At 33.4% G+C, this 72089-nt stretch overlaps 2 protein-coding genes and 1 long non-coding RNA gene across 7 annotated transcripts; 1 reads left to right on the forward strand and 2 right to left on the reverse strand.

Moving 5' to 3' along the window:
* The first annotated feature begins 9060 nt into the window (after nt 1-9060).
* Nucleotides 9061-13882, forward strand: LOC111013331 ((-)-germacrene D synthase). Of its 3 annotated transcripts, none has more exons than XM_022287764.2 (7): nt 9061-9291; nt 9531-9792; nt 10242-10614; nt 11184-11402; nt 11991-12132; nt 12755-13003; nt 13365-13882. In XM_022287764.2, exons 1-7 carry the CDS (start codon nt 9154-9156, stop codon nt 13656-13658), a joined length of 1677 nt encoding a protein of 558 aa, XP_022143456.2. In that variant the 5' UTR covers nt 9061-9153; the 3' UTR covers nt 13659-13882. The 3 variants fall into 3 exon arrangements, with proteins under 3 accessions (XP_022143456.2, XP_087975372.1, XP_022143458.2); XM_088119246.1 differs by having other exon boundaries at nt 13102-13414; XM_022287766.2 differs by having other exon boundaries at nt 9153-9291; nt 9646-9792.
* An 8712-nt stretch (nt 13883-22594) lies between these two features.
* On the reverse strand, nt 22595-26978 carry LOC111013343 (uncharacterized). Of its 2 annotated transcripts, XR_002601668.2 has the most exons (4): nt 26746-26976; nt 26152-26410; nt 24918-25005; nt 22595-24804 (listed from the first exon to the last, which is right to left on the reverse strand). It is a non-coding gene; the product is annotated as an uncharacterized LOC111013343 (long non-coding RNA). The 2 variants fall into 2 exon arrangements; XR_015787424.1 differs by having other exon boundaries at nt 26152-26978.
* A 25740-nt stretch (nt 26979-52718) lies between these two features.
* On the reverse strand, nt 52719-57888 carry LOC111013402 ((-)-germacrene D synthase). Of its 2 annotated transcripts, XM_022287839.2 has the most exons (7): nt 57619-57888; nt 56987-57248; nt 56102-56474; nt 54224-54442; nt 53673-53817; nt 53243-53491; nt 52719-53102 (listed from the first exon to the last, which is right to left on the reverse strand). In XM_022287839.2, exons 1-7 carry the CDS (start codon nt 57754-57756, stop codon nt 52809-52811), a joined length of 1680 nt encoding a protein of 559 aa, XP_022143531.1. In that variant the 5' UTR covers nt 57757-57888; the 3' UTR covers nt 52719-52808. The 2 variants fall into 2 exon arrangements, with proteins under 2 accessions (XP_022143531.1, XP_022143532.1); XM_022287840.2 differs by lacking the exon at nt 54224-54442.
* Between the last annotated feature and the right edge of the window lie 14201 nt (nt 57889-72089).

Consider the following 72089-nt stretch of genomic DNA (forward strand, 5'->3'; position numbering starts at 1 on the left):
TAACCAATGGGATTTTAGACTATGTCCATTTAGACATGTGGGGACCAGCAATGGTTTCAACCCTCAAAAGGGCAAAATACTTTATGAGTATTGTTGATGATTTTTCAAGGAAGTTGTGGGTGTTTACTTTGAAGAACAAGAGCGATGTTTGTGAAACCTTTAGACATTGGAAAATTATGGTAGAAAACCAAACTGAAAAAAGAATTAAGGTTTTGAGAATAGATAATGGTCTGGAGTATGTTAAATGACAGATTTGTAACTTTGTGTAAAGAAGTTGGAATTAAGTGACATCACATAGTTCCTTACACACCACAACAGAATAGTCTTGCATAACGATTCAATCTAACTTTGCTTGAGAGGGTGAGTTGTATGCTTGCAAATGCAAAGCTTCCCAAAATATTTTCGAGTGAAGCAATTTCGACAGCAGCGTATCTCATAAATAGGAGTCCTTTAGTTGCCTTGAATATGAAAACTACTCAAGAACTTTGGTCAGGTAAGCCTCCAAATCTTAGTCATTTGAGGGCATTCAGATTTCCTGCATGTGCACATGTTAAACAAGACAAGCTAGAGTCATGCGCAAAGAATTGTATCTTCCTTGGTTAGCCATATGACGTGAAGGGTTATAAGCTATGGCTTGTTGAACTCAGTCAGGGGCGATGTATTATCAGTAGAGATGTGAAATTTGATGAATTTGACATGCCTTGGAAGTTGTCGGGTAGCGTGAGTTACTAGAAATCACTAGATAGTGTGTCTTCAAACTTCTTTGAGATTGAATTAGAAAACTCACATATTGTTGTACCATCAGGTGAGCAATCTATTTCTAGTATTGAAGCTACTAGGGTTGATGACCAATTGACTGGTGAGTTACCTAAGGAACACCCTGAAATTGTTAATGCTGGAACTATCTAGTTAGAATCTCGAGTGTCAGACTACCAGTTGGCTAGAGATAGATAGAGAAGGGTTGCTAGATCACTAGCAAGATATGATGAAGCAAGTTATGCAGTAGAATAGGAAAATGATACAGCTTATGCCTTAAACTGTGATGTAATTTTATTACATCATGCAGCTTCTAACTTTAATGAAGCAATGCAGTCTAAAGAAACTGATAAGTGGTTAATTGCTATGCATGAAGAAGTGACCTCATTGATTAAAAATGAGACTTGGGTGCTTGCAAAAAAATCACCAGATCACAAGCTTGTTGATTGCAAATGGTTGTTTAAAGTAAAACCTAGTATTAGTGGTGAAAACAAACCTAGATACAAACCTGGGTTAGTTACAAGGGGTTTACTCAATAATATGGAATTGAATATAATAAGGTTTACTCTCCTGTTGTAAAACATTCCTCAATTCGTATTTTGTTATCTTTAGTTGGTCATTTTAATTTTGAATTGGAGCAAATGGATGTGACAACGACATTTTTGCATGGAGAGTTAAGGAAGAAATTTATATGCCTCAACCCCTTCATTCCGTTGATAATGGAAAAAAACGTTTGGTTTGTAGATTGAAAAAGTCTCTTTATGAGCTTAAGCAATCTCTAAGGCAATGACATAAGAGGTTTGACACATTTTATAGTTAAATGTGGGTTTTGTAGAAGTGATTATGACAGCTGTGTTTATATTAAACATGTGTCCAAGAATGTGTCTGTGTTTTTATTATTGTATGTGGATGATATGCTAATATATTCTCATGTATATTCTGAAATCGTTGAGTTAAAGGCTGAATTATGCAAAGAATTTTGATATGAAGGATTATGACAGCTGTGTTTATGTTAGACATGTGTCCAAGAATGTGTCTGTGTTTTTATTATTGTATGTGGATGATATGCTAATATTCTCATGTATATTCTAAAATCGTTGAGTTAAAGGCTGAATTATGCAGAGAATTTGATATGAAGGATTTAGGTCCTGTAAGATTCTAGGCATGGAAATTTGCAGAGAAAGAACTTCTAGCAAACTCGTAATTACACAACAGGGTTACCTAGATAGTGTAGTTAAAAGGTTTCAACTTTATGTTGCAAAATCAGTGAGTTTTAACTTAATGTTTCAAAATCAATGACTATCCCTTTAACCTCTCATTTAAAATTGTCAAAACTTTAGTCTCCAAAAAACAGACACGGAACTTATAGGTAAGGTCAAGGTACCTTACTTTAATGCAATAGGTTGTTTAATGTATGGAATGACATGTACTCATCCAGATTTAGCCTATGCAATGTGTGTTGTTGGCCGTTTTATGAGTTGTCCAGGTAAACCACATTACAAAGCTGTAAAATGGGTTATTAGATAGGTAAAAGGTACCAAGGATTATGGTTTAATTTACACAGCTGGTGATTCTAATGTTTAGTGTTTAGAAGGTTTTGTTGATGCTGATTTTGCATCCGACTTATGTAAAAGAAGATCTACAGCTGGTTTTGTGTTTACGGTATTTGGCAATACAATTAATTGGAGATCTTCACTTCAATCAGTAGTGGCTTTATCTACCACCGAGTCAGAGCATATTACTTTATCTAAGTAAGTTAAAGGAAGCAATTTGGTTGAAGTAAATTAAAAAAGCTTTAGCTATTTTTTATCAAAGTGTTACATTTAAGCTTGAGTGGGCTTATTATTTGTAAAGCCCATATGTGGTTGTGGCTAGGTTTATTGTTGGGATTAGTACATTGATGGACTATTTAAAGATTCTAATTACATAAAAGGATGGAATGTATAGAATTTACACATTTGTCATGTATCAACCCTATTTAAGAGGGTACACATCATATAAATTACTTAAATAGCCTCTTGTATTTATAAATTAATTTTAAATTCATTTTAATATACAAAATTGATTAATTGGAAGGTTATAATTTAGATCCCATAATTTTAGGTTAATGATACTTTCCAAAACAAATTAAAACACCAAAACATTAAAAACAAAAACCCTAAATTCCCCAAAATTGAAATCATAACCTCCCAAAATATCCCCAAATCCCGTCCAGACCATGAGACGTTTAAAACTTCAATTTTGGAGAACCCTTTCTATATTACTATAGGATATATGCGTTTATATCTTATATACAACTATAAGATATATATATATATATATATAAGATATATAAACATATATAATATATACCTATATATACAAATATAATCAGGAATACTAAGAATATGAGACATTTAGAACTTTAATTTTCTATACACATACACAAAATATATCCCCATATATATCAATCTTAACGGAAGACTAATAATTACAAATGGTATGGAAGACCCTTTCTACAGAACTATAAGATATATGTATACACATATAAGATATATTCAGATATACAATATATACCAATATATACGAATATAATCAGGAATACTAAGACTGTGAGACGTTTAGAACTTCAATTTTCTGTACACATACATAAAATATATCCTCATATATACCAATCTTAACGGAAGAATAATAATTACCAATGGTAAAAACAGAAGGGGACAGGAGACGAGGAACGCGCTGAACGACGTCGGAAACGTGCAAAGACGTCAACGGAAAGTTTATTCGGCGACGGAAATTGAAGAAATAAATACCTCGTTGACGGAAGCACGCTGCACGATGTCGGAAACGTGCAACGAGGTCGAAGGAAAGTCTATTCGGCGACGGAAAGAAGATCTTGACGGAAAGAAGAAGGAAAAAATCGCTCGTTGATGGAAACCCTGAAGAAGTACACAGACGGTCTGCACGTCTCCTATCCTCGTTGATGAAGGTCTGCACGAAAGAAAGGAAGACGGCGGGGAAAAAAAAGAAGGTTGGAGACGGAAGCAGACGGCAGCAAACGATCTGATTAATTCAAAACACGGTTTCACAAATTTGGAAGTTCTTAATTGGTGAAAGGATAAAATCTTTTTTGAAAGAGAGATTTGAGGAATTTAGGTTGAAAAATTGAACGGGGCCCACAATAGTTAAATGAATATAATAACAAATTAAGGATTCGAATCTTTTAAATTTTAAAATTATAATAAAATAAAAAGCAAAAAATAAGGGTAGGAATGGTATTAGCATAAAATCCTACCTGAAAAAATGTAAATTTAGAAAATTAAAGACATTTATGAAATTAAGAATTAAAAATAGTTCTCCCAAGATATTCTCTCTTTATTGTTGTGTGAAACCCATATCTTTTTTCTCCACCTAACCCCTCGTTTCTGCGTGAAATTAAGGGGTCTTTGGCAGAATTTTTTTCCAACATACTTTTGAAATACCGCAGCTTCTCCTTCTCTCTTTAACAGAAACATAAATCGTGATTTTAGAGGGCTTCAGTTTTGTCTTCCGTGTAAAGCAAGACGGTTTTTTCTTCTTGTATATTTGCTCTCTAATATTCTTTTGTGGGTATTTTTCTGCTTGAGAGCTTGAGTTTGTTATTCTCTCATCTTCCGTTTGTATTGTTTTTGGATATTGAAGCTAATAGAAGTTTTGATCTCACCTTGCAGAGTGGATGTGGATGTAGGCCACATTGGTCCAACCACTATAAATTTTGGTATTACTTAATTTAGTTTTAATATTGCTTGGTGAATTTATTTGGATGTTGATTAATATTGTTTGATAAAGAAACAATGGTTATTAGTGTATTTTTCACAAAAATGAAACCAAGAAAGGGATACCAAAATCTTTTGGTTGAACTTTTTTTTAGATGTAATTTCAAGAAATTATTGGTGATTTTTCACAAAATTCTTGAAATTACATTAAAAAAAAGAAAACTCAACCAAAAAATTTTGGTACCCATTTCTTGGTTCAGTTTTGGCAAATAACAAATATCAAATTTATGATAAATTTTGCCACATGACTCAATATTAGACAAGAATTTCTTTTAACAAAATTATTTTGCACAATATTTTTCTTAATGAAATTCTTCCTGAGAGCATTTTTCAATTTAAAGAAATTACGTCTAATATGATCTCTAACTCCACAAAAATGACAAGTAGGTACAAATTTGGTATTATGCATACAATTTGATTTTCCATAAATTTAGCACTATGCAAATAATTAGTATGTTTAGGCACAAAGTTCAATTTGACAGGCATATTTCTTTAATTTCCATGATCATTCATAAATTTCACACTACGAACCAATTTTGATCTAACATGAAAATTTCTAGGCATAATTTTTTTAATTTCCAATGATATTTTTGGCCTTTTCATGATTTGACACAAATTTAGATTTAACAAGATTAGGTACATTGGGTAAAACTTTTTTAGGCATAGAAGGGGTAAGTTTAACAAAAGTAGTCTTATGGGTAGAAGAGTAGAATTGTTATCCACATGGCCTAGTCCCTTTTATCATTAAAATGTAATTTACCCATGCCTATAATCTTGTCTAATTTTGTGCACCCATAGTCAATTTCTTAATAGATTCTTTTGAAATTGCTAGTCAATTTCTTAATAGATTATATTCTTTTGAAATTTCAAGTCCTTTACTAGCAAGTAATTCTTTTTCTTTAAACACATACAACAGGTCATTTATCAATAAAATCATTTTTCTCTTTTTCTAAAGAAATATTACTAGTTTCCAAAACAACAATTTCACTTTTCAAACTAGCAATTTTATCTTTTAATTCCAGTGAAAAATATTCAAATTTCTCGTTCTTGTTTCTCAAGTCATTCAATTCAAAATTTTATTCACATGATATAAAGATTTGAGATCCCCATTTTTTTTTTCAAGAAATTTAATCCTATCATTCAAAGAATGTTTTTCATCACAAGAATTATCAATATACAAGACATCATTAGTAACTCGTCTATTTTTCAAGCAAGCATTCTCATCTATCAAAGATTTGTTCTCTATGGATGATGCATTATACTTATTTCGTAGTTCAACATATTTATAGCTAACTTTTTCTAAATTATGTTGCATATTTTCAAAAGCATAAAAAAATTCATCATATGAAGGGGTTTATGGTTTACCTCATCTCATCTCATCACTTTCAATTTTTCTTTTTCAACTCCATGAGATTTTTTTTTTTATTTTGAAAATTATAATTCTCCTTCACATCAAATAAATTATTAAGAGTACAAGGAATATTTTTAACGCTAGGTAGATACTATCAAGAAAATTTAAAATATCATATATATATATGTAAAATATGTAATTAAATTATCCATCATTGGTAAAAGTCATTTCACCGTAGATGAGGTCCTTGGTAATTCTGGAGTCTTTTTCCATTAGAGCCTGAGGCATAAACGCTCGAGTAGTTTTGTGACACCATGTGCCATCTAATACAAATTCATTAAATTTGTTTAATATTATTTTATTCCTTGAAATCTTAATTGGTGTAACATATATAGTGAGCATTAATTACTCCTTTAATAAAATAGAAAAGACAGTTGCATTTTCCGACTTCCCTAGAAAATTGTCAAAATAGAGATATACATGGATCGTCGGATCGGTTTTCAGGCTCAAATCGATACCTACCGACATCTTTTTTAGTAGTATTTTTACCAACTGATCAATTTATCGGTTGGATTGGTCGGTTTGAATTTAAACCAGCACAAAATAACGAAAGATAAGGTGACTGGTATCGGAATCTGAGAAGGGCGAGAGAGACAGAATCTAATAGGGGCGATTGGGATGGAGACTGAAAGACGAGAGCATCAATGAGAGAACAGAAAAGTTGGGGGCGGTGGGAGGAAGAAAGAAAAAAAGAGGAAGTGAGTAAAAAAGAAGATGAAGAACTAAAATAGATTTTTTTTTTTTTAATTTAATAAAGTAATAAAAATTATTAATTTTAAATCTTGTGAAAACCAACCAACCCATTTAATGCATTTATTTTCCGAGACGACGCATAGCTGCACTGCTACATGTCATGGATTAGGCGCCAGCTGTACAAAAACTGAATAAACCATTAATTTTTCTTTTTCTTAAATGTATAATTTATAAATCCATTAACCGATCGGTTTCTTATAATTTCTTTAAGTTGTAAAACTGACCACCGACTGTCATACATTTAAAATCGATTGACCGCTTCTGGTTAGGTAAGTTTTAATTTTTTGTAAATTGGTGTACACGCTATCTCAAATATCTCGAATATCTCTATAATGGTATAATATTACCCGTTTTGGACATAATCCTCACGACTTTTTTGGACATAACTTTCACGGCTTTGTTTTTAGTTCCATCCAAAATAGGTCTACCGATGGAGATAATTGTCCTCTTTGGATAAGGCACATGCCTTGCTCATCACTCGAGTACAGACCATGTTATTGCTTCCTACTACGAGCATTTTTTGTCCGATCTAGAGACTCATTCATAAGTTCCGTAATGACTATTATGCTCACCAATCACTATTGTTCGACTCCCGAGGATTCCTCCCACATAGCTAGGTTTTCATGGCTCTGATACCATTTGTTAAGGACAATGATACCCAAGTATCCCGAGTATCTCCAAATAGTATGATATTGTCCGTTTTGGGCATAACCCTCACGACTTTGTTTTTGACTCCACTCAAAAGACCTCGTACCAATGGAGATAATTGTCCTCCCTTATATACCATGGATCCCTCGTTTCCCAAACAAATCTATGACTTTGTTTGCATTCCTTATAAGCCCAATGCACCATAATTAAAAAGGTACCAATATTGTCTCTTTATATGATAGTTAGCCTACCATTTCTACAATGAAGTACTAAATGCCTTTTCCCTACCTAATATAGTTATCATACCATTTCTACCTAATAATTTTTTTTTAGAAAAGTTGGTCAAAACATTATTCAATAACTAAATATATGATCAGAGCCCGTCACTTAAATTCCTCTAATCTTTAAACAATAAGAGAACTATTGAGATTCTAACAGATGCGTAAGATATGTATTATTCTATGTATAATCGATCATCATGTTAAACACTCCACGACATTGATTTTCGTTATATTTCAAAGCCCCCATATCTGAAGCATTTGAGCATGTATAGAAGTTCAAACCTACTAGAATTATCAATATCTTTATATTTTTATCGATTAAACAATGCTATAGATGACCAATATCCTTTTGCCGACAGTGTTGTGCAGAAAGGATAATGTTGCACTAATTGCCCATTCAAGGGAGCATTCATTGGAGGCAGGTGAAGAAACCAAAGTTCAAATCTCTTAAAAAGTTACAAGCTTGACCCATATTTCCATCCTCTGCCTCTCTCTTCTTCCTTTTTAGGCCCAATTATTACAAGAGGACAAACAATCTCTGTCGTATATTGTGCACGTTTTACTTGTGAACGGATGACTATCTAATAGCTGGCCACTACTTGTAATATCCAATATGACCTCACATCGACAAACAAAATCTTACAATAATTTATAATAGACATAGACTATTCGTCTCATTATCAATTAGTTTTGAGATGAAGTTCTATGAATATTAATATAGCATCAAAGTTCAAAATACTCAAACGAGCAACCGGTTCAAAAATGAGATCCGACCAAAATCGATGAGCCAAAAGAACCACGATCTTGAGGGTCAATTAATTTTGATATGGAACGATAAATATTAATACAATACATTCCAGTTAAATTACAAATTTAATTTATCACTTTTTTTAATAATTTTTTTTAATTTTAAGAGGTAGATAGTAAATTTAGTCTTGTATTTAAGTGTCTAATATCAATAGTCTTGACGTTCCAAGTAATATCAATGGTATATCATAAACCTTGTTAGGTCTTTTATAGGTTTCATCTCAAAATTAATGGGAAACGAAAAAATAGCTCATATATATTATAAATTATTGCTAAGTCTCTTATCTTTTCCATGTGAGATTTTTAACATCTAATAAGTCCGTAAATTTAAAAAATACCAAATAAGTCTGGAATTCATTAGATTCAAAATTGAAAATTTCAACACTCATTAAATACTTTTAAAATTCAAATATCTATTATTAGATACCGTCAATGATCACACATTAAAAAGAGAAGGGACCCAACGATGGTTTATAATAGACATGGACTACTCCTTTCATTTTTAATTGATTTTGAGATGGAACCCCATGAATATTGATATGGTATTAGAGCCCAAAAGCTCACACGATCCTTATAAATTCCATTGCCATTAAACTCTATATATCAGCCAAACATATCCAAAGTTTTCTTTTAACATAATAAGGTCACAGTGGAAGTAAAACTCTGTGTTGATCCATTCTTCAATATCTCCACAAAAAAAAGAATGTCATTTGAAGTTGTCTCAAATCTCACAGCACCAGATAATGACCCTTCCAATGATGGTGTTCTTCGTCGATCTGCAAACTTTCAACCAAGTGTTTGGGGAGATTATTTCCTTTTCTCTCATATCAACACAGATATGGTATGTATATATATATATATATATACAATTATGTTTTGAAAGGTTTTCTTTTCCATATCAACACAGCCTTATAAACTTCAATTAAACAAATAGAAATATGTTTTTATAATAAATACTTATATATATTTTGCAATCAACTTGAAAATTTTGCTTTTGTATTCATATACAACTTCTGAGCCTAATACCACATATGATATGTCGTTTTGTTGTGGGACACAATGTATTGTGGAAAAAATTAGGACGACATGGTCGGAAAAAAACTTCAAAAACTGAAAGAAGAAGTGAGAAGCATGCTTGCAGCTGCTGAAAAGTGTTCAAAAAAATTAAGTTTGATTGATTCAATTCAACGCCTAGGTTTGTCTCACCACTTTGAAGAAGAAATTAATGAAATTCTAGAGCAGATGCAAAATCCTCGCAGTCTTAATGATGATGATGAGGATGTTGACATCGTTGCTCTTAGGTTTCGATTGCTTAGACAACGAGGTTACTCTGTTTCATGCGGTAAGTCGTTTCCCTTACAATTTTCTTCTTAGAATTGCTCTATTTTAATTTAGAGTTGTGTCTAATAAGTTCTTGAGATTTAAAAGCGTTTAAAAACTCTAAACTTCTAATATTATGTCTAACGGGTCATGGAAGTACTCTATAAGAATGTCTAATAAGACATCATATTTTCAATATTATTTTTGTAGATATTTGATTTATGGACAATTTATAAAATTCAGGGATATATTGGACACAAAATTGAAAGTCTAGAACTTGTTAAATACTTTTTAAAGTTCAACGACCCAGTAAACACAACCCTTCTTTATTTTCCTATTTTTTAAATTTTAATGATCTATTAAATACAACTTTGAAAGCTTAATTAGGAACTTATTGTAGACATAATATAGATACAATCTTCAAAGTTTAGGGACGGAACTTATAATTTAACTTCGGGTAAATTTGAACAGAGATATTTAACCGGTTTATAAATGGAAATGGAGATTTCAAAGAATCGATGGTGAAAGATGAATGTGGTATATTAAGTTTGTACGAGGCGTCCCATTTGAGAATTAATGGAGAAGATATATTGGATAAAGCATTAGCTTTCACAACTACTCACCTTCAAGCAATGGCCATGGATTCTAGCTCTCCTTTTGCAGAAGAAGCTAAATATGCTTTGAAATGGCCAATCTATAAAGCTTTGCCAAGGTTCATGACTCGGCACTATATCTCTCTCTATGACAATGATCCATTGAAGAGTAACGTGCTGCTCACTTTTTCAAAGTTGGACTTCAATGCTCTGCAGAAACTTTACCAGAAAGAGTTGGTTGAATTTTCAAGGTGAAGCTTTTTCATTAATATTATTCCTATACATCTTATAGTTTTTTTTCCCTTTATGGACAAATTGTTCTAAATAATTTTATCAAGTCAATCCTAAATTTGAATAAGTAACACAAATATGTTTTATTATTTTGAATTATGATTATCTTAAAGATCTGTGGTTGGCTAGGTCCAATTGTTCTTTCTAGTTGAGTGACATTTTCTTTCTATATGGAAATAGATTAGTACTAATCACCATGGTGTGGTTGTTTTATTTAAAATTGGATTTCAGCATTTTTGTGGCAAATTAGAAAAGTTTTTATAACTTTATTACTTGAAGAGTACAGGTATTGTAAACCTAAACATAAATAAACTGGTTAAAATACATATTTACGACTAAAAGATTGTGAGTTCGAATCCTCACCCCACATTTTGTACTAAAAAAAAGTAAATACATTGATCTTGTTCTAGGAGTTCAAAGGATGAAAGTTAAACTTAACTTTTACTCATCTAAATAAACAATTAACAAGGGTCATATTTGTTTTTGTTTTTTGAAGTTCTAATTATGGTTTTAAATATTATACATACAGGTGGTGGAAGGATCTGAAGTTGATGGAACAATTTTCTTTTGCACGAGATAGAGTTGTGGAGTGCTATTTTTGGACATTGGGAATATACTATGAACCAAAATACTCTAATGCTAGAAGAATATTGGTCAAAGTTATTGCTTTCATATCCCTTCTTGATGATATGCATGATGCATATGCTACACTGGATGAACTTCAACTATTCACCGATGCAATTGAAAGGTTTGACTCTACGACCCTTTGATTAATATATTTGTTTTGAACTAAAGCTTGTCTTCTCCTTGCATAGCTAGTGTTTGAAAACATATCAAATAACAAAATTCACCTTTTAGAGATGATTAAGTAATGATTGTGAAAGTTATAAACTTTAAAGTCTATAGTCCATATTTTTGTGTTGTTCCATATCAAACAAATGACCAAGTCAAATCTACCATATGATAGGAGAATGTTAGAGAATACATGAAATAATTAAATATACTTTAATCTCATCCAGTTTAGTAGTGACTTTAATCTAATATACTTTCGAGCATAATATTGTAAAGTTCATACTTAACAAACACATAATGAGTAATAAAAAATGAAAAGAAAAAGATAATTTTCGCACCGATTAGAGAGTTCTTATTAGGAAGTTCTTACTGACTTTATGATAAAGTGTACATTGGTTAAAAATTCTCAGTAGACTCTACTTATCTATTAAATAAAATGAAAATAAACAAAAAAAATACTCACATCACAAATCTATAAAAGTTTCTAGTGACACGGATGAGTGGGCAAGTATTACTCTAAAAAATATTTTTTACTTAATTTTAGGTGGGATATTAATGGCATTGATAAGCTTCCAAATTACATGAAAGTTATTCATGAAGCTATACTTCAAGTATATCGAGAGGTTGAACAAGATATTGGCAAGGACAACAATATTCTATTTGGACTTGATTGTGCAAAAGAATCAGTTGAGTTATCTGTTTTTTAAATTTGGACTTTGTTTGGTAAAATTTATATTCTATTTGGACTTTTCTTTCTTGTTCCAGGTTGTGTTTGGTAACTGTTCATTGTTTCTTTCTCCCACCTCCACTTATTGTACTTAAAAAACTAACTACCCACTGTTTCTTGTTCTTTCTTTTTTAATTGAAAGACAAACATAAAAATTTTTATGACCATTTCTTAGGTACAGTTCTATAAAATTTTAAATAAAAAAAAGTACTTTTATACAGAATTATTTTTTAAGTTAAACATTCAAACTTTTTATCTTATATTTAATATTTGATATTTATATTACATTTTATAAGTAAAAAATTGTAAAATAATACTTCAATCTATATTTTGGAAACAAAAATCGGAAACAAAAGAAGAAAAAAAAAACAAGAAACTTGATTTTGTCATTTCCAAAATTTATAAATTATTTTAAAAATATTTTATATAAATGAGAAATGAGAAACATGAACCATTACAAACAATAAGAAACAAGAAATAAAAAATGGAAATATCACCGAATGGGGCCTCTCGTTTTTTTCTATTTTCTTTGAAAAGAAAGACTTCCCTCGGCTAATTTGTTTTCTGAGTTTTGGGGACAGATGAAAAGGCAATGTAGAGCTTATTTAGTGGAAGCGAAGTGGTTCCACAAAGGACATGTGCCAAGCATGGAAGAATATATGGAAGTTGCTATTGTATCAGCTGCCTACTATCTTTTTGCTTCGGTTTCCTTCCTTGGCATGGGAGATGTTGCTTCCAAAGAGGCTTTTCAATGGGTTATGAGCGATCCTATGCTTCTTAATGCAACAGGAGTCATTGGTAGGCTCGTGAATGACATAGCTTCCCATAAGGTACAAAAGAAAAAAAAATTAACGACCAAATTTGTAATTTAACCCAAAATGTTATCTTTATTTGACGTACTTGTGATTGTGGTGGAGTGGGATTCGAGGTTGGGTGTTGATATCCAATTCCTAGATTCAAGTTCTAAGGGATGCGGTCTGGGTGGCGACACCCGACTGCCAGGTCGAGCCCCATGCCATTGATTATACTTTTAGACGGTATTCATAGCTATTGCCCCAAGTCATAGGGATTCTATGGGGAAGCACACTACATCCATTCCCGGTTATGAAAGAAAAAACCTTATCTTTATTTGAAAGTATTTTTTTTTCAAAATTACATTCTAATGTTTTGTTATTTTTACATTTTTTTTAGTTTGAACAAGAGAGAGGTCATGTTGCTTCTGCGGTTGAATGCTACATGAAGCAATATGAAGTATCAGAAGAAGAGGCGGTAGGTGAACTAGAAAAGCAAGTCATAAAAGCATGGAAAGATATAACAGAAGACTACATGAAATCTACCAGGTTTCCAAATGCAATCGTTGCATGCGTGACTAATGTTGCTCGACTCTCAGATCTCTTTTATAAAGAGGGAGATGGTTACACATTCCCTGATGGAGAAACAAGACGTTTTATTACCTCAATCCTTAAGGATCCGGTGCCTCTTTAGTCCATCTACAATAATTGCTCATCTTTTTTTATTACAAAAGCTCTTTGCATGCACTTTTTACTCCAAGTGTATTTGAGAGTGCTAAATGTTGTAAGTAGTTGTGTTATGTATTTTAAATTCACTCAAGTATCGCAAATACGATATGCTTAATTTTAATTAGAGTTTAAACAATGAAAACAAGAGAATAAAGTAACACAAGATCAAACACAATGGGAAACACTAAATGGTTTTTTTTTTTGCCACAAATTTATTTTCTTTGCAATAGCATATTTTTGGGGACGAAATAAAAAACTTTGTTGTTAAAGTTTCGTCTAATTTGAGATTTTCTTTTGGAAGCTTTGGAAATTAGAAAAGGTTGCATGAAGTCAAAATAAGATAGGTCTTTCTAGATTAGGTTTAGATTTACGTTATAGTCAAAATTTACATTATGTTGTATTGAACTTTCTGAGACAAATCGTAAAATCATTTTTTTCATTAATATAAATCTAAGTTTATATGATAATTGTGAATGCGTGTTTATGAAGTTTGATTTAAATTTGAAGAAATATTTAGGTAACAAGGAGTGTAACTAGAAAAAATAGGATGCATGTGCAAGCTTAAATTCATATTATTTTTCTTACAAAATTGAATATTTTTGCGACGAAATCTAAAATTGGTTGTCAAAAACCTAGCACGACAGAGATTTGCCTATGATGGTCATGACAAAAAAAAATATCGATAATACGTTTTGCTGACGAAATATTTAGTATCGTGACGATTTTGTGCACTGCGAAAATTTGTTGTAGTGAAATTGAGCAACGAAGTCAATGCACTATTTAGACAAAGAGAAAATATCAAAAGAAAAATAAATGAAAGAGGATTTGTGAGAGTTCAATTATTTTCCCTTCTTCCCTCCATACACTTTATGCTTGTAAATTAGTGTTCGTGGACTTGGAGACCCAGACAAGACTATATGGGCTTTGTATAGGTGTCATAAGATTGGTGAAGAAGGGTGTACTCCTTCGTGACTCAGACAACAAGATGGCCTTGGGAAATTGGATTGCAATTAAACAAATATATTTTATAATACTCTCCCATTAATTATATGCCTCATTAAAATCTTATTACGAAAAGTAAAAGAATCCTAATGAAAGAGAAAAAAAAATAAATATTTCATGTAATTTAATAGACCCAGAAGAATACAATGTATTTTGCTCTCTTTCATAGAAACTGTTTATGCAAGGATATGCACAATAGTGTATTTCAGATTGCAGCTCGAACTCGCCCTCCGGACCGATCTGAATACTTGGGCGGACCTGCACAAAAAGGTGAGCACTCCGACGATAAGTCAGTATAGGTCGGACTCCCAGTTTAGTTCGAGGTCAGAAATCATCGTCCCTGATCGTGGAGTGAAGTCCTCTACTTATGGGTGGTAGTCCCGCTAATCTCGCGACGGTTACACCCAGTAATCTCGGGACCGACGGTTATACCCGATAATCACGCCGATGCTAACTTGGTACTCTTCCTTGATCTGGCTCACAACCAGCTGGGAGTCGCTGAAGACCTTAACACAAGAGGCCCCCAAAGCTCTAGCGATTCGCAAGCCGGCAATAAATGCTTCATACTCAGCCTCGTTGTTAGAAGGCCGGAAGCTGAACTGCAAGGCATACTCAAATCGCTCGCCTCCTGGTCCGAGCAAAAGGACCCCGGCCCCGCACCACTTCTCATTGGAGGATCCGTCGACATAGATTGTCCACGGTAGGTCGGACTCGCTCAGCTCGGAAGGTGGTGTGAGCTCGGCTATGAAATCTGCCGCTGCTTGTCCTTTCAACGCAGTTCGGGGTTCGAACTGGATGTCGTACTCACTTAGCTCCATTGCCCACTTCATCAGGCGTCCAGAAGCTTCTAGCTTATGGAAGATGTTTTTTAGGGGCAAGTTAGTGAGCACCACCACAGTTGGGCTTGGAAGTATGGTCTAAGCCGTCGGGCCGAGATGACTAAAGCGAGAGCCAACTTCTCCATCTGAGGGTATCTAGCCTCGGCTTCGGTCATAGCCTTGCTTGTGTAGTAGACCGGGTTTTGCCGCGCTTCCTCTTGCCTGATTAGGGCCGAGCTGACGGCACTGTCAGACACTGCTAAGTACAATTGGAGCTTGTCCCCCGGCTTGGGCTTGGCGAGCAAAGGTGCCGAACAGAGGTAGCTCTTCAATTGCTGAAATGCTTGTTCGCACTCCGCTGTCCATTCAAACGGCCCTTTCTTTCGTAGGACTTTGAAGAAAGGAAGGCACTTATCTGTCGATCTTGAAACAAATCGGTTCAGGGCCGCAATCCTGCCATTGAGGCACTGAAGCTGCTTCAGCATCTTAGGTGCCTCCATCTCGATCACGCTTTTAATCTTTTCGGGGTTGGCCTCGATTCCCCGGTTGTTCACCATGAAGCCAAGGAATTTTCCCGAAGAGACTCCAAAGGCACATTTAGCTGGGTTGAGCTTCATTTGATATGCCCTCAGAACCTCGAAGGCTTCGGTCAGATCGGAGAGATGCGACTTAGACTGCTTGCTCTTGACAAGCATCTCGTCCACATACACTTCCATATTCCGGCCGATCTGCTTGGCGAACATTTTGTTCACCATTCTCTGGTAGGTCGCTCCTGCGTTCTTTAACCCGAAGGGCATGACCTTGTAACAGTACAGACCTTGGTCTGTTATGAAAGCGGTATGACCTTGATCTGGGACATGCATCTTGATTTGGTTGTACCCAGAGTAGGCGTCCATGAAGGTGAGCAGTTCGTGCCCGGCCGTGGCGTCCACGAGCTGATCAATCCTCGACAGTGGAAAGCAATCTCTCGGGCATGCCTTATTTAAGTTCGTAAAATCTACGCACATTCTCCACTTTCCGTTAGATTTTTTAACTAATACAACATTGGAGAGCCACTCAGGATACGAAATTTCTCTTATGTATTCAGCTTTCAAAAGTTTGCTAACTTCCTCAACAATTACATCACTCCTCTCCTTGTTCATAGGTCTTCTTTTTTGTTTCACAGGTCGGAATGATGGATCTATGCTGAGGCGATGCGTCATAATTCGCGGGTCAATGCCAGACATTTCCTCATGGGACCACGCAAAAACGTCCGAGTTGGATCTGAGGAAGTGGATTAGCTCATCTCTGTCGGTGGCCCCCAGCTTGGTTCCTATGCTTACCTGCTTCTCGGGACTAAGCAGAGGAACAAGCTCGAGCTCCTCAGTGGGTGCGGCAAACTCCCTCCTCGGCAGGTCGGCCTCGAACTCGAGCGTCCCATCCCTACCGGCGAGAGTTTCGAGGGCGCAGACCGAGGAGCCTTTGAGTGCGGAGGCATAACACTCCCTCGAAGCGGTCTGTTCTCCTCGGACCGTGCCCACGCCATTGGGGGTGAGATACTTCAAAACTTGATGAAGTGTCGAGGGAATGGCCCGAAATGAGTGGATGATGGGTCTCCCAAAGATGGCGTTATAGGCCGATCTACCGTCAATTACCACGAACTCGGCCATTTGGGTGACCTGAGTTTGATCCTGCCCCAGCGCGACCGGCAAGTCGATGCAACCCTCTGGGATGACCGATTCTCCAGAGAACCCAACCAGCGGCGTCAGACTTTTCTTCAATTGCGACCTCGTCCATCCCAGGGCGAGGTAGGTCGGTAAGGACAGGATGTTAGCAGATGCGCCTCCGTTTACCAGCACCCTCCTGACCACCACATGATCAATCAAGGGAGCGATCACAAGTGCATCATTGTGGGGCAGGTGGACCTCCTCCAAGTCTGCACCGTCGAAGGTGATTGGGCAGGTCGGCCCCTGCTCCCTGATGATGCACACTTCGCACCTGGCTGCACGAGCTAACTCCTTTCGTTTATGTCCGGACTGACCTCCGCTTGGCCCTCCGAAAATGGTATTGATGACCGCAGGTCGGTCAGTGCGTCGGGGCGGCGTCCTTGAACGCTTTCGCTCTTCCTTTTTCTCTTCCGAGCTGGTCCTGGGCTTTCCCACAAATTTCTTGAAGTAGCCATCTTGAATTAGATCCTCAATTTGGCGCTTCAACTCCCAGCAGTCCGACGTGTTGTGGCCGTGCTCCCGATGTAAGCGGCAATACTTGTCCTTGCTGCGCCTCTCCGGGGCTCCCCGAAGCTTCTCAGGACGCTTGAGCAGTTTTTCCATTCCAGACTCTTCGATGTTCGTTAGGATCTCGGAAATTGGAATCGTGGTCGGGGTGAAGCGTTCGTAAGGTCGGCCTCTAGTAGGTCTGTTCTCTGCCCTTCGATACCCAGCTCGGTCGCTAGAAAAGGATCCCTTGTCCTTGGACTTGGGATCTGCCCTTTCTATATCTTTTCCACTTCTGCCCCGGCCGATCTTTCGTTCCGGTTGGCCGGTTTTGGTTCGGAGGAGTTCCTGTCCATTGATGACTTTCTTCGCCTTCTGAAGCACCTCGGCGAAGGTGGCCGGGGCCTCCTCTCCAAGTTTCACCGTGAGGGCTTCGTCGGCTAGACCGGTGAGAAAATATCACATGGCCGAGTCATCGGAGAAGTGTGCGACCTTCAACTGCTCCTCCTGGAATCTGGTGACATATTCCCGCAGCGTCTCACCCTCCTTCTGTCTGATGGTGGCGAGATGGGTCGCTGTCTTTTTGTCATAATGCCGAGAAGAGAACTGGGCGAGGAACTCCCTTCTCTGTTCAGAGTAGGTCGAGATCGACCTGGCTGGCAGTCTCCGATACCACAATCGCGCGCTGCCACTAAGCGCGATCTGAAAGGCGCGGCATTTGATTGCGTCTGATGCCGCTTGGAAGTCCATGAGGCCTTCAAAGACCTCAACATAATCCTTAGGGTCCCTCGACCCATCATAAGGCTTCACGGTAGGAGCTTTGAACTTCGGAGGGATCGGTGCTTCCAAAACGTCCGAGGTGAAGGGCGATTCTCCCAAGTCGCCATCGTTCAGTGAACCTTCTTTCTGCTCACATTTGGCTTTTAAGGCCTCCACCTGAGCATCGAGCTTGCCCCTCAGCTGGTCGAACTCCTCCCTTGTGATCACCCCTGCGGGAGTTGCTGGGTTGTGAGAGGATTCAGCCTGCTGGTTGGAGCTCCTATGTGAGCGGGATGGTGACTGTCCTTTTCGGAGAGATGAGCCTCTCTTTTTGTTGAGATGCTCACGGAGGTCTCCCCTCTGGCGTGTGTGTCCCTCGCTCTCGTTGTCTTCGGGACGTTCCTCCTCGGCTGGGCCGAAGTGGGAACCCCTTTGCTCGCGTACGTCCACGCGCGTCACTCGATTTTCAGATCGGGACCTTGCGCCTGCAGCTAGTATCATTTCGTTATACATTTCCTCCATGGACCGCATTTGTGTGCGCATTGCCTCCATTTCTCTCTGGAGTGCGTCAAAGTTCTCACTTGTTGGAGCCGGGGCTGGACCCCGGGTGCCCTTCTTAGAGGTCCCACCTCGGCCACGGGTGGCCTTGGATGTCCTCGGGTGCGCAGGCGGTAGAACAGGCGCGGTGATTCGTGCCGACCTGCGGAGGGATTCTGTTGCTAGGCCGTCGTGACCTTGCCCCTCTACCGCTGCTGCTCCGACCTCCCTCTAGTGGGCATCGCTGGCAGCTAGGGTCCTTCGATTTGCCGTATTGGTCGAGTTTGCGGGTTGAACCATTTTCGCTCGCGTACTGGTTTAAAAGGATTGTGATGACTTAGATTGTCGTTCCCACAGACGGCGCCAAATGTTTATGCAAGGATATGCACAATAGTGTATTTCAGATTGCAGCTCGAACTCGGCCTCCGGACCGATCTGAATACTTGGGCGGACCTGCACAAAAAGGTGAGCACTCCGACGATCAAGTCAGTATAGGTCGGACTCCCAGTTTAGTTCGAGGTCAGAAATCATCGTCCCTGATCGTGGAGTGACGTCCTCTACTTATGGGTGGTAGTCCCGCTAATCTCGCGACGGTTACACCCAGTAATCTCGGGACCGTCGGTTACACCCGGTAATCTCGGGACCGACGGTTATACCCGATAATCACGCCGCTGACAGTAGCTCACATCGGCCCCCACCGAGCTTCCTGGTAGGTCGGACCTCGGCCAGGTTCACCTCGGCCCTCATACTTAGCATCTGTCAACGCTAGTGGTGGTGATCTCGGCGGTCCGAGCTGAGCATGACTCATGAGTCATCTTGGAGCACCAATAGGGGTCCTCCACGTGTCCAGGATATTCTCTTCCCCAAACAGAAACATTACTTGAGATCTCGAGTCGCTGACCAATTCTTTAAAGGTTGCGTTAGGTAATGCATTTGTAAATAAGTCTGCCATGTTATTACTCGAACAAATTTGTTAGACAGTGGTGTAGCCATTTTCTTCAAGATTATGAGTGCAGAAAAGTTTTGAGGAAATATGCTTTGTTCAATCCCTTTTAATATATCATCCTTTGATTTGGGCTATAAATGTTGTGTTGTCTTCGTATAACAATATTGTTAGAAGAATTTTACTAGAACAACTGATGTTCTACGAATGTGCTGCGTTATTGATCTTAGCCATACACATTCTCGACTAGCGCCATGAATTACAATAATTTCAACATTATTTGAAGATATGGTTGTTATGGTCTGTTTCACTAACTGTCATGATATAGCAATTCGTGCATAGATAACTTGTTTGAGATGTACCTTTGTGGATCAGATAAATATCCAGCATATATCTGCATAACCAACTAGATCAAAATTTGATTTGTTAGTTAGAAGAATAGAGTTTTGATGAGTCAATTTTGGGATTAGTAATTTTGGGTGTTTTTTAGTTATTTGATAATTTTAATAGACATTTTCTTTGGGTAGTACAATTGTTTTTAGTATTTCTTTCTTTTGTACGACTTGAGTCGAAGAAGAGAAGAAAAAGAGCAAATAAAGAAGCAAACTGAGCCAAAAATCATGTACTTCGGGCGCTTAGGTGTTGAAAAATGGGCAGAAAGGTAGAATGGTCGGTGCCTAGGCACGAAACTGGACGCCTAAGCGCTACAAAGTTGAAGCGGTGATTTTACATGCACGCATTTGGGCACCTAAGTGCCTAAATTGGGTCCCTAAACACTATTGACATAATGTGGTTAAAAATCCCATTTTAGCCATAGCCGCAAAACAGGAGAAAATAGAGAGATTTTAGATGAAAAGTGATTTTTTTTAGAGCGAAAAGTTAGGGATTTTGAGAGAAGCGTAAAGAACACGAAGAACGGGCACTCGAGAGATCGTCAGATTTGTTTTCTCTCTCTTCTTTTTTCTCTCTTGTGCTTGAACTTCCTTCAATGTTGTTGATTAAGATTATCCTTTTGGATTCAAGCATTAGCTAAATACACTTTTATAAGGCATTGATGTAGTCTTTATCAAACTTTACTCTTCCATGTTCTTTATTTGATTTATCTTCTAAACTTGTTGGTTGTGAGAACTTTTTCTATTCTTAATGCATTGTTTAGATTGGTTATTTTTTACATTGATTTCTTGTCATAAATCAAGGCTAACAAGATTTTTTACTAGATTTAAATAGTTTTCCGTAATTAAAGCAAGAGATAGAGATATTATTGTAAATTTTTGGCATAGTTTGGGTTCTACGTGCTTAATTATTTGAGTTGTGTCCCCTATCTTTTAAGGGGTCGACTAACGCTTTTTAAACATGTTCGAGTATTCCGATGCACATGGTTAAAGTTTGATCTAAGATTACCCGGCCTACACTTCGACTACTAATAAGGGGACAAGACCAACCAATTAGATTGGAGATGATCCCTTCTCTCCTGTGAGTGCAGTGAAGGACTCTCGCCTCACCCGCCCGTTTGACTTATGGCATCATCGACTTGCTTTTCAACCTAAGTGATTTCATAACTAGAAAGAAAGACCTCTCTTTCGGGATCAGTCCCGTCCCTAGATGTAGTAGTCAATCAGCGGGACATTCAAAGAAGCTATGCACCTTCACTAAATGTTAATGAAAGCAAGCCCTTTCATCCTAATCTCATCTACTGAAAAGGGGGCCGGGCGTAGTCAGAGTAGTCATAGAGATATAGATACTTTGATTTTCAAAGAAAATGGTTATTGCTTGAGAAAGAGTATCGAGTCAATAGGGTAGAATTTTGGTAACAACCTTTGTTTAGAAAAGTTTCGATTAAAGTTGTAGGAAGAGTTGAAGGGCGATATCGGTGAAGTCATGCTCTAGAGTTTAATATACTTGAATTTACTCATGTTTCTTGATAGTTGTGTTATTTTCTTCTTTTATTGAACTAGTTTTTAGAATTTTATTTCTTTACTTTACCACCATTAAACTTTCAGCATTCAGATAAAATTGAAGTAAATAATCGATAATTAGTAATCATTCATTCCATATGGAGACGATACTTTATTCACTTCTATATTACTTGTGATGATTTGTACACTTGCAAAGTTAAACAACAAGTATATGATATCTTTTTGTTGTAGAAGAACTGTATCTAGCTATTAAATTTACTGAAAATACTATATATGGTTTTGTAAACCTTTGTTTAGAAAATTTTCAATTAAAGTTGTAGAAAGAGTTAAAGGGCAATATCGATGAAGTCATGCTCTAGAGTTTAATACGCTTGAATTTACTATTGTTTCTTGATAGTTGAGTTATATTCTTTTTTTATTGAACTAGTTTTTAGAATTGTATTTCTTTACTTCACCACCATTCAAATTTCACCATTCAGATAAAATTAAAGTAAAGAATCGGTAATTAATAATCCTTCATTCCCTGTGGAGACGATATTTTATTCACTTCTATATTGCTTGTGATGATTTGTACACTTGCAAAGTCAAACAAAAAGTATATATGCTTTAACTTCAATCTAATGTCTTTTTTCTGGAAAAGAACTATATCTGGTTAATAAATTTACTGAAAATACTATATATAGTTTTGTATTATTAGCAACATACATAAATACACCAATTGCATTAAGATACGGTACTCCAGAATCAAGAAGTTTTTCATTATCTCTTTCCAAAGTCAAAATATATCTTTTTTCACATCAAATGAACAAACTTCCATTAAAATTTTCAAGGTGTTAAATTAGCCCTATGTCATGACAATATGACAGCTACGATAATCGTTATTTAACTCCCGACTATTTTGCTATCAAAGTGAATTAATTCCAAAGAAGATTGCAAATCAGTCACCAATCTTTCCTGAACTACTGTCTTATGAAACTGACGCATAAATAAGGGAAAGCAAGGTAGTGAGCTGCAGCATTAAACACCTTCCCTAACCAGCAGAATATTGCCCTTGAATACTTGCCTTACTTATGGTAGCTGGTAATGAGAATATGAGAAGAATGCTTACTTTCTATAGCAAACCAAAATTATAGCTAATCTTTCACTAGCCGTTAGCTAATTATTGCTTTATTTTTTATGCTGTCTTCCTGTAAGTAATATATATAGCAAGTCTTTGTAACTTTTGGAATTCAAGCAAAGAGAGTGAATTTTCACACAATTCTGATTTCAATTCTGTAATGGTATCATAGCTCTGCTTACATGAAAGAAGTAAAAACCAGTCTTGTTTTGATAAACACACAATGTCCACAGCAGAAAATCCACTCACAATTCAACTATTTCATCAATGTTCTTGCTTAATTTCTATCAAGTTAAACCCCAACAATTATCTTCTTTGGAAATCTCAGGTTTTGCCCCTCATTAGAACCATTAGAATTGAAGGTCACCTCACTGATGATAAGCCATTAGAAGAAAATATCGATGGTAGTAAAGGAGAACCACAACTCAATATCCTAAATACACTACTTGGAGGTAGAATGATAGAGTACTCCTAGTTTCATGGCTCCTAGGAACCATTATACCGAAGAAATCCTACGTATGGTAAAAAATGTTGACATGGCACATCAAGTGTGGATCTCGCTAGAAGAGCAACTTCTCAGCATGACCAAGGAGAATGAAGTTCATCTCAAATAAATGTCTGGTTAGCCTAAAGAAAGGTAATCTTACTCTCGAGGATTATCTAAACAAATTAAAATCTATTTGTGACAGGATAGCGTCAATGGGAAAACCTCTAGATGAAACTACTAAAAGTCTTTCCATCTAGTAAGAGGATTAGAGAGCAAATACAAGGATTTTCAAGTAGCAATGCTCTCAAAGACACCCTACCCTACCTACAAAAGTTAATCTCAATAAATGCAAGGTTAGCCTAAAAAAGGTAATCTTACTCTGGAGGATTATCTAGACAAATTAAAATCTATGTGTGACAGATTATCGCCAATGGGAAAATCTCTAGATGAAAGTACTAGCAAGAGGATTAGGGAGCAAATACAATGACTTTCAAGTGACAATGCTCTCAAAGGCACCCCATGTTGGGAAATTGAAGACCCTAATTTTTCCTTCCACAGAAATATCCAAACACAACAAAAAATATGCAAATAGGAACAAAACTGTAAAAGCACAAGAATAACGACACAACAAATTATACTGGTTCACCACTAAGGGGGGCTACGTCCAGTCTTCCACTCAAATGTGGGTAATTCACTAATAATTGTTTAAGGATTGGGATACAAAACTCTCTCCAAAAATATCCCCTAGAGATCCCAACAAAAGCCCTCTAGCTTCTAAGTATTATAACACACTATACTTAGGTACCAGGAATAAAAAACACGTACGCACTAAACCCATGGGATACAAAATCCTTTTCAACACTACCCACAACCACTCAAGTCTCTTTTATTTGGATTCCGTATAAATAAAAAACCTTAACATAAGGGCCCTATTTATAAGAGGTCAAATATCCTAATTCTTATAGGAAAACAATATTGTAATCTTTATAAGACAACAATATCCTACCCCAGGTAAAAATTGGTAATAGTGTTGAAAAATATTTTCTTCATAGGACATGGATTTCCTGTTTTGGCTTCACAATCCCAACACCCTACGCGCTACCCTACAATCAATTCATCCAATCATTAAAGAATCATGATAGTAGAAAGTCAGGAAGAAAAGTCTCATCAAATTAACCATAATCAAGCCTTTCTTAGTCAAAGACGTGGAACAATTGCAACTATAATACAAGAGGAAGAAGTTGAAATCAAGGAAGAGCTCAAACTTACTCACAAACATTATCCACAAACAAGATGCAACAAATGATACATAAGCAGTTTGCAAGCTCCACACCAGCAATCTGCTTTAACCAGCAAGGAGTTATCAACGATTCAATGCCAAATATGTGGAAAATAAACACAACTCTCAAATTTTGGAACATATTTGACCATTCATACCAAGCTAGAGAAGTACCTCAAGCACTTGCAGCTCTCTCCCTCAATGAGAAAAATACCATGAACACAACTTTGTTTGCTGACTCTGGCACTTCAGCACATGTGTTCTGTTAAGGTAAACTTTACAATGTCAAGTCATATTGTGGCAATGATAAATTATACATAGGAGATGGGAATGGGCTTGTCATTAGTCACACTAGTAAATGCACTTCAAAATATAGAACTAACGACTTAAATCTAAGTAATGTTCTAGTTGTGCCTTAATTACGAAAAATCTTCTTCATATTAGTAAGTTAACATCTGAGAATGATTGTACTATATGTTTTCATGCGGGAAGTTTTGTAATCAAGGACAAACAAAGTGCAATATGTTAAGGATCCCACGTTGAAAAGGGAATGGACCTTATAATGGTTTATAATAGACACGAGCTACTCCTCTCATTGCCAATTGGTTTTGAGATAAAACCCATGAATATTGATATGGTATCAGAGACCAAACTCTCAAACGAGCATCCAGTCCAAAAATGGGATCTGATCAAAATCGATGAGCCAAAAAGAACCACGATTTTGGAAAAGATCCGGACTCTAATGCTTTAAAGGTATTTGGGTGCAAGTGTTTTCCTTATTTGAGAAACTACGACAAAGATTATAAGTTCACTAAAAGAACCTATCCTTTTATTAGATATAGTCCTATTCACCAAGAATATAGATGTTTAGACACCTCAACAAATAGGATTTATATTTATAGACATGTAGTTTCCATAATTTCCATTTGTAAACTTTCAAAATTTATCTAAGGTTAAATTGTAAATTTGGTCTCTAAACTTTAAAGATTGTGTCTATATCTAGATAGGTTCTTAAGATTTCATATTAAACTTTAAAAAATAATTTTATAAGCTTTAAGTATTGTGTTTAATATAGGTTATATTATCGAATAAGTATTTGGACTTTCAATTTTGTGTCCAATAGATCCTCAAACTTTAAAAACTATCCATAAATCAAAGATCCATTAAACATGATATTGAAGTGTAAAGTCCTACGAGACATTCTTGTAAAGTTCAACAACCCATTAGATACATTATTTTAAATGTCTAGAGTCTTATTAGACATCTTTAAACTTCAAGGGTCTATCGGATACAATTTTGAAAGCTCAGAAATCGAACTTGTAATTAAAATTTACTAATTAAATAAAATTTATCAATTTTGTTATAGCATAGTAATTCTTAGAAACAAAACGCTCGAGGAACGACTTACCACATCAGATAGAGTAACCTTGTTGTCTAAGCCATCGAAATCTAAGAGCAACAATTAATGTAAATATCTTCATCACCAAGACTGCGAGGATTTTGCACATGCTCTAGAATTTCATTAATTTCTTCTTCAAAGTGGTAAGACAAACTCAGGTGAGGGATTGAATCAATCAAACTTAATGTTCTCAAGACTTTTTAGCAGCTGCAAGCATGCTTCTCACTTCTTCTTTCAGTTTTTGAAGTTTTTTCCTGACCAAGTCATCCTAATTTTTTCCATGGGTAATATTTTGTGTCCCACAACAAAAAGACATATCATATATGTATTAGGCTTAGAAGTTGTATATAAATACAAAAGCAAAATTTTCAAGTTCACCTTTGTTTCTTTTATTATGTTTCATGTTTCACAAAATATATATGTATTTATATCATAAAAACATATTTCTATATGTTTTATTGAAGTTAAAAAGGAAAAAGGATTACCCAGGACACATTTTTGTTCTGTAAATGAAAAAGAAAATATGAAACAAAAAAGTTTTATCATAGATACAACAAAAATCAAAATATGAGAAAGAAAACATTTCAAAACATAATTATATACCATTACAGGAAAGGAAATAATCTCCCCAAACACTTGGTTGAAAGTTTGGACGAAGAACACCATCAATGGAAGAGGCATTACTTGGTGCAATGAGATCTGAGACAACTTGAAATGACATTCTTTTTCTGGAGATATTGAAGAATGGATCAACACAGAGTTTTACTCCCACTATGATCTTATTATGTTAAAGAAAAACCTTTGATATGTTTGGCTGATATATAGATGTTCATGGGAATGGAATTTATAGGATTTTAGAATTTCAGTCTTGCACTCTTAAAGTGCTTCAAAAGTTTTTAATAATTATTGAAACTTTCAATTTTGTGTCTCCTCAGTTTTAGTCCAAAAATTGAAATGAATATCATATTAAAATTAAAAATTAAAGGAGTTATTAAAAACTTTTAAAATTCAGATGTATTATTAAAAATTTAACTTATATTTATTAGATGTTAAAACTAGTGGCTGGCTATTATAGAGTCATTCGTTGACTAGGTGATCAATTTGGCCATAAGTAAAACGTTGCACAATTTCCTACAGAGATTGTTTTTCCTTCTTGTAATAATTGAGCCTAAAAGGGAAGACGAGAGATTTTAAATTAGAGGATGGAAATTTTGGTCAAGTTCGTAATTTTTTAAGAGATTTGAACTTTGGTCTTTTCACCTGCCTCCACTAAGTACTCCCTTGGATGGGTAATTAGTGAAGATATTTTTGCAAGATTATCCTTTTGCACACCATTGTCGGCAAAAGGATATTGATCAACTATAAAGATATTAATAATTCTAAATAATATTAGGTTTCAATTTCTATCTATGCTCAAAACTCAAAGTGACAATCGACACGGGACTTTAAAATAATAACGAAAATCAATGTCGTGGAGTGCTAAAGAATAACGATCGATTATATATAGAATAATAGATATCGTACGTATCTATTAGAATCTCAATAGTTCTTCTATGGTTTAAAGATATAAGCAGTTTTGAATAGTGTTTTGACTCATTTTTCTAAAAGAATTTTATTAGGTAAAAATGGTAGGATAACTATATTAGGTAGGGAAAAGATATTTGATACTTTAAAAAAGCACCGTACAAATGTTATGCTGATTACTGCATAAAGAGACAATATTGCTTACTTTTTTAATTAAGTTTATTAAAAATTGAAACCAATCAAACGGAAGACACTACAAGAAAATAGGTTTTTTGGGACGTAGGAAATCTGTCGCTAAAAATCAGTCTATGTCGATAAAACTATCAGCGACAACAACGATCTGTCAATTACCACTGAGCTATGCTCACTTTGGCATCGCTAATAACTTTATTAGCGACAAGTCTTCTTTATTGCTGATAATATTATTAGCGACAAGGCCATTGTCGCACAATAGTTTAGTAGCGACAATAATGTCTTGTCGCTAATAATGTTAATTCATTTTTTTTTGGTCTATCTTGTCGTTGAAAACGGTTTGAAATCATCTCTTACTAATAGTTTGAAACGATAATCTTAATTAGTCGTCAATTAACTTCCCTTTTACATCTCTGAAATAATTTGCATCTAAAAATTCCATAATACATTTATTCATAAAAACATCTTAAATCATTTGAATTGCAAAAGTAACTTTTAAGATTGAATTGCAAATATGGAACATAAGATAAATCCAACTTTGAATAATAAATAAAAGTCAATTGATTAAATTGTAAATATGTGTATCTAGTCATTACATCCAAAAAGAATAGAAAAAACATACATCAAAATATCAGCGACGCAAACAACGTCACTGATATTAAATATCAACGATGCGGTGAACTAGTATTGTCGCTGATATATATTATCAGCGACATGCTTTAGTAACGTGTTGCTGATAATATATATAAGCAACATCTAGTTCGGCTGTATCGCTGAAAACGCTTTTAGCGACACGATTTTTACAACGTCTCTAAAAATTCGTCTTTAAAAGCCCGATTTTTTGTAGTGAGACTATCGGTCATTTTTAAGGCATGTTAGTCGCCGATCGGTTCCACAACTAGTAAGAAATCAACCCAACAACCGATCTATATATTACTAGTTTGATACCACGTGCAAATGCACGGAGTATTTTCAATTAAACTTAATTAATTTTATAATAACATAAATAAATGAAAAAACAATAAAATAATAATAATAACAACCAAAAAATAAAATTAAGATGTATATATGCAAACTTCATCAAGATATATGTATTTTACCAATTTAGTCCTTTAATACTCTTTATGAGTATATTTAAATTGCATTATTTCGTACCATTTTTTTATGGATTTTAGGTTACATTTCATATTTTTAATATATTGATTAAAAAATATATAAGTACTTTAATTTTTATTTTGAAAATGTTATTTTATCTAATTTGGGCCTATTATTTTTTAAAAATATTTTGTTTGTTTATAAAAAATTCTTAAAAGTTTTCAAGCTAACATTTTGGTATATATTAAACGTTTTAGTTTATACTTATTTAACTTCATATTGTAATTAAAATTATTAAAAAATCTTTAAATTATATTATTGGAAAATGAAGACACAAAATGTATTCCGACTTTTTAGATTTCATACAAATTGTTGTTGAAAATTGATTTATTATTTTACTATTTACAATTAATTAAAATAATTTTTATGTCCTTACACGAATTTTTTTTCAACATGAACGTGTAATGGATTAATATCATTATTTTCTAAACAACATTCTAAATGCCTGAAATACTAATTATAAGAGAACAATAAAAACAATAGTAACAAAAAAAAATCAAACTTCGGTTATACACTAATCTAAAATATGATTATGCTTGACAATAACTATTATTTAACGTCATAAAAACATCGCAAAGCTTGGATGATCTGACACATATATTCTGTGCAACTTGATAAATATGCCACCAACATGATTTTGAGATGTTTTTGAGATTGAATAATATTTGAGAGCAATGTTTTGAGAGAACTTAGTTTTCTGAAAAATTAGTTAATGAAAGTATATTTCTATACTTGTAGTAGATAAAACATTACAAAACTTTTGAAATTATAATATGAATTGTAATTAAAGAAAAAAATTTAATTTTATGGCATAGAAAATCTTTTGTATTCTAACCTTTTACGTTCTAACCTTGTTTGTATGATATACATTTATTATTATTGATAATTAATAATTAATTTAATATTTATAATAAATTAGTAATGACATAATTTGTAAATCCATAAATTAGGGGAGGGATAAAAACGTCTAAAAATGTTTTTTCAACACCGTTTCTTTTTAATTTTAATAATATAGTATAGATATAAATATATTAGGAAAAAAAAGAAAAGAAGAAAAAGGAAAATTAAAGATTTATTCAATTTTGTACCACTAACGCCTAATCCATGACATGTTGTAGTGCATCTGTTGCTTAACCTTGTTTCTGTCTCTCTCGCCTCTCTCAGATTGCAACACTGGCCACCTTCTCGGTCAATGAATATACTACTGAAAAAGATGTCAGTTTCTATTTTTGGAAATTGATCGTGTGTTGTGTGAAAGACAGCTCATTAAAGAGCTAATGACATGTAAACATTGGAAGTTAGTCACGTGTGATATTTTGTTAAAATTAGTTGTTATATTTGTTATTATTACCCATTGATTTAGCAATAGATCCTGATTTTGTTATTACGTTAAGATCTGCCTATATATATATATATGGTTTGACTGTAATTCACAAACGCATGAATAGAATTAAAATGGTTTCTCCTGCATCTCTTTTTTCTTATATTTGATATGGTATCAGAGTTTAATACATAGCGACTAAAGTTTGATTATGATGAATCTTTTTTTTTCTTTCGATTTTTTAGTTCACGGCTGATGATTTTGTTTTTCTCCCTTTTCAATTGAGAAGAAAAGTTGTTGCTGTCACTTATTGAAGACTAAGGCCTTTAATTACAAAATCGCCTCACAGGGGTGATTCTGCAATTCAAGGTACTCAAATAAGTAGCCCAAGGAACAAAATTTCCCAGCATTTTATAACTTCAACCCAGTAATCACGGAGCCTGAAATTACAGTCCTAAAGTTTGAACTTAAGCCAGTGATGTTTCAGATGCTCCAGACAGTGGGCCAATTTCACGGACATCCTACAGAGGACTCACATTCGGATATGAAGTTTTTTTTATGGAGGTATGCAATTCGTTTAAAGATGAAGGATGCAGCAAAGAAGTGTTGCGGCTTAAGTGTTTCCCCTATTCACTCAAAGATGAAACCAGAACTTTGTTGGAGTCACTGCCTTCAGAATCAATTACAAGTTGGGGGGATGACTTGGTTGAAAATTTTTTTAATGAAGTACTTCCCACCCAACAAAAATGCTAAATACCGAGGTGACATCAACAACTTTTAGCAATTTGCTGGGGAGTCAGTGAGCGAATCGTGGGAGCGTTTCAAACCGCTTCTTCAAAAATGCCCTCACCATGGAATCCCAAAATTCATCCAGATCGAAAACGCCCTAACAGACTTAGTGATGAGAAGCATGATGCAGTAGCACCACTTGTTCAGGACAACGGTACCCCAAGTACCCCGAGTATCTCCACAATAGTATGATATTACCCGCTTTAGAAATAACCCTCACGGCTTTGCTTTTGGTTCCACCAAAAATGCCACATACCAATGGAGATAATTGTCCTCTCTTATATACCATGGATCACTTCTTTCCCTAGCCAATGTGGGACTTTGTCTGTATTCTCCCTACAAATCTAACAAAGAGAAATACCAAAGACCTCATCTACGTTGAAAGGACTTTTACCAAGTATGGATAATTGAATTTCATTTTTAACATTCTTTCTAAAACGAGTGGGGAGCTAAAAACCCAAGTTTGCTTCATAGAGAATGAAACTTGGTGAGACAGTCTTTGATTTGGTCTATAAAAGGAACGAGTGCACCTCAAGAGGACGCCACAAAAAACTTTATCCTGAACAAAGTGTATATCGATCTCAATATGTTTGGTCCAAGCATGGAATAATGGATTTGTGGCTAGGGTACCATCACTTATATTATCACACCATAAAAACTACAATAGATGGTGATGGTCGTAGGCCAATTTCTCCAGGTAATTGCATAAGCCAAACAATTTCAACAGAGGCATGAGCTAATATTCGATATCCAAACATACTGTTTGATCGAGCCAAACCTAGAAAACCATGAGATAAGAGCGTTTCCAAGAAATATGCAATAGGCAGCAACTAACTTACGATCATGAGTGTTGGTTACCCAATCAGCATCACACAATGTAGAGATAAATAATTGATTTAATGACTGAAATAGAAGGCCCATGGATTTTGTGCCACTTAGATAATGAAGGACTTAGCTTGCTAGTGGACATAGTTGTTTGTATAAGAAAGTAACTTAATTAAGTGGTTTATGATATAAGAGATAATGTTGGGTCGGATGGTGGTGAGGTATTGCAACGCTCTAATGGTGCTGCGATATATGGTAAGAATAGATAGTGGTTGTCCTCAGACAAAGACAATTGCTTCCCCACAACTAACGGGGAAGGTGTTGTTTTAAGACCCTCGAGCTATAGTTTGTGAAGGAGATCATCAATTTATTTGGATTCATTCATAGTTTGTGAAGGAGATCGTCAATTTATTTGGATTCATTCAGATCAAGACAAGAAGGTAACCATAGTATTTGAACCTCCAAGAAATAACTCAAATTGTCAAGGTTTTTAAGGGTAAATATGGTATCCAACTCATAAATAAACCTTTCAATAATAAGGTGTAATACAACAGACACACCTTGATGATAAATAATGAATGAGGTATCAAACTTATAGTTGATAAAACTCCAAGAGAACAATGTTGATTTTAATATGTTATTCCAAGCTAGAGGTGTCCATCCTAAGGCATTGATACCTTTGTTAACTTGCAGACATAATAGGAGAATTTAAAATCTTTGAAACTAAGTGGTTGTGGCATATAAACATATTCCTCCAATTTGCCTTTTAATAAAGCATTAATGAAGTCCTTAAAATCGACCGACGAGATCGAAATATCAGCTAAAAAAAATATAATTAGGGTTAGGTTTTAACCCTACACACGCCGCCTCCCCTCCCATTTTTCATCTCCCTCGTCACTCTCTCCCTCAACTCTCTCTCTCAGCCCACACCACCACCAGCCCACTCTCGCTGTCGCTGCCCCTCATACTCTCCCTTACCTCCGTCGCGCTACTCGGCGCTCCTCACACTCTTCCACTCCTCCGTCGTGCCGCCTGCCGCAACTATGACGCTTCGTCTCTATTCTTTCAATCTTCGATTTCCTCGTGCATGTACGTTTATCTCTCAGATCTAAGATTTTAGGTATGAAATATTTTATTTTCTTTTAGATCTAAGATTTTTTTATCCCTTCTTCCATTTCGAACACTCTTTTGAAAGATATATATATTTTTTCCATTCTTCCTTTTCATTTGATTTGCGAACTCTGCTCCATAAGAAGTAAAAAAAAAAAAAATAGTTAACCGACCGAAACCACTATACCGTCGGTCGGCGAGGAAAGAGGGAAGTAAGTCGGTCGGCTTCCGTTTTTGGAAACCAATCTATAGTCAGTCGGTGGAGATTTTCGCCTTAAAACCGACCCAACCGACCGATGTGCACCCCTACATATTCACCTCCCACAGCCTTCTATTATTTGGTGTGACAACTTAAGTGCTGTCCACTTAAGTGTCAATCTGATACTCCATACAAAGACTAAACATGTGGAAATTGACATATATTTTGTTCGTGACTTAGTACTTCAAAAGAAGATCTGTGTCTACTAGTCCCAATCGGTTGGCATTCAAGCTCAATTTCCGTGATGCCTCGTCCATCGACTTGCGGGGCGTATAAACATTGAGAAAAGGCTTTCTCTTGCATCTCTCTTTTCTTATATTTTTGCATGTCGGTTGACGTCGGTTTGAACCTGAAAACGGACCCGACCGACCAATGTACACTCCTATTTACAATGCCTTTTTATGACAATTTCTTAGGGAAGTCTGAAAATGCCTCATACCAATGGCGATAATTGTCCTCTCTTATATATCATGGATCACTGCTTTCCCTAGACAATGTGGGACTTTTTTTGTATTCCTCTTACAAACCCAACAATCTTCCCCTCGAACAAAGTACCACTATAGTTTGCTCTTATCCAAGGCTCCAAGCATACCCGGATATACACACCCACATATTACACCATGACTACATCTTTTGATACTCACCACTTCTTTTTTTGACACTCAAGGTTTCACAGACACAATTAGGCTTAGACCATAGTCCTGATACAACTTTTTTAGGACAACAATACCACAAGTATCCCGAGTATCTCCACAATAGTATGATATTGCCCGCTTTAGGCATAACCCTCAAGACTTTGGTTTTGGTTCCACCCAAAATGCCTCATACCAATGGAGATAATTGTCATCTTTTATATACCATGGATTACTCCTTTCCCTAGTAAATGTGAGACTTTGTTTGTATTCTCCTTACAAACCCAACGAAGAGAATTACCAAAGATCTCATCTACGGTGAAAGGACTTTTACCAAGTATGGATAATTGAATTTCATGTTTAACATTCTTTCTAAAATGAGTGGGGAGCTAAAAACCCCAAGTTTGTTTCATAGAGAAAGAAACTTGGGTGAGGCAGTCTCTAATTTGGTTTATAAAAGGAACGTAATGCACCTCAAGAGAGCGCCAAGAAGAACTTTATCCTGAACAAAGTGTATATCGATCTCAATATGTTTGGTCCAAGCATGGAATAATGGATTTGTGGCTAGGGTGCCATCACTTATATTATTACACCATAAAACTATAACAGACGGTGATGGCCGCAGGCCAATTTCTCCAAGTAATTGCATAAGCCAAACAATTATTTCAACAGAGGCATGAGTTAATACTCGATATCCAAACGTCCTGCTTGATCGAGCCAAACTGTTTGCTTTTTAGAAAACCATAAGGTAAGAGCGTTTCAAATAAATGCACAATCGATCATCAATGTTGGATACCCAATTAGCATCACAAAAGGCAGAGATAGATAATTGATGTAATGACTGAATTAGAAGGCCCATGAATTTTGTGTCACTTAGATAACGAAGGACTCAGCTTGCTAGTGGGCATAGTTGCTTGTTTAAGAAAGTAACTTAATTGAGTGATTTATGATATATGAGATAATGTTGGTTTGGATGGTGGTGGGGTATTGCAGGGCTCTAATGGTGCTTGCGATATATGGCAGGAATAGATAGTGGTTGTCCCTCAGACAAAGACAATTGCTTCCCCACAACTAACGGGGAAGGTATTGGTTTAAGACCCTCGAACTATAGTTTGTGAAGGAGATCATCAATTTATTTGGATTCATTCAGATCATGACAAGAGGGTAACCATAGTATTTGAACCTCCAAGAAATAACTCAAATTGTCAAGTTTTTTAAGGGGAAATTTGGTGTCCAACTCTTAAATAAACTTTTCAATCAGGCAACATCATTCCCAATGACAATTACATCATCCACATGAATAAGGTGTAATACAATAGCCACCCCTTGGGATAAATAATGAATGAGGTATCAAACTTAGAGTTCATAAAACTCCAAGAGAACAATATTGATTTTAATATGTTATTCCAAGCTAGAGGTGCCCATCGTAAGCAATAAATGCCTTTGTCTAACTTGCAGAGATAATAGGAGAATTTAAAATCTTTGAAACTAGGTGGTTGTGGCATATAAACATATTCCTCCAATTTGCCTTTTAATAAAGCATTAATAAAGTCTAATTATTAAATTACCAAGTCAAACGAGACGACCATTGTGAGAACTACACGTATTGTGGACGCCTTTACAATGAGGATAAATGTCATGAAGAAATTAATCCCCAGGCTTTGGTGAAACTGTTTGCGTAAGACCAGAGCCTTATATAACTCTATTCGGATTATGTTTTATGTAGAATACCAATTTACTACTAACAACATGTAAAGAAAGAGAGGGAGGCCCAAAATGCTTTTTTTTTTTCTCTTCGTAAGAGAGTAGATAACTAAATATCCATGGCCTTTTTCCATTGTGGTATACCTAAGGCGTGCTTGACCCTTGTGAGTTATGTTGTTACCCAATTAGTCATCGTCGAGGAAATCGACATCTTTGCCTTCAATATGATAACTCTTGAAAAGAGTTAATTATTTCCCTATTTAGCCTATTGCTTTTCGAAGAAATGAAGAGTTAGTGATTATATAAGCTAGTTAAATTAAATCCTTATTCACATGTAACCGACACGAAAAGTCCAAACTCGGAAAGGGGAATGGTCCAGTCAATAGAGTGTCTTCATTAAAGCGACTCAAGAGAAGAAGAATGAAACAAAGTTAGAGATCACGAGGTGGAGAAAATAGTTGAGTCGATCAGGCTCGATGATCGAGAAAAGCAAAGCGAAATTCAGATTTAGCTAAAAAAGAAATATTGCTATGGATACCATGACCGATCACCATCGATGAAAAAGAATCTTTCTAAATCACCTTGCGCGAATGAGATCTTCTGAAATATTGGGCAGCTGTAAATACTCATTTAAAGGAAAATTTTTTTAAACCACTTGATAAAAATAATATAACATTTTATCCATGCACTATACAAAGTTTCCCCACTGCGGAGTCTAAACAGGGATATGTCGCGCCGGTTTAAACTGGGTCCACGTTGGAAAAATGGGCCTCACTTTCTTCCATGCTTCAATAAATATCTAAGCTATTCTCAACTTAAAAGAAGACAACCTCATTCAATTTTCTAAAAATCAATACTTTTAAATTTGCTGACCGTTTCTGTATTGTATCTCATCTCTAGTTCAAAGAAGGAAGAAGAAAAGCTTTTGATCTATCATAAGCTTCGTTATAAATAAATGGTCATTTTTTAGTTCAAACAATGGTAGGATAAAGATTCCCACGTTTAATTTCGAGGAATAATATACAATGTTTTAAATAAGTGAGGTATGTTCAAATTAGAAATAAATCTAAATTAATAAAAATAAATTGTAGAAGATGATTTTCTCAAAAAAAAAAAAAAAAGATCGACATAATTTCTTCTGCATTGTTTAACTAATGACCAACATAAGCATAACTCATTACTAATTCATATCTACTTCATTTCTTAAGGTCGGAGGTTCAAACTCTCATACCCTAATTTGTGATACTAAAAAACCGAGAAAAAAAACTAAGGGTTTTAAATTTTAACTAATGAGATTATTAAGATGGAATTTACATCAATGCCTTCCAAGCGCATATGATTTCTTTAAAATGATGTTGTTTTAGTTAATAGCAGAAAAAATTACCACAATTTTTATAGTCAAAATATTTTAGGACCAACTTTTTATTTTATAGACTTTTGTGGATTGTTTAGTTTAAGGTTTTAAAAGGTAGTCAGGATAACAAACGATTGGGATATTAAAAAATAAAAAATAAAGTCAAATTATTATAGAACCAGTTTCTATTTATAGATATTACCAGAAAAATTAAGACAATTTTTAAAGAGTCAAAATATTATAGGACCAATTTTTAATTTATATACTTTTGAGGGTTGTTTAGTTTAAGGTTTTAAAAATAGTCATGGTAACAAATGCTTGGGATATAAAAAAATAAAAAGTAAAAGTATTATAGGACCAATTTTTTATTTATAGATTTTTATGGGTTGTTTAGTTTAAGGTTTTAAAAAGCAGTCAAAGTAAAAAATAAACAAAAAAACAAAACCTCGGTATTTTCGCTTGCGCATGAAATGTCATCAAATTTTCTTAAACATGAAAACTGGATACTTCATTCCTGCAAAATTTATCTCATGAACATAAATTTATCATAAAGAAACGAAAACGAAAACTAACATATAATTTCAAATATAAATCTTATGAAATGTAACTCACATGGTATACTATCATCGAGTGACAATAACAATAAAAAGGCAAGGAAGGGAATTGGCACCGAATTTATAACGGTTCACCTAATGTGGGCTAAGTCCAGTTTTCTTCTACCGTTGTAGGTTCCACTAAGTAACAGGAGAATCTTCGAGAATTTACAAATGTTTTACAATAATTTCTCTCACTTTTCTCTCAATGAAAAATACTCACGAATCACTATACAAGCTTCCTGAAACTCTTCAATGGAGATTGCAAAAAAGTTTCTAAAAAACTCTCTCAAAAGCTTTATGTAAATCTCACCAAAGAAAAACCCATCTCAAAGAACAACTCAAACAAACTCACTATGTATTAAAAAAAAAAAATACAAGAAGAAAATTATTCTCTATGTATTTTTAAGACAATGGGCAGCGGAAGAAACTTAATGAAGAAGTAAATAGGTCGTTGAACTTCTAAGCTCAATAACTCATTTCTTTTTAACTTTGACTTTTGGCTCCATATTATTCTGAACAATCTAGCTCCCAGTTAGATACAAAATAAACAACACGTCTCCTCTGCAATAGTAGTGACTCCTTTCTATTTGTGGAGAAATGCAACTGAAGTTGCATATAATTTCAGTTTATCAATAGGGACGGTCTTGGTAAACATGTTGGCCGGATTTTGTCTTCTTGGAATCTTTCCAAGCACATCACTCCATCCTCCAAAAACTTATATGATAAAATGGTACCTCACATGTTTATGTTTTGTTATGCAATGAAATACAATATTCTTTGCTACATGAATGACGCTCTTACTGTCACAATGCCAAGTCCCTCTTCTCAATGTCAAGCCAAAGTCCCTCTTCTCAATCTCAAGCCAAGTTCTTCTAAATAAGATTGAAGTCATATTATCTCTTTATTTGCCTCAGTAATTGCTAACATATTTAACTTTTATAATAGAAAGTGCTACTATCTTATGTAATATAGAGACCCAATTAATTGTGGTAGGTAATAAATATCCAGTAGTACTTTTCTGCCATCTATAAGATCTACCATATTTGCATCTACGTAATCCTGCAATTTAAAATTTGACCTATTAAAACGTAGAGCATAATCAGTTGTTCCTCTCAAGTATGTGAGGATCCACTTCACAACCTCCTAGTGCTGCTTCCCTAGATTATTCATGTACGTGCTAACAACTCCCACTGCATATACAATGTCTAGTCCTGTACAAACAATGACATGCATCAGACTACCTATAGTTGAATATATGATACTCTAGCCATATAATCTCTTCCTTCCTAAGTAGTCGTAGGTGCTCTTTATATAATTTAAAATGACAAGCTAAAGGAGTGCTCACAGGTTTTGCATCTCCCATGTAAAACTCTTTAATACCCTTTTTATGTACTTTTTTTTTAATGATGTCAACCTATCATCTTTCCTCTCGATCCTCATCCCTAGCTATGATTTGTTTGGCAGCTCCTAAATCTTTCATGTCAAAGTCTTCAGATAATTTAGCCTTTATATTTGGAACTTCATGTTTGTTTGGTCCAGCTATTTGTTGGGTGTGTTGCCCTAAACTCGTAGTTTGTATTTATGTAAAAACAAATGTATATTCAATAAAGTTTTATTCAATCAATTTGTTGTTGAATTCATAGCATTGCATTGTTCAAAATCCAATAAACTAAACATCCAAGGTTATTATCATGTAACCGGGACAATATATCTATTGGGAGTATATTTGATACACTGGGTATATATTTGATATACCCCTTATATACTAGGTATATATTTGATATACCTCTGATATACAAGTGGATAATGTTTTAGGAATAACCTAAAGGGTCTATAGTATTTGGATAAGGTTGGGTACCTTATCCTGGCAACACTATGAATACGAACCCACTTTGTAAATGTTACAGACGACTTGATCCAGGTCCTTGGTGTGGAGACATGCAAGTAGGGGTATCCTATACAATGAGTTTGCATAAGACTAGACCGCGAAATAGCCAATCTTTAGATATAACACCGTTAACTATCAGATTACTATTTCTTCGGATGACCAGACAACTCATTCTCAATCCTGAGTGAGTTATAGACTCCTGCCTGTGGGGGCTCGTCCTTTGATCTGTATGGGTGAGAATGGCTCGAGTCGCCGACTCAACATTCTTACCATTTTCGGGACGAGACCGAGTGGGGAGTTGGGAACATAACTTCACAAGATGGAATTCACTCCTCCCCGACCTTAGGGAAGTAGATGAGTGTTCTCTTAAATGCTGACTCCAGGACTTGAACAAGGGGCCCCACCCTCTTATTGGCCCGAGAGAGACTTCCGGTTATTGGTCAGACCATAATCAGGTTGTTCATTAGAGGAGCAGTGGTATTTAAGGAGCAAGATGTAACTCAGGGGTAAACGGTAATTTGATCCAACTTGAGTTACGAGCACTCGTGAAGGATTGACTTGCCATTAATGGTTGTATATCCGTGGACACGAAAATATTCTACAGTGAGAAGAGTGCAGCTGCGGGTCTTTAGTGGAGTGACCTGTAGTTAATGAATGTTGATTAACTCAGTCAATGAGTTTGACCAATTAATCCGTATCGTTGGAGCTTCTGATCTGTAGGTCCATTAGGTCCCCTTGCTAGCTCATAATGGGTAAAACGAGGGCCAAGTATTTGGAAGAATTTGAACAGTTCAAATTTCTCAAGGGAATATATGTATATTTGTACATTATAATATATAGTTAATTCTAAATTAAAACTATATATTATGAGAGAAATTATTTGAATAAGATTCAAATAAAATTAATATGAATAAGATTCATATTAAAACTATGGATTAAAAATAATGTGCATAAGATGTACATTACAACTATATGTTAGATGAGAGAAATGTCATTGAATATGATTCTATTTTTCTAATAAATAATTTAAGTGTTAATTATTTTATTTGATTTTTATATATGTATATATATATATATATATATATATATATATATATATTATTTGTTAATTGTTAATTTGATTAATAATTAATAATTATTTATTAATTAATATGATTAATTAATTAAATATATATATATATATATATATTACAAATATATTAATTATTGAAATAATTATTATTATTTATTAATAATATTAATATAATTATAATTAATAACTCCCTGTAAAAATACAGAGGAGTGGGGAGTTAAGTGACGTGGGGTAACTCTCCACGTCACAAGTTTTTGTTTTAGTTTTTTGTAGAAATGTTATGCAAAAATAAAGAACAAAAAAACTCTCAAACATTTTTCTCTCAAGCTCTCCCTTCTCCATTCCCGATAGATCTATATCGAACACTCCTACAAGCGAGTTCTCGGTACCCAGAGGATAGTACATAAGGTCTATTGGTGGTGTTCGTTGGTTTAGTCCATTGAAGATGTTGGGTCGATATGACAACCCTAAAGAAGGGGTGAATAGGGATAAATGAAACTTTTTGAATTTTTTACTACGGTGGGCCCAATTTAAACAATTATGTAAACTTTTTATGAACAAATGATTTTAACACAAAATTAAATAACAAATTAGAAATACAAACACCCTAATTAATTTCACCAACCAAATAATTCAAATATAAATATTTGACCATAAACATAAATAACAAATTCGAACAATTAATTTCATGCAATTTCTAATAAAGAAAATTAATTGCAAAAATTAAATAGAGTAGGACTAGAGAAAATGACACCAGAAATTTTATAGTGGTTCGGCAACAACCGGCCTACTCCACTCCCCAAGCGTCTTTTGGGTATTCGATTAAGAAACTTTGACTCTTTCCACGGTAGGAGTCAAATCGATATAAAGTATTTTTTTTTGGAGCAAAAAGAAATCAGATCCTTTCCACGGTTTAGGATCAAACCGTTACAAATGCTCTTTTTCGGGCTCAAGAGCAACCTTTACAAAGAATATGGAAATTTGAGAAAAAACTTACAAACTCTCTCAAATAGTAGATATATAAATTTTTGCTCACAAATTTGTAACAAAAATTCTTACAAATAAAAGCCCTCAAATGGCTAAGAGAAATAAAATTGGAAGCACTAATATCTCTCAAATAAAATTTTCTCTCACAAGAAATTAGAATAACATTTGAAATTTTGGAGAGATGAACGTGAAGAGATTGGAGAGAAAATTGGAGAAGAAAGTTGTTCAAATTTTGAGAGAAGAAGAGTTGATTAAATAAGGGGAAAAAGGATTGAAATTGATTTGAAACCAAAATCAATTTGGACCATTAGATTTCAAATAATTAAAGATGAAAGGTTGAGATTTAATTGAATAAAATATTATATATGGATATGTCAAACGACTATATATATATAATATAATATAATATATATAAATTTTTTTAAAAAAAACAAATATGCATTTAATGTGATGTGACATATATATATCTTTTATTAACAAGAAAATCAAGAGGCATCAATTATAAGCAATTCTAAAATAAATTTTACTTCGAAGAGAATTGCTTCCCCTAAATAGATAAACATTATGCATAAGAGGGGTAAAGTTTCAACATACCTCAATAAGCTTTAACGTCAACACATTTAGCATTTCATCTTTGTCAAGCTTAGTAGAGGTGCTTAATTATGAGAGTTTTTGCAATTTTTGATCAATTGACTTTAAACAATTTGAACAAATTCTTCGAGCATACTCAATGTCAAAATCACTATACTCTTTAAAAAAACACATAAACAATAAAAAGCAATATATGGAAAAAATTTCACCAAATTCACAAGTATTATAACTCCCCCTAAAGATATGGATTCTCCTCCTAAAAAGACATATCGATAAATATCAAGGAGATAAAGAGATACAAACAAAAATTATCTCAACAATTTGCACAAGATAGATATATATAAAAAATCATGGTAGATTAATCTTTCTCCAACAAATTATCAAAATATTACACAAAATTTTCATTAAAGAAAATATGGCATAAGACAAGAAAAATTTCAAGAGAGTAATTTTAATTCTCATGGTTATGAACAAAAACAAATTTTCAAATCAAATGATAGTCTAAGCAAATTAATGTCAAGGAATGAACTTATCAAATCCATGCAATATATAAAACACCATCATGATACCAAAATATTAAATGTTAGAGAATAAATACCAATTGATAAAGAAAAACTAAAATTGATATCAATTTGTCAAAATAACAATATCACCATTTATGCCTCCAAAAAAGAATCACATATTAAATATAAGCAAATGACATCATAAAAATATTAATCAAACAAACATTGATGTCACGTAGGTCTATTTTGACTTATGTCACCACAAAAAATATCAATCAAATATAGACAAAAAAAAATTACAAAAATCAATTAAACTCTTTTGAGCATTAAGCTAATTAAATTTTTAAATATGAATCACTTTCATAGATACTCCCCTTATGAAAAATAATTTAACATTTCTTTTCAAATGAAATATCAAAACAAATAATTTTCAACAATGAGCGAAATTTTGAAATTAATTTTCATATAGATCACATAAATTATGGCCAAAAAGCATTCAATCAAAATTTTGTCAATCTCATCCAAAAAAGATTCTCATGTTAAAAGAGATAAAACTCAACAAAACAAACTTGTTCAAATAAAATATATCAAACTATCAATGACCATAATTATCAAAATAACATGCATCTATTTGATCAAAAATTCAAGACTTTAAATTTATCAAAGAAGCAAAACAAAGCACATTTCTTTTTCAAGAGAATTAAACAATATGTTTCAACTATTAAGAACAATATTTCGCAAACAAAACTCAATATCTTCAATATCGTGCAAAATGGATATTCAATAAGTTCTCAATGACATATAACAATCCAATATTTCAAATAATTAGCAACAAGGATTATGGATAAGTCTCAAAATAATTTACCACAATTTTTTTCAAGAGAATTAATCCACTAATCCATAAATAACCAAGCAATAAAGATTAATGCAAAAAAAAAAATTCCAATATACTCAAAGACATTTAATCCAATCAACAATAAAGTTCAATAAATCAATTCATAGTTCTCTAACTCATCAAAGAGATTTCCATAAAGTATATGAAAAGTATAATAATCTCAATAACAACAAGGATAAAGATACCGAATACGTCATTTTCCTTGGTTGTATTTCAAGCAAGCCATAATGTTGCTCCTTTAAAAATGAATTTCAATTTGAAGTCCAAAGCAACCATTTACTTCTTGAAATTACACCTACAAAAACAAAGTTCAACCAAAAGATTTTGGTACCAATTTCTTGAGTGCTTCATTGTTAGTGAGCAAGGATTTTGGAACCCATTTCAAATTAGTTCCAATATTTTTAGTATTCATTTTTGGCAAACAAATATCGAAGTTACAATCAACTTTACCACATGACACAACATTTGATTTCTTAACATGTTGATTTTGTACTCTACTTTTCATGGAGAAATTATTTCTTGGAGCATTATTTAATTTAAAGTAACTAGGTCTAGTATGACCTTTAACTCCACAAAAATGACATGTAGGCACACATTTGTCATTATTCATATAATATGATTTTCCATGAACATGCTTAGACACAAGTTTAGTACTATGTATATAATTAGTTCTAACATAAGCGTGTCTAGGTACAAATTTTGATTCTACATGCATATTTGTCTTTCCGTGCTTAGGCATAAATTTAGAACTTGCATTTACGTTTGAAGCTTTAGATTTAGATAAGTAACAAGAATAAGTTTTATGTTCATACTTGCCACATAATGAACAAACAATATTATGCAATGATTTATTTCTTTCAACAAATTTATGCACTCTACTTTTCTTTTGGAAATTTTCTCTCGAAGCATTATGGAACTTTGTTTTTTGAGAAAAATTTCATCTTGAAGAAATATTTTGAGCATATTTCAATTTAAAGCACTTAGGTCTAACATGACCTTCAACACCACAATGATGACATATAGGTACAAAACTAGATTTAGCATTCATAGACACAACCTTAGACATATTAAGCTTAGGCACAATAGGAGATGCTTTAACAAAGATAGTTTTAGAACTTGAAAGAGTAGAACATTCATCTATATAGCCTAAACCTCTTTTATCACCAAAATGTTTGCCTACTTCAATTATTTTATCTAATCTTTGAGTACCTATTGTCAACTTCTTAATAGAATCTTTTGCAATTTCAAGCTTCTTATTAGCAAGCAATTCTTTTTCTTTAAACACATGCAAAAGATCATTTTTCTCGCAATTATCACATTCAATAAATTTAATTTTATCAATAAAAGAAAATTTTTCTTTTTCTAAACATGTATTGCGAGTTTCCAAAATAACAATTTCACTTCTCAAACTAGCAATTTTATCCTTTAATTCCAAAGAAAAAGTTTCAATTTTCTCATTCTTATTTCTCAAATCATTTAATTCAAATTTTAATTCACATGACAAAGATTTGAGATCTCATTTTTTTTTTCAAGAAATTTAATTCTATCAATCAATGCATGCCTTTCATCACAAGAATTATCCACATTCTTATGCAACAACACATCATTAGCTCTATTTCTCAAACAAGCATTTTCATCTATCAAAGATATATTTTCTATGGACAATGACTTATACTTCTTTGATAGCTTCACATATTTAGAGCTAACTTTTTCTAAATCATGTTGCATATTTTCAAAAGCATCAAACAATTCATCATATGAAGAGGGTTTATGAATTACCTCATTTTCATCACTTTCAAGATCGCTCCCATTGTCCGAATGAGCCATCAAACACAAGGAGGATCGATCATATTTTTCTTTTTCCACTTCATGGATTTTTTCTTGATTTTTAGAATTATAATTTTCCTTCAAATCAAATAAATCATTAGTAGTACAAGGAAATTTTCAATACTATACATATTATCAAGAAAATTCCAAATATCATATGCATATGTAAAATGTGAAATTTTATCACATATATTTTTATCTAAAGCACAACATATGATATTTATAGCTTGAGAATTAAAAGAAAGCATTTCATTACTTACTTTTATTTTAGATACATCATTTTCACAAACATACAAAATATCAAAATCAATAGATAAAAAAAAAATTTTCATTATATGTTTCAAAACATCATACTTTCTACCATCAAAGAAAGGAGGTTTATCAATACATTGACTTTGAAGAAAATCTATAGCTCTAGCAATTAAGCTTCTCAAATAATTTTTCAAAAATTAACAAGATACTAATATACAGATAAAGTTTGAAAAAAATTATGTAGAAGAGCGAAACCTCGCTCTGATACCAATTGTTGGATCGGTATGACAACCCTAGAGGGGGGTGAATAGGATTAAATGAAACTTTTTGAACTTTTTACTACGGTGGGTCCAATTTAAACAATTATGTAAACTTTTTATGAACAAATGATTTTAACATAAAATTAAATAACACATTCGAAATACAAACACCTTAATTAATTTCACCAACCAAATAATTCAAATATAAATATTTGACCATAAACATAAATAACAAATTCGAACAATTAATTTCATGCAATTTCTAATAAAGAAAATTAATTGCAAAAATTAAATAGAGTAGAGTTAGAGAAAATGACACCAGAAATTTTATAGTGGTTCGGCAACAACCGACCTACTCCACTCCCCAAGCGCCTCTTGGGTATTCGATTAAGAAACTTTGACTCTTTCCACGGTAGGAGTCAAATCGGTAAAAAGTGTTTTTTTTTGGAGCAAGAAGAAACCCGATCCTTTCTCGGTTTAGGATCAAATCATTACAAATGCTCCTTTTCGGGCTCAAGAGCAACCCTTACAAAGAATATGGAAGTTTGAGAACAAACTTACAAATTCTCTCAAATAGTAGATATATAAATTTTTGCTCACAATTTTGTAAGAAAAATTCTTACAAATAAAAGCCCTTAAATGGCTAAGAGAAATAAAATTGGAAGCACTAATATCTCTCAAATAAAAATTTTCTCTCACAAGAAATTAGAACAACATTTGAAATTTTGGAGAGATGAACGTGAAGAGATTGGAGAGAAAATTGGAGAGGAAAGTTGTTCAAATTTTGAGAGAAGAAGAGTTGATTAAATAGGGGAAAAATTGTAATTAATTTGAAACCAAAATCAATTTGAACCATTAGATTTCAAATGAACGTGAAGAGATTGGAGAGAAAATTGGAGAGGAAAGTTGTTCAAATTTTGAGAGAAGAAGAGTTGATTAAATAGGGGAAAAAATTGTAATTAATTTGAAACTAAAATCAATTTGGACCATTAGATTTCAAATGATTAAAGATGAAATGTTGAGATTTAATTCAATAAAATAATAATAATAAAAAAATATTATATATGGATGTGTCAAACAGCTATATATATATATATATATATAAATTTTTTTTTAAAAAAACAAATATGCATTTAATGTGATGTGACATATATATATATATTTTTACTTTTTTTTCTTTCTTTTAAGTTACGTAATTTTGTTTTTTTTGTTTTTTTTTTAATTTTTTTAACACCATGCCACATGTCAACATTTTGTTGCACCACTTAGTTGATTCAGCTGCTACGTCTCGGGTAATCTTTCTTCCAACTTCTTTCGATCATAATTTCTTCTCCGATTTTGGTAATTCAAGATTCGTTGGAATCATCGTATCGAGCTCTATGCTGTGTACACTTTAAAACACTAAAATTATCTATAAACAAAATATATATTATCAGTAAATCATATAATATTATTGAAGCTCATAATAAATTTATGTTTTATAACAATAATTCTTACACACCAAAAACAATTAATACTAAGTGTGTTTGTTATGATCAAAACACTAATTAATTAAATTAATTAACCAAGATTAACGGCCAAAAAGCCAACAGAAGAATTGTTCTTCAAAGGTAAAAGAAAAGTTATTTCCCCTGTATTTTCATTATTGGATGTTTGATTTTGTTTCTAAAAAATTCATGAACGATGATCCGCTTCCGCTCTGGGATTCACATTCATCACTATTAAAATATCATCTATATGTAGCAATAAAACAATAGAAGAGTTCTTATGTAGCAACAATGATCTGCCTGACACCTTTAAAATCCATTATTGCACATAAAACTACCATACTTCTTGTCTGAGAGCTTGTTTGAGACCATACATGATTCTCTCAAGTTTGCAAATCATTCTCTTGTGCCCATGTATTGTAAATCCCTGGCTGCTCCATGTAAATTTCTTCCTTAATAACCATGAAGAAAGACAGTTTACATCAATTTTTTCCAAAAACAAATCTTCTTTTGCCACTATTGAAATATGGTTATAATGGTAGTTAGTTTCACTACTGGAGAAAAAATTTCATTATAATCAATACCTTCCTTTTGTTGAAAACCTTTGATCCGGAGCCTTGCTTTATATCTTTTGCTGTCATCGGTCTTCTGTTTGATTCTATACACTCATTTATTCTGTAAAGCTTTCTTATCTCTTGGTAACTCAGTTAGTTGCCATGCATGACTTTTCATAAGAGAATTCATTTCATCCTTCATGGCTAACTCCCATTTGACAAAATCTTCCAGGTGAGCCGCCTTCTTCATAACATTCAGGTTCACCTCTATCAGTTAATAATATATAAGTCAAAGTAAAGGAATACCACTATAGTGGTCTGATAGTTCTGCTAGATCTTCTAACCACTGTAGGTGGCGTTCTCTGAACTTCTTCAGTTTTCACGACTGGTCCATCAGGTTCCACAACCTGCTCCTCAAATTTCACAACTGGTACCTGATAAGCCTTGATTAAAAGCTAAAAAAGGGTAGGTTTGCATGCTTAAGTAACTTATATTTGGGATGAAAATGTATGTTCATGCATATAATTTAGGAAAAATGTGCATAATTTGTGATTGGGACTTTGGAATTCAGTTATACGTAAATGAAGACTAATTTGTGTAAATATGCTTATTTTGTAAGAAAAAATGAAGATTTATGATCACAATGCGTCAGACACATTGCAAGGCCAGAATTTCTAGCTTACTAGAGGAATGAGCCACCCAAGTTACTTTGAAAGTTCCAGCTTCACAATGCTTCAGCCACATTCGATGCCTAGATTGTCAAAACGGGAATAACCACTTTTGACCAAGTAATTGGTCCAAGATTTGGTTTTACTCCTAATATCTCTACAACAAGTGGTTGCCAACTTCCCTTGAATTTCTCAAATTCTTGTTACTTCCATGGCCTATAAAAGGAGCCTCTAAGCATCACTTCTACACACCTTATTTCCATGCTTTTGCTTTCCCTTTCTAAATTCTTGTCAACTTTAGCTTTTAAGTTTTGTTCTTCCTTTATTGTTTTTACAATTTTTCCTTGCTTATTTTATTGCAACTCTAGTTATTCTAATTTATGTTCTTCTTTCCCGATTCAATGAAAATGAATTCTTTTGTTATCTTCTTTTGCTATTGCATTTATTTTAATTCTATGAGTAGCTAAATTAATTTTTCAACCCTCCTACGAATGATTTAGTTCCCATCATTTTAATTACATCTATCAAATAGCACGGCGTTTACGCTCAAATTGCTTATCTTGATTGAGTTAATTAATCTAGTTGATTTTACTTGCTGGCCACTTGTTTAAATCACAACAATTGAGTTTAATTCTGAAAAGGTTAGAATCAACGGAGTTCATCAAGATAAAACGGGAAGTTACTTAGAAATAAGAACTAAAATAAGATCTTAGACATAGACTCTCTTACCCGTTAAACGTAAGTTGGCATTTAAATTATTTAGGATTCTAGAGTTACATAGACATATGTAAACACTAGCCTAAACTTCTAAACAAACCAAAAGTGGTATGGAATAGGAGTTGAACCAGTTTGCATAAATTGAGCGTAATTATGGGCACATTTGGTAGGTGTAGTTCATCATTTTAAAACTAAACAGAAGTAGGAGGTTGGCCTTTTAAATTCTATAATTTCCATGTGTTTTTCGTTTTCAACCAATCTCACCAATTTTTCTCACAAACCTGATTGCTCATTCTAACAGTTTTCAAATTCAGTTTCAAAAGAAAAACTAGTCCCTGTGGAGACGAACTTGGAATATTTCCAGATTATTACTTATGACAGTGTGCACTTGCACTTACCCTCTAGCTATTAAGCAGAGGCGCAACAGTACCTCAAGATTAGTTGTACTAACGTACCGAGTCTTCTCTCTATACTTCCATTTGACTCTGACTTTCCTGATTCATTATTTGCTACGTCTTTGTACATAACATCTTCATTGAAGATAACGTTCTTCTTTATACTAATTTTCCTGTTTTGGTCATCCTAAAACATGTAGCGAATCTAAGCTCCATCATAACCAAGAAAATAACACTTCTTGGATTTAGTATCCGATTTACTCATGTTTGCATCATCAATGTGAAGGTACGATATACATAGCCAAAAACATTTAAATGAAAAAGATTTACATGTTTACCGCTCAAGACTTCTTCAAACAATTTGAAGTCTAGTATTATGGTCGAGCTCCTATTGATCAGATAGGCCGCAGTGTTGATTATCTCTACCCATAACATATTAGGTAATCCCATATGTAATCTCATGCTCTTGGCATACTCATTATGCGTCTTGTTCATTCTTTCGATCACACCGTTCTGCTATGGTGTCTTTGGAATAGTCTTTACTGTAACAATTCCACTATTTGTACAATATTTTTTAAATTCTCCATCAACATACTCACCACCATTGTCTAACCTCAATCTTTTAGTTTTCAAACTTGTATCGTTCTCAACCATAGCCTTCCAAGTCTTGAAAAACATAAAATATGTTAGACTTATGTTTGAGAAAATTAGTCTATACTTTCCTGCTTGAGTCATCTATGACAGTCACATAGTATCTATAACCTCCTATAAAATAAACTTCAGAAGGCCCCTACATCAGTTTGAACTAGCTCCAACTTCGTAGGCCTTGGTGCTGCTTCTATCTTTGAGAAACTAATACACTTCTACTTCCCAAATACATAATCTTCACAAAACTTGTGATCAACTACCTTAAGTCCCCTTAACTTTCCTACATAGTAAAGAATTTTCATACCTTTTTCACTCGTATGTCCTAACCTATTTTGCCATAATTGTGTTTGGCTCGAATGATCTACAACCACCGCCACGTCTTCGTCGTTGATGTTAACATAAAAAATGATTGACTTGCTTCCTTGAGCAATTACTATGACACCTTTTGTAACTTTTTAGTTTCTTTGACCAAATGATATTTCACATCCTTCGATTTATCCAACTACCCCCACAAAAATCAAGTTTTTCATCATATTCTGAACATGATGTACCTTACGAATTTTCCAAACTAACCATTCGCCATTTTTAAATTTACATCATGATACCAATGATGTCCAAAGGTTCTTCATCAGCAAGATAAACATTTCCACATGATTTCGTGCAATATAATTTTCAAAAATGTCACATTGTCCTGTATTACGAAAAGACGCACACAAATCCATCACCCATGTGTCAGTATCGCTCTCAACTACTAAAACTAGAGCATCACGTATCTGTTCAGCAACATTTGCACTGTTTTCTTTGGGGCCTTGCAATTCCTCTTCAAATGTCCAATCTTATCACAATTCCAACACTCGAACCTGCTATTTTTGGACTTCCTTCTATTGTTCTTGGACTTGCCTCGATTTCCATAACCTTTGTTATTCTATCTTCCTCTGTCCACATTCAGTGCTTCACAAGAAGTAAAAGCGACACACGAGTCTTTCGTGCAAATTTCTTCTGCTAGAGCTTCATCTCTAACATCTTCAAATTTTAATTTTTCTTTCCTGCAAAAATTTGAAATAGCAGCTCTAATGGGTTCCCAACTATCAGGTAAAGATCTTAATAACAAAATAATATAAGCTTCATCACTTAATTCTAACTTAACAACTATTAGTTTGTTAATCAATGCGTCAAATTCATTTAAATGGTAGTAATAGATGTACCTTCAGCCATTTTTGAATATAAAAAATTTTAGTTGCAAGATACACCTTATTATTTACCGAAGATTTTTCATACATGTTGGCCACGACATACATAAGCCCTTGGTTGTCTCCTTTCCCACGTTGCTTTAAACATTTTAATTAATTAAGGCAAATTGTATCCAACACTTTCTTGTCGAACTTATTCCATTCTTTTTCTCCCGTATAATGTGGTTTCCCCTTCTAATAGCAATTCCAACTCTTTTGAGTGCAAATAATCTAACACCTTAATTTTCTAAAACGAAAATCTAATCCATTAAAAGTGACCAATTTGTCCTCCCCTTCATCGTTCCTCAAACTTGCTCTAATTTTCCACTTTTTAGGGATAAAAATGTTAACAATATTATTATAATCATAGTTCCGAACAATACATGTTAACTAATCCCAAATCATGCTATGGTTCCAATTATAATAGAATTAAATTAACTCGGAACTATGCTCAAAAGTAGATAAACCAACCTAAAGCTCAAGCAACAAGAATAATAAAAAGGCAGGGAAGAGAAATTGACATCGAATTTATATTGGTTCACTCAATGTGAGCTACGTCACGTTATCTGGTACTGTTGCAGGTTTTATAAGTACGAAGAGAATCTTCAAGAGTTTACAAACACTCTATAATAATTTCTCTCAAGAAAAAATGCTCGCGAATCACTCTACAAACTTCTTGAAACTATTGAATTGAGATTGGACAAAAGGTTCTCAAGAAACTCCCTCAAAAGCTTTCTATAAATCTCACGAAAGAAAAACCTCTCTCGAAGGAAAGCTCACACAAACTCACTCTGTATTAAAAGTAAAAGAAAATTATTTTCCGTATATTTTAAGACAATCAACTGTGGAAGAAACTTAATGAAGAAGGAAATAGGTTTTCGGGCTTTTTACCTCTCTAGGCTGAATAACTCATTTCCCTTTTTAACTTTGACTTATTGGCTCCATATTATTCTCAACACATCATTATATTACAACTTCATGTGTACACTTGCATGTAGACAAATTTAACTATAAAAACTAATTAAATACCAATGTAATTTATTATTAAACATTATTTTGTACTAAAATATATATAACAAAACTAATTCAAACCATCAACTACAAAGCACCCACTTAAACATAATTTAACTAGTTATGATATATATATATATATATATATATATATATATATATGTATGTATTATCTACTACAAAGCACATTAATAAAATCTGAAATTCAACATGTAGATGAATTAAAAAGGCACAGGATCCTTAAGCATTGAGGTGATAAAACGTTTGATTTCTCCATTAGGGAATGTGTAGCCATCTTCCTCTTTGTAAAAGAAATCTGAGAGTCGATTAACATTAATCACACACGAAAGGATTGCATTTGGAAACTTGTTAGATTTCATGTAATCTTCTGTTACATCTTTCCATGCTTTTATGACTTGCTTTTCTAGTTCAACTACGGCCTCTTCTTCCGATACTCCATATTGCTTCATGTAGCATTCAACAGCAGATGCAACGTCGCCTCGCTCTTGTTCAAACTAAAACATGAAAATAACTCAAACTTGAAATTTATTTTTGGAAAAATGCTTATAAATAAAGATAGCATTCTGGTTAAGTTACATATTTCGTTCCTATCATTTGAACCTAGTTTCAATGTAATTTTATCTTGCTTGTGTACCTCGTGGGAAACTATGTCATTCATGAGCCTACCAATGTCTCCTGATGCACTAAGCATAATAGGGTCACTCTTCGCCCATTCAAGAACCTCTTTGGAAACAACATCTCCCATGCCAAGGAATGAAGAAGCTGCAAAAAGATGGTAGGAAGCTGATATAGTGGCAATTTCCATATATTCTTCCATGGTTGGCACATAGCCTTCATAAAACCACTTAGCTTCCGCTAAATAAACTCTGCATTGTCTTTTCATCTGTGTCCAAAAACTCATAAAACAAATTAGAAAGGGAAGTCTTTCTTCACATATGGAGAACTATAGGAAATGTTGATGTACTTTTCTGTCGAGCTACCAAAGTCGGCCACTAAGTACGAGCTTAAGTAGGAACAAAATTGCATAATATATATACACACACATACAAAAACAGTTAACTCACTGCTGCTTTTGCGCAATCCAATCCAAATGACAAAATATTGTTGTCCTCGTCAATATCTTGTTCCACATCTCTATAAGCATCAAGAATGGCTTGATAAAGAAATTTCATGTAATGTGGAAGCTTGTCAATGGCATTAATGTCCCACCTAAAATTGAGTTCAAGTTATTGGCGCTTAAAAAAGCTTTAACCACTAAAATTGTGTTCTTTTCATATTTTTTAAACACTCAATATGTGTTTGTTTCAAAGATTGACATCATTATAATAATTTAAACTCAACCTATGACGTTCTAAGTATGAGATTAAATCACTATACTAAATGCGATATATATATATATACATATTTTAGTAATGTATTCTTTAACGTTATCCAATGATATTGTTGACTTCGCCACGGACTAGACTAAAAAAGTTAATAATTTTCACAATCATTAATTAAGCCAAAATCAATATTTTAAGGTCAATTTGATTACTTGCTATATTTTCAAACAATATAAAACAAGGCAAGCTGTAGTTCAAAACAGTAAGTTAATGAAAAAGTCGAAGAGTCAAACCTTTCAATGGCATCGGTGAATAGTTGAAGTTCATCAAGTGTAGCATATACATCGTACATATCATCAAGAAATGATATGAAAATAATATTTTTGACCAATATACTTCTAGCATAAGAGTATTTTGGTTCATAGAATACTCCCAATGCCCAAAAATAGCACTCCACAACTCTATTTCGTGCGAAAGACAAATTTTCCATCAACTTCTGATCCTTCAACCACCTATATATATTTACACTCATAATTAAAACTTAAAAAATTAAAAGAATCATCTCGTTAATTGTTTATAAATTACCTAATTAGATGAGTACTATATAAAGTTTAGTTTCATCCATTCCAATACTAAATATATAAATTATGAACTAGATTAATGTGTGCCATCCTTAAAAACTTCTAGAAATGACCACTAAAATGTGGAAAATCCAACTTTAAATAAAATAAGCACACCATGGTAATTAGTAGGGGTGTGCATCATATCTCGAGAAACCGCCCCACCGACCGAACCAAGTCAGTTCTGTCAGTTTCAACTACAGTTCGGTCGATGACCAGTCGGTCGGTCACTGCTTCCAAATAAAGAAAAATCGATCGATTCGACTGATATTTTCATTTATATGGAAAAGTGCAATTTTCAAGATAGATGGAGAAAAACTAGGGGCAGGGTTTTCTGGAAACCACCCAACTTTTTTTATATTTTTTTAATTATGTCTCTTTCCTCCCATTCTTTCCCACCCCCCAAAATCACTCATTACTTTTCATTTATTAATTGTTTCTCTCTCTTCTCTATCATTTTCCACTTTCTCAAAATCTTCCCCCTCCATTGTTTCTTCTTCACTTCTTCTTCTGTATATCTTCTTCCTTTCTTCTACGTCTGTTATCATTTCGGATTTCTTTTTTTTACCTTTTCTTTTTTCATTTTTCTCATCGATGTTACAATGTTCTTCGTGCTTCTCGACGACGAGAGTGGCACACACATCTGTCGCCTTCGCCAATCGTCCTAGCTGTCACAACAATCGGTTTGTCGACAACCGACCAACCAAACTGATAGTTCAGTCAATCGGTGGAAAAGCAGCTACAACGGTCGGTCGGTTTCCATATGGAAACCGACCATGCATCGGTCAGCATCGATTTGGTTCTAAAAACCAAACCGACCGACCGATGAACGCCCCTCGTAATTAGGACATAAATATCAACACATAGAAAAAATCTCATTGAACTAAAAAAAAGAACACAACCATACCTAGTATCAATATTTATGGTTTCATCTCAAAATCAATTAGGAGAGTAACCTACTTGCCCTAATTATAAATCCTTGTAGGATCCTTAACTTGCCCCTAAGATGGTGGCTCGTTTGAACTTGTTGGACTCTCATACCATTGAGAGAAGTAGCCCACTTGTATTACAAAGCATTATCAGGTCCCTTATCTATTAAATGTGATATCAGGAGAAGAGTAACCCACTTGTATTACAAACTTTTGTTAGGTCTCCTATCTATTAGATGCAAACATGGATATTTAACATGCATGCCCCCTTAAGATGGTTCTTATTTTGGATTCACCAATCTTAACTGGAACCCATTTTTTTGGAAAGGGCTCTCATTTGAGCTTGTTAGACTCTGGTGCCATATAAATATTTATGGGTTCCAGCTAAAAACCAATTATGTCTATTATAAATCTTTGTAAATAAGATCATTTTCTTTACCATGTGGGATTCTTAACACCTCGCCACAAATCTATAAGATAATTAGAATTCAAAGTAAAAGAACATATTTGCATTAATTATTCAAATTTAGGATTCAGTTGATAAACTTATTTATAACAAAAATTTTTCACAAAGAAAAAAAAACTCTAAGATGTAGGAATAACATTAATGAAAAAACTTCACCTTGAAACCTCAGCTAGCTCTTTCTTGTAAAGTTTTTGCAGAGCATTGAAGTCCAACTTTGCAAAAGAGAGCAAAACATTATTCTTTAATGGATCCTTGTCATAGAGAGAGATATGGTTCCTAGCGGTGAACCTTGGCACAGCTTTATAGATTGGCCACTTCAAAGAATATTTAGCTTCTTCTGCAAAAGGAGAGCTAGCATCCATGGCTATTGCTTGAAGATGAGTAGTCGTGAAAGCTAATGCTTTATCCAATATATTTTCTCCATTCATTCCCAAGTGAGATGCTTGATACAAACTTAATATACCACGTTGATCTTTCACCATTGATTCTTTGAAATCTCCATTTTCATTTGTAAATCGGTTGAATATTTCTGTTAGAAATTTACCCACAATTCAATTATAAGTTTGGTCCTAAACTTTGAAGATTGTATCAAAGTTCTTAATTAATTAAGCTTTCAAATTTGTGTTTAATAATCATTCAAATCTAATAAATAAACTCCCACAAGTTCCAGTGTTGTATTTAATTGGTCATTGAACAGTGTCTAATAATTAAGCCTCTCAAACTTTCAATTTTGCACCTCGATAGATTCCAAACTTTAAAAAATGTCACTAAATTAGAGATATATTGAACATAATATTAAAAGTATAAGGTCGTATTAGACATTCTTATAAAGTTCAATAACCTATTAGACATGATGTTGAAAGTTTTGGATCATTAAACTTTAAACAAGATATTAAACTTTAAACAACGTATTTGACAAAGTGTGGAGGTTTAGAAATCAAAGTTGCAATTTAAAATTTACTCAAAAAACCAAATCTCTCATTTTTCTTATAGAAGAGTAATTCTTGGAGGAAAAAAAATGGCTGGGGAGTAACGACTTACCACATGAAACAGAGTAACCTTGTTGTCTAAGCAATCGAAATCTAAGAGCAACAATGTAAATATCTTCATCATCATCAAGATTGCAAGAATCATTTTGCATGTGCTCTAGAATTTCATTAATTTCTCCTTCAAAGTGGTAAGATAAGCCAAGGCGCTGGATTGAATCAATCAAACTTAATTTTTCTGAACACTTTTCAGCAGCTTCAAGCATTCTTCTCACTTCTTCTCTCTGTTCTTCAAGTTGTTTCCTAACCATGTCGTCCTAGTTTTCCATAATATTTATGTATTAGGCTCAGAGGTTCAATACAAATTACAAAACCAAAAAATTCAAGCCCACCTTGTTTCTATTGTATTATGTTTCATATTTCAAAATTTCCCAATGATTTATAATTTCTTACTTTCATAAGGCATATCAAATTAAATATATATATATAAAACATATTTCTATTTTTTTTTATTGAAAAAAGTTGAAGAAAAATGGAAAGAAGAAGAGAGAGAGAAAAATAATGACCCAGTACACATTTTTGTTCTGTGTGTAATCGAAAAAAGAAATATGAAACAAAGATGCTTTATCAAATAAAAATCAAAATATGGAAAATAGAACATTCCAAAACATAATTATATATACATACCAGAACTGTGTTGATAGGATAGGAAAGGAAATAATCTCCCCAAAGACTTGGTTCAAAGTTTGCAGATCGACGAAGAACACTATCATTGGAAGAGCCATTATTTGGTGCTATGAGATCTGAGACAACTTCAGATGACATTTTTTTTTTTTTTGAGATATTGCAGAATGGATCAACACAGAGTTTTAATTCCGCTGTCACCTTGCTATGTTAAAGAAAACTTTGGATATGTTTGGCTATATATATTGTTTAATGTGAATATGGAACTTGTAGGATTTTGGACTTTTCGTCCCTGAATTTTTAAGGCGGTTCCTCATAGCTATATATTTCAATTTTAAAAGTGTTTTTAACGGGTACTGAAATTTTTAAAATTTAGGGACGTATTGGATCAACATTGAAAAGATAAGAGATCTAATAAAAGTTTATAATATATGTGTCTTATTTCTCTTATTGCCAATTTATTTTGAGTTAAAACTTCATGAATATTGATATGTACGGTATCAGAATCCCAAAATTCAAACGACCATCCAGTCAAAAAATGAGATCCGGCCGAACAATTGTTTACAATTGATTTTTCGGTGGAATCTTGTGAATATTGATATTAGACGTAAAATAATTGAAATGTTAGAGACCTATTTAATACAAAATTTAAAGTTTTTCATGATCTATAAAATACAAAATTTAAAATTAAAGGACTTATTAGACATTTTTAAAATTGAGATCCATGTATACCAAATTAAAAATATAAAGTTATTATCTATATTTTTTAATTCAAAATTTTATTATAGACAATGATAAATTAAATTTGTAATTCAACTCATATCTATTAGATGTTACAACTAGTGGATAAGTATTAGATAGTCATTAGTTGAATAGTTTATCAGTTTGGTCATAAGTAAAACGTTGCACAACTATAACATGCTTTAATCAATAAAGATAGTCCTACTTTTAAATGGATTAATTTTGAAGTTAGTACCTAATAATTTATTCATTATAATTTAAAATTTGTAACCATCGTGAATTTTTTTTGTTAAGTTTCTTATTTATGTAGATTGATAAATTGTAGATGAATTAAATACGTTTATAAATTAGAAAGATTAAATTGTTATATGATAAATTTTTGACACTTAATTTTAATAAATTTTTTTATGATACAAACTAAATTGTTATAAATTTTAAACTACAGGATTAAATCGTTACAAATTTTACTTTAGTGAAAGTACAAGAACTAAATCGTTAAAAGTTAAAGTTTAGAGACTAGATCGTCACTTTGGTGAAAGTACAGGGACCAAATGTGTTTTTTAACCATAGTTCTTCTCCCGTTTAAAGATTAGGGAAAAAGAAGTCGACTTGCTTGGATGATCTATTCAACTATTGAATAGTGTTTTGACCCATTTTTTCTAAAAAAATTTTAGGTGAAATGGTACGATAACTATATTAGGTAGGAAAAAGGATTTAGTACTTTAGAAATTGTATATGCTAACTACTACACAAAGGAACAATATTGCTTTACGGAAGTTAGAAAATGGACCTGTTCTTACCTATTTCATTATAAGGAAGTAATGCTTAGTGTGTATATATTGCATCAATTAAGATTTCAAAGGAATAAATTAATAATGTTTGACATTAGTTCAGCTTAGCACACTGTAAAAAATGGAATATTTCTAAAGACCGAAACTTCTGAAAAGTATAAAATAAATGTTCAAATAAATCTGTTTTCGAAGGTTAATGTAACCTTCACAAAGTGTTGGAATAGGTCGGTCGAAACTTTTCTAAAAAAGTTCAATTAATGTTCAAAAATTCATATTTTTCAAAATTTGAATTAATCTTCAAAAATTCTTATTTTTCAAAGGTTACTGTTTTTTATAATTGTTAGATTAGTTGTCGATAATTAATTGGTTTTAAATATTTTTTACAAGGTTTTGCAAATATGGCAAAAATATTACATAAAATTAATAAAATAGCACTCACATTCGAAAATTTCAAATGTAGCAATTTTTCACCAATTCATGGAGGCCGACATTGTTAAAAGTCGTAATTACCTTGCAAACCCAATATTAACATGCAAAAGCTCAAAGATGGTAACCCCAACCAAAAGAAACCCTAATTTTTCAAATTCCATCATTTCTGTCTATTCGACTTCCATCCTTTCCCTTTCCGTTCGACTTCCATCCTTCACCACCACTGTTTCATTCAAACAATAAAAAAAGCCTAATTTTTCAATTTTCACTCTGATTTCCGTTCAATTTCTGTCAAGAATGTCATCCCCAACTCATTTTCGTTCGTTCGATTCTCATCCAATCTTCGAGCTTCTGATTTCCAACCCAAATATCGTCTGATTTCCGTTTGATTTCTGTCAAGAATGTCATCCACAACTACCATTTTCATTAGTTTGATTCTCATCCAATTAGCAAGGAGTTACAATGTTTACCAAATTTCGATTTCTGTCTGATTTCCGTTCGTTCGTTCGTTCTGATATCGTTCGATTTCCATTCGATTTCTTTGAACCTCTTTGACGGTTTTTGGTGTAACCTCCCATCGACTTTGGTAACTATAAAATATATGTAAGTATATGTCCACGTTTCGAAATCTTTATTTTGGCTTCATTTTGTTGGGCTTTCAGTTTTCAGCATCGATTTACATTCTTCAATTCCATTTTTTCTTCCAGTTTCTTTCAGTAGAGGTAATATATGTTTCCATTTCGATTTTTGCTTCCATTTTTGCTGAACTCCTAAGAGACAATGCTTCCATTTCGATTTCTGGGATAAGTAGAGATATATATGTTTGCTTCCATTTCGATTTCCATTTACTATTTCATCTTGGTGCTGAAATCATCCAACTCTATCTCATTTTCAAATGTTATTCTCTGATATTCTGTCTATTTTCCACTATTACTTTTTAGCTCTTGGGGGCACTTGGATCTCTTAGCACTTTCTAATTTTCATTTTTTTTATATGTCCTAATAGATCCTTTATTTTTTTGAATACGTTGGCACCACTGGCTTTGCATATTTGAGAAATTATCCCCTTGTGCACATGAGCGCCAATCCTTTTTTCGCCACATTTTGTTTTATTTGAGGTGGGTGATATTATGGAATAAATGTTTCCTTGTTTGGTTTGCTTTGTTGGTTTAGGCGTTGGCACCTGGTATATAACTGATCGATTTCTGATATACTACATATTTACTTCTAATATACTACTAATTTGCACATATACTCTTGATATATGATTGATATATAACTGATTGATTTCTGATATACTATTGATTTACTTCTGATATATTAATGATTGACAGATATACTCCTAATATTTATGTGATATATGTTTGATATACATATGACATATAACTGATTTACGTCTCATATAACTATGATATCTACTACTATAGCTGGTATATAACTGATTGACTTCTGATATACTATTGATTTACTTCTTCTATACTAATGATTGATAGATATACTCCTGATATATATGTGATATATATTTGATAGACATATGATATATAACTAATTTACTTCTGCTATAAATATGATATCTACTACTATATCTGGTATATAACTGATTGACTTCTGCTATACTATTGATTTACTTCTGATATACTAATGATTGATAGATATACTCCTGATATATATTTGATAGACATATAATATATAACTGATTTACTTCTGCTATAAATATGATATCTACAAATTATTTCAAATATATTACCTCTAATATGTTTCTTAATATATTACTAATATATCAAATAATTTTTTTTCAGATGAAAACAATGGTCCAAATAAGGAAAATGAAAACTAAAGTCATTGCAGAAAAGGTTGATGTTGTTCATCCCAAAAGACAACATAAACCAATTCCAAAGGTGTTGTATATGAAAAAACGAAAAGCTGCAACAATATCATCTCCTAAGATGCGACAATCACCGAGAATGAATACTGATCATGATTGCCCAAGCTTTGACTTGAAGATTACTCAATGATGAAGAAAGAAAAACTTTTGGAACTTGCTTATACTTTTCTAGACTTTTGGAACTCATACTCCTACTTTTATAGACTTTTGAAAATGACATTGTAGTATACTTTGTGTTTATGAATATGACAATCTACTCATGTTTAGATTACAAAACAATATCTTAAAGGTTTTAAATGATATGCCAATTTTTTTGGGGCAATGTTATTTTGATATGAATACATTTGAGTTCATTTTGATGTTTAAACCTTTAACTTTTCGAGTTCATATTAATATTACTTCTCCTTGATACATATTAATTAGTTGGCTATTGCAATACTTAGTTATCGCTCTAAGTGGCTAAAACTTTTAGTCAAACTTAATTGTACTACTGATATATGTACGACGTATACTTGATATATTACTGATATATTACTGATATATAGATTTACTACTGATATATTACTGATATACAGATTTACTACTGATATAATTCTGATATATAGACTAATGTAATGCTCTAAATTATGTCATCAACTTTAACTTATAGAAGCAAAATCATATAAGCAAACTTCATTGGGTATACACATTGTGTTGTAACAAAGAAACTACTTCATTGTAAATTAAAATCATAAAAGCAATGTTTTGGTATACATCCTTGATATACATTATTGTTCAATAGGTAAAAAATTTACAAGTTCAATGATTGTGTCCAACACGTTGACAACGTCCGTGTATATCAGTTATAGATATACCTAAAATATCAGTGTGATATACCTCACTGATATACTTCATTCAATGGAAGTATATCAGTGTGATATACCTTACTGATTTAGGTGATATACCTCACCTAAAATTCACACAGATTCTCCACAATCTTAATGGTGATCTTTTGCCCAAAATCAGACACAATAACTAAAATCAAGCTTAAATTCGAAAGAAGAAGAAGAAAAACTAAAATCAAGACCTCAAAAACGAACAAAATCGAAGAAAAGGAAGAAGAAGAAGAAGAAAAACTAAATATAATTATGGATAGAGAATGGAATAGTAGGCTGAGCTTGGTGAACAAACATTATAATTTTCGGCCAGGTATGGGAGAAGGGTTGCAGAATAGTCCCTCAAGAAGTCCAAATTCTTCTCTTCAAAATCTGCCTTATTAAAACGGACCGAAGTTCCTCAAAGGTTGAAAGTTCTTCATGAACAAAATCGAAGAAAAAGAATAAATAAAATAGAAAGAGCTAAAATCGAAACCTGATGAATGAACGAAGGCGAACGAATAAGGTAAAACCGATACATGATGAACGAATAAAGACAAACGAATAAGCTAAAATCGATACCTGATGAACGAACGAAGACACGTGAAGAAGAGACGAATGAAGAAGACGATGATCCGAGAGAGAACGAAGACGCACGTAAAATCTGAGGAGGGCTAAAATCGATACGTGATGAACGAACGAAGACGCGCGAAGAAGAGACGAACAAAGAAGATGATGATCCGAGAAAGAACGAAGATGCGGGCAAAATCTGAGGAGGGCAATTTGGGAATACTCAAAAATTCAAAATGAGAATCCCACAAAAATTGCTATATTTGAAATTTTGATAAGTGGGTGCTTTATTGTTAAATACCTAAAACTTATTTGCCACCCAATGCAATTATCCAGGTTTTTATTATTTTCTAAGTATCATAATTTTATTCCCAAAAATTTTTAAACCTTAAAAAAAAAAGTTCTTTACACATTTTTAAACCATTCAAAAAAGTTCAAGTAGAATTCAATAATATTTACAATTAATATTATTGTTTAGAAGAATTAACTTTTCCTAGTTAAAATTTATAACTTCCGCACTATATCCAATACAAGCAAAATATTATTTGCTATACAATTAATAGTTACGGTAAAAACGATCGACAAGTAGTCATGACATTTCTAAAACTAATTCAACTAATACAAATAATTCAAGTCTTCGAAAGAAAAAAAATATTCGCATTTCTTGATATTAGATCAAGATTTTCTAACCCCCTACTTCAAATTTTTTTTACGCATCATCTTAGCCATCATTGTTTAAATCGATGTCAAAATGATTTTCTAACTCAATAATTGAATCTTGAGTCCTTGTAATCTATGTTTAGATTCTTGAAGATGTTCTGATTCGTTAAGATGCCGCTCAAGATTACGAACATTGGAAGATGATCCAAACAACTCAAAAGGACTAACACTTGCCTCATAACCTCAAACACGTCCATGTATATCTGTTCCAAAGACTTGCAAAAAACTTTGTCCTCATTCATGATAAGTTTACCATCAATCTCTTGAGAGACATATGATTTGAGTCCTAAACTAGAAATCTAAAAAATTAAAGATAAATATAAGATATTTTCTAGTAAGACGAAAACATTATCGAGTAAAAATTACAAAACGAATATTTACAAAAGATCATCTCAAATATGGCTCGAGATTAAAAGCTTGAGATCAAACAAAGAATGTTGGAAGAGAGAAAATAAAGCACCAAGATATTTCATGAACAGGAAGAAATCCAATTTAGAATATAAAATTAAAAGTTTTATAACAAAAAACAGGTCATGAAATCAATAAACAATTAACCATCACCAGTACAAAAACATTCGTCCTCATAGGAAACATAATAACGATCTCATGCATAATACTGAAAACGTTTTATGGGTGTAAATTTCATCTTATCAAATTCTCTCTGACCTAAATCATGTTTATCCCCAAATATATCATAACTCAACATATCGACTCTCATTTCTAATCCCCCTTTCATCTTTCTCAATAACTAATAATACTAATAAAGTCAATCACACATCTATGAGATAAATTAAAATTACAATCAAGAGAACAAGCATTGATAGAATATAATTTATACAAACAAGCATCTCATAAGTCATTGAAATCAAATGCAAAAGACTTAACACCCTCACGGAGTTTCACTCAAATTTCTCAAAGTGTTTTTAGGGTAGTGTTTTTATTCTCAAAATCAAAACAAAGCATGTTATTACCATTGAATCAAATCTCCCCACTTAAAGATGAATTGAATGTAAAAAGTCAAAGGGACTTTGATAAAGGTTGCGACGGGGCTAGGTAAGAGTGAGATAAAAGGAAATTTAGAGATTCAAAGTCAAGACAACAAGCATGATAGGTTGCATTCAAGACAACAAAGATGATAAGTTGCATGATATTCACATTAGACAGTAAACACATTGTACTACTATTCGCTTGAATTAGCATTATAATTGATTGTTTCTTGATACAAATTTCTCGAAATGTCTTGATACGCGACAACCCAAGCGTATTGGACTACTCGAGCCACAAGCCACTTGAATCTAATCGTATAGATGGTTTCAACTCGAAAGGCTAAGAGTTAGACGGATTACCTTTGTAGTCAACTACCTTGAGTAGACAGAATACTCACTATGCTCAAAGCCGAAAAAACTCCACGAGTTTGGTGACCAACTAACCGAGTATGCTCCGAGGGTAAAATACGAAAACCTAAGTTCAACCACGCAAAGGGATTAGGTATTTGAGGGGGGGGGGTTGCACATGGCAAGGGTAAGAGAACACTCAACAATTTTATTGATTCAAACAAAGATGATTCAAAACATGACGGGGAGCAAGCCTATTTATAGACTAAGGCTCATGCCCTTCACAAGGAATATAATAAAAATAGAAAGAAAATAAAAATGCTAAATACCTAAAATGTAAAGAACTTGCCTAAAAGTGAATTTAAATTGATAAACTAAAAGAAAATAAATTAAAATAAAATCAACTCTTTCCTCAATTGCTGTTCGAACAAATTAGGAAAATGGATTCCTAAATTGTTCCAAGAGTGGGCAGCAAGCAACTCTTGTTGCCACCAAAAGGACGCGCCAAAGGGGGTGGCAGCATTAAGTGTTGGAGTGCCCATGAAGGTTGTGGTGTGCATGCAAGGAGGCTGGCGCGCACATAGGCGGTGATGCAGGGGGTGCTGGCGGGCTTGCAGGGGTGCACAGGTGCTGATGGGGTGAGGCGTGAGAGGACAAGGTAGGGGACGCACGACGTGGGCGACTGGGCGCGCTTGCAAGGTTAGAAAGGCGTGTCTGGGTGTGCTTGCATAGGCGGCAGGCGGGGCGTGCATGGGTGTTGGAACTGGCATGAGCGTGCGGGCGTGTGTGGCAGGTGGGGCGCACGTGGGCAGACAGCATGCGCTGGGGGCATGCATTGTGAGGTAAGTAGGGCAGGGCCACGCCTGGCAAGGAGCGCGCTGGGAGGCTTGCGCGGTATAGTAGTGGGCGCGACAGGGGCGTCTGGCTATGCGTGCATTCAGGTGGTCTCACGATGGGCTTGTCCTTGATGGGGGGCCACTCGCTTGGGTTCTCTTCCATCTCATGCTTCCTCTTGACCCTAGTAAGTTCTTCATTGGCCTTCTTCTCAAAGATCTAAATGATGCGTGACAACCCAAGCGTATTGGATTACTCGAGCCACAAGCCACTTGAATCCAATTGTATAGATGGTTTCAACCCGAAAGGCTAAGAGTTAGACGGATTACTTTTGTAGTCGATTAACTTGAGCAGAAAGAATACTCACTATGCTTAAAGCCGGAAACACTCCACGAGTTTGGTGACCAACCAAGCAAGCATACTCCGAAGGTAAAATACGAAAACCAAAGTTCAACCATGCAAAGGGATTCAGTATTTGGGGGGGGGGGGGGTTTGCACACGGCAAGGGTGAGAGAACACTCGACAATTTTATTGATTCAAACAAAGATGATTCAAAACATGAGAGGGAGAAAACCTATTTATAGGCTAAGCCCCATAGCCTTTATAAGGAATATAATAAAAATAAAAAGAAAATAAAAATGCCAAATTCCTAAAATATAAAGAACCTGCCTAAGAGTGAATTTAAATTGATAAACTAAAAAAAAATAAATCAAAATAAAATCAACTCTTTCCTCAACTACTCTTGGAATAAATTTGGAAAATGGATTCCTAAATATGTATTTGGTTGGTAATCAGAAAACCGAAAATTGAAAACAAGGGATTCAATGAAAATCAGAGTTGTATTCTTTGTTTTCAGTGTTTTCAGATATGTGTTTGGTAGCAGATTTGGTACTTGAATCTTAATTTAAAAAATTGTTCAATGCGTGTTTAGTAATATATCTATAATCTAGAAATAGTTACAAACTAAATATTTAGTTTAATCCAAACTTACATTAATTAATTTATTAACATTTTTTATGAATTTTGTATAATTACAAGATTATATAATTTAGAATACATTACATTTTACATATTAAATTTTGCATGTTTTAATTTTAACAAACATAAAATGAGTTAATAAAATGAAGTAATATATTTATCAAAGTTTTTATCAATTTTAATGTAATTCTGCGTCTTCAAAATTTCAAATTTTGAATATGAAAATAGTGAAAACATAAAAAAGTCGTTTTCAGAATTTCTACTGTTTGGATCACAGAATCCGAAAGGAGTCTTCAAAAAAGAATATCCCAAATTCTGCCAAACGCGTATGCACTGAATCCATTTGATTCAGTGAATCCGAAAAAAAAAAATCAAAATTCGAGTTTCCAACCAAACAGACTCTAAATTGTTCTAAGAGTGGGCGGCAAGCAACTCTTGTTGGCGCCAAAGAGGGCGGCGGCATCAAGTGTTGGGGGTGCCCATGGGGGCTGTGGCATGTGCGCTAGCGGGGTGAGGCATGCGTGGACAAGGCAGGAGATGCATAGCGTGGCGACTGGGCTCGCTTGCAAGGTTAGCAATGCCTGTGTAGGTGTGCTCGCATGGGCAGCAGGCAGGGTGCGCATGGGTACTGAGACTGGCATGGGCGCGCGGGCGTGTGAGGCAGGTGGGTAGGTTAACAGGGCAGGGACGCGCGCGGGAGGAGTGCGTTGAGAGGTTTGTGCAGCATGGTAGCGCGAGCAGCAGGGGCGTGCGTCTGGCGATGTGTGCGTGCGGGTGGCCTCTCGATGGACTTGTCTTTGATGGGGGGCCACTCGCTTGGCTTCTCTTCCCTTTCATGCTTCCTCTTGACCCTAGTAGGTTCTTCATTGGCCTTCAACATGGTAAAAATTTGTTGATGTGTCGAATGAAGCTTCCTTCATTTGGTGGGTCTTTCTTTAAGCCTCTCTTCATTGTTGGTGTAGGTGGCATCTTGGAGCCTTGGGTCAATTATGATCACATCATGTCTTCTCTTTATTACTGAACGAAGAAGACTTTCTTTTTATGCAACATTACTTTTCTTCTTTTTTCTCATCATTTTTTTTCAATAGTACACCACTTGCATAATGACTTGAAAGAACGAATGTGATATCATGCAACATTTTTATATTTATCTTGACAATGGTGGAAATATTGAGGATAATGAATGAGAAAGAAGCCTTAGGTTTAAATATGGCGTATAAAACAAGAATAAATGAGAAATTAAGCTCAAAGGTGGTTTTCTAAAGAAAAATGTAAAAGTCTCAAATCTGGGTAAGCCTAAATTGTCCTTATCATATTAAAGCATCAACCCAACCAAGCAGTCACAAAATGCATTCACAGGAAAGTTCTAGAATAATCATGTTATGTTTGATCACATACAAGAATGAAAATAAATTGAGCAAAATATAATGGGTTGCTCATAGGCTCAAAAAGCTCACTTGGGTGTGTAAATTGCATCAAGTCAAGTGCATTTCAATCGGAGATTATGCTTATCTCTTTCATGCATAAAAGATCATACAAAGATGCATTGGTAACTTAGAAAGTATTCAAGGGTATCAATCAAGATTCAAAGTTTCAAAAGGGAAACATTAGCTCATATGAATCATGACACATATTGAGTAAAGTATGAAAAAGATGACAAAAATATTCACCCTCAAACTTAACGATTACATTGAAATGCAAAAATAACACAACAAACATGTATCACAACATCCATCAAAATAGTAGATTGTTCTTAATCAAGTCAAAATACAACAAGTCCCCCCAAACTTAGAAATTACAGTGTCCCCAATGTAATAAAAATATACATATGAAACAGGCAAAGAAAATGAAGATGAGAAAGAACAATATTGGCCTGAATCAGCCTCATCATTGGGCCCGAGTCCTAAAGGTTGTCCCAGGCCAAGCCCAAGCTCGATCCAAGGTCAACGTTTTAACTTGGACCGACCCATTTCAGCCATATTTGGATTGATCCATAGGGCCGACCCAAAATCCTTATCCAATATTTATTAATATTTATATTATATAATATTATTATTTTATTTTATTATTTTATTATTGATTTATTATAAAAAATAAATAACACATTGGCAATTTATTAGGCTCACACATGCAGGAATATTGGTTTCAGCCCAATTAAATTGGAGTATCTTCCTAAGGAGACTCTCTAACTTCCCATTATCTCTTTTAAATCTTTGTTTTGAAAAGTACAAAAGATTTTAAACCTTTCAACTCCCTTTATGATATTTTAAACATATCTAACATTTAGTTGTAATTTTTTTTAATTTTTAATACAAAATTTTCTTATAAATATCAACCTTCTTTTCTTCACTCAAATTCTAATTCTCAATCTCAATTTCTCTCAAGTTTCAATTCAAAGTGTTTAAGTTTTCAATTTTTCTCGTATTTAACCTCTATTCATCTCAAATTTTTTCAAATCTTCGAGTATTATGTTTCAAGTTAAAAAAAAAAAAAGATTTCATATCTTCCTAACTTGTTTGTTTAACTATTTCCTAAATCTTCTCTCATTTTAGAGTATTTTTTTTAAATGGTTCATAGTCATAGTCACGAAAATAATCTTTTGATCCTCTCACCATTGCTAGTGATGATGAAGCTCAAATTATTGAAGGTGTCGGGCTCACAATCTCGAGTAAAGACACAACTGCTGCAAGTATAAGTACGTCTATTATTGAAGTTGTTCAACAAAATACAGGTAAGAGAGCAGCATCTTCTGTTTGGGAATATTTTGAAAATGTAGAAAAACAGTTAGATAACGGAAAAATAGAATTTGAGACCAAAGTGCAAAACTTGTGGTATTTTTTTTTTCAAAAGATAGTACTAGTCGCCTTATTAGGCGCATGAGATCTTTTAGTAAAAAACACAATGGAGATATTGGAAAATATATGCAATTAGGTAATTTAACTAAATTTTCTTATAATAAGGAATATGCTAGATCTGAATTAATGAATTACATTATTAGAGTAAAAATCTCTTTTACTTTCATAGATAATCATGATTTTACTCGTACCATTCAGAGATCGTTTAACCCACAATATGAAGGTTTTTCGGCTTCTACGGCAAAAAGAGTTGATGTAAAAAAAATTTGGCGAAAAAAGGTGTTTTAAAAACTTTTTTTTCTTATTTTAATGGAAGAATTTGTTTGACATCTGATATGTGGACTTCTTGTCACCAATAGGGCTATCTTTGTTTAACTGCACAATATATTGATGTTGATTGGAGATTATGCAAACAAATTATTTCATTTAAAATGATTGAGTCTCCTCATACTGGTTATATAATAGGAAATGCCATATTAGAATCTTTCAAAGAATGGAACATTGTTGATAAAGTTTTATCTCTAACTCTAAATAATGCTAGTAATAATGATATAACTACTTCATTTTTAAGTCATTATTTGAAATCACTATTAGGCATTAATTTTTCTTGATGTGCCCATGTTTTAAATTTTATTGTACATGATGGTTTGTCCATTCTTTTTTATTCTATTTAAAAGTTAAGATCTTTAGTTCATAATATCTCAAACACATGAATTATATTTTAAATGTTGTAAACAATTAGAAAAAAAAAAGAAATATTAGAATTGACTTACCTCATAAATGGAATTCAATATTTGAAATGTTGAAAGTGGTAGTAGTATATAAAGAGGTTTTAGATTTGTATTGTATTAAATTGCATAATATTTCTCGTCATGTTAATATATTGTACAACTTACTGAGCTTGATTGAAGATATTTATCAGTTGTTCGAAATTTTTTAAATGTTTTTGATACTTCGACGAAATATTTTTGTTTGGTATATTCTTCTAGTATTTGTAAAGTTATACCAAATTAACTAAATATTTGCTTTATGTTTAAGAATTATTCCAATGAAGAATTATTTAAATCTGTTATTGAAAAAATGAAAGAAAAGTTTAATAAATATTTTGATGATTTGCATATTACGTTTTTGCTTGGAATGTTTTTTTTTATCCTAGATATAAAAATCATTTTTTTATACTTATTTAGATTTATTGTTCGATAGTGATACTGATAATTTTTTTTTTAGAAAATACTGATAAAATTAATGATACTACAAATTCATTTAATTCAAAATTATATGAGATATATGATTTTTATAAGAAAACGGTAACCACTATTGGTACATTTTCTTCTTCTTCATCTACATATTCAATAAATCTTGATAATTTCTCAACATCACATTTAAATGTTACCATGATACTTTCTAAAAAGAAGAAAATTGATTCTGCAAAAAATTTTGAAGCTCATGATTTAAAAAAATTATATGGATTTACCCACAACATCTATGGATACTATAGAACATTTTAATATTTTGGATTGATGGAAATTATATGAAAATACTTATCCTATGCTCTCTCTTATGGCATAGCATATACTAACAATTTCTGTTTCGATTATAGCATCAGAATCAGCTTTTATTGCAGGTGGTTGCGTTATATCAGACACTAAAAGTAGCTTATCACCTTCAACCATTGAAACATTAATATGTCTAAAAAATTGGGGTCTAGCGGAGAAGAGAATGAACGAAGAAGAAAATATTAAAAAAAATGGCTGAAGAAACAAAAAAGCTAAAATCGTCAGTATTTGAATTTAAGGACAATAGTTCTTCCGAAGAATTATTTTTTTTTAAATATTCGTTTCCATTAATTTGATATTATTGTATTTATTTATTTTATTTGAGAAAAATGCACATGATTAGCAAATGAGTAGGCGCCAACCTAGTTGGGATGTACTCATATTGTACTGATGCAATAATTCTCAAAATGAAATATAAATAAACAAATATAAAAGCATCTATTATATTTTTTTGTCATTAATTTTGTAATTGTGTTAGATAGGTTTATATTAATAAAGTGAAAAGATGTAAATTTAATTTTAAAAAATAAAAATATAATTTTTTAAAATAAAACGACTTGAACTTATAAAATACGACATAACAAAATTTATTACTAAGATTATAAAAATAACAAAAAATTGTACCAAAAATTATATAAAAACACATATTCTAGAATTAAAAAAATAAAACTTATTTTGGAAATTATTTAAATTTTAATATATTAAAAATATATTAATATATGGGCCGATCCAACCCCGATCCAACTTTGGCTCATCGAGTTAGGCTCATCGATTGAGCTATAAGCCTAGGTTTGAGTGGTTGGGCCGGCCCAAACAATACTTGAGGCCCCTAAGACTTAGGCCTGGGCCATTATTTTTTTGGGTTGGGCCTATCCGACCCGGTCCAATGATGAGGCTGAGCCCTGAATTTAATATCAATATTGCATAA

Source organism: Momordica charantia, assembly GCF_013281855.1.
Source record: "Momordica charantia cultivar OHB3-1 chromosome 10 unlocalized genomic scaffold, Mcharantia_2.0 BLBB01000010.1, whole genome shotgun sequence".
In the NCBI taxonomy this organism is placed as follows: Eukaryota; Viridiplantae; Streptophyta; class Magnoliopsida; order Cucurbitales; family Cucurbitaceae; genus Momordica; species Momordica charantia.

What these genes read in the sequence shown, in the direction of transcription:
- LOC111013402 (XM_022287839.2), bottom strand. Translation starts at nt 57,756, where the DNA reads ATGTCATCTGAAGTTGTCTCAGATCTCATAGCACCAAATAATGGCTCT. An exon ending in TGGATTGCGCAAAAGCAGCA is followed by an intron (nt 53,492 to 53,672) that starts GTGAGTTAACTG and finishes TTTTGGACACAG; the next exon opens with ATGAAAAGACAATGCAGAGT. An exon ending in ATGACATAGTTTCCCACGAG is followed by an intron (nt 53,103 to 53,242) that starts GTACACAAGCAA and finishes TTCATGTTTTAG; the next exon opens with TTTGAACAAGAGCGAGGCGA.
- LOC111013331 (XM_022287764.2), top strand. Translation starts at nt 9,154, where the DNA reads ATGTCATTTGAAGTTGTCTCAAATCTCACAGCACCAGATAATGACCCT. An exon ending in CTCATATCAACACAGATATG is followed by an intron (nt 9,292 to 9,530) that starts GTATGTATATAT and finishes GGAAAAAATTAG; the next exon opens with GACGACATGGTCGGAAAAAA. An exon ending in GAGTTGGTTGAATTTTCAAG is followed by an intron (nt 10,615 to 11,183) that starts GTGAAGCTTTTT and finishes TTATACATACAG; the next exon opens with GTGGTGGAAGGATCTGAAGT.